General features: G+C 38.4%; 1 protein-coding gene across 3 annotated transcripts; it reads left to right on the forward strand.

Moving 5' to 3' along the window:
• The first annotated feature begins 28,236 nt into the window (after nucleotides 1-28,236).
• On the forward strand, nucleotides 28,237-58,219 carry SLC35B3 (solute carrier family 35 member B3). 3 transcript variants are annotated; one of them, XM_075052448.1, is made up of 10 exons: nucleotides 28,237-28,400; nucleotides 32,979-33,257; nucleotides 34,583-34,704; nucleotides 36,633-36,787; nucleotides 38,329-38,436; nucleotides 43,193-43,290; nucleotides 46,125-46,217; nucleotides 46,619-46,730; nucleotides 51,009-51,078; nucleotides 52,200-58,219. In XM_075052448.1, exons 2-10 carry the CDS (start codon nucleotides 33,057-33,059, stop codon nucleotides 52,348-52,350), a joined length of 1,110 nt encoding a protein of 369 aa, XP_074908549.1. In that variant the 5' UTR covers nucleotides 28,237-28,400; nucleotides 32,979-33,056; the 3' UTR covers nucleotides 52,351-58,219. The 3 variants fall into 3 exon arrangements, with proteins under 3 accessions (XP_074908549.1, XP_074908550.1, XP_074908548.1); XM_075052447.1 differs by lacking the exon at nucleotides 28,237-28,400 and adding an exon at nucleotides 28,418-28,527; XM_075052449.1 differs by lacking the exons at nucleotides 28,237-28,400; nucleotides 46,125-46,217 and adding an exon at nucleotides 28,416-28,527.
• The last annotated feature ends 13,870 nt before the right edge of the window (nucleotides 58,220-72,089 follow it).

The following is a 72,089-nucleotide window of genomic DNA, read 5'->3' on the forward strand; positions in this document are numbered from 1 at the left end:
AAAGTAATTCCCTTGTTGACCCTGACTAACCTTGTAATTTCCAACAATGCTCCAATCCAAACACCTGCTGGTATCTATGGCAGTGCAAGCTCAATAATGACCAATGTAAAAAAAAAAAATAAAAAAGGCCCTACACCAGAATATCTCCTTTCTACATATTCCACCTGAGAACGTAACTACACCACTAACAGTGCCAGTGCTCATTCAAGGGCATATATTATCTTTTTACCACAAGGTAAATACAAAAATAATATATGAATTTGTACCAAGCAGGCAGAAAATACCATGCCGAACTGAAAGACTGACTCCTAGGGCAATCGGTAAAAAAAAAATTAAATTAATAATACAATTTTAGAGTTGAATACATAATTGTCTGCGTTTATATGGTCACAGGCTATTTTGGACCCCATCCAAGGATATAACATCAGCAAAATAAACAATGTAGAAACCAGAGAAGATGCAAGAACTATGGAGGGTCATTTGTGATAAAATACCAAAGAAAGAAACTCATCTTCAGAATCACCACAATATCTTACAACAGTGTTAAAGCTGCTTGAGAGATCGTTCAGAGCACAACTGGTAACAGTTAACCACAGGAACACAATGCACAAGAACACATACATACATCTAGCGAAACAGTGGACAAAGAAACAACAAAGAAACAGCGGAAAACCTGCAATAAAACACTTCTTCGTTAACTCCCATCAAATGAAGGGAAAATGGAAATGACACGACTTCCACAGGACCCAAAGTTTTATTCCGATTCTAAAGCTCTAAGAGATAATGAAGAATTTGGGAATGATGCTAACAGTAAGGTTTTACTATTGAAATGCACACAGAAGCAAGGATAGACATAAAACAGTGTATTTGATGCTTCACATTAGTTTGTTATAAGCAGACTAAGTTCAGCCATTTGCCTAGTTTGAACAACATCTACTTATCTCTGGGCACTATTTCTCCCACATTCATTCCTCGTTTTGAATTGAACCCTGGAGAAATTCCCCTAAATCCAATTTTTTTTGCAATCCCAACTACTGTAATACATTCCTGACAAAAGCCAACATTTAGTTTGGGAGCTGAAACAATGTGCTTTCCAAACTGATACTTTTCTGGGACATTATATTGCCTCTCCTAGGAGACTGGCAGCTGCTCATTCACTGAAAATTCTATCAGCCCTAACTGCTGATAAACAACAAAGAACAATAGAGAGATTTCACTGTGTAGCACACATCACTCAAGCCAAAGAGTTACCTGGTTAATGATGACAAATTGGGGAAGTACATGATAAAATATTCTGTTCTTTTGTGCTTTAGGACTTAAGCTCTGTTAGATTTGGTATGAACTCACAGCACCAAAGTTCTTCATAAAAGCATCCTTTCCCCCTCCCTCAAGGTGGTATGGCCAAATAATTCTGAATTCCTTTAATACCTCATGTTTTTCCTTCACTTGCCTCACTTCATTTATTATTCAGACACTGAATCTACTACCTCTGGTTCATATCCTGCTTTTTTTTGTTCAGGGAAAATCATGGCAAGTAAATCAAAGCTTAGTGTTAAAACAGTAACAAAACCAAGAGTTAAAAGCAAATAGAGCATACCATTTTGGCTCCTCAGCAGCCTGCAGAGAACTTGGAAGCAAGAACATGGATGGAGAAAAGGAAGATTTTGAATAAGGTGCAATCTTGTGTGAACGCAGCAGGAAAACATTAAGTTGCCAGTGAAATAATTCCATAAAAAAATGTAGTAAAAAAGAACAAGTCTTGCTTAGAATGAAGAGCTACATCTACAGTAGTAAATAGGTCATGGCCAAAGTACAGGATCGAGTACTATCCTAGAATCATCTATAATACCTAGCTGCTGCATGTTGTCCACTATGGCATCATGCCATGCCAAATAGCACTCTCCCAAACAACACCCAGACTTGCTCTGAGGGCCAACACAGGACAGGGATTCCTCTCAATACACAGTGTGGATAAGGGCAGCCTGTTCTGGGGGAAGGCAGGCAAGGAAGGGATGAGAATGAGTTTAGCTTTAAGGACACAAACTATTAATTTGCCTTTGTAACTCTGCCTTCTCTGCATTACTTTGCTCAGGCACATTTTACGTGCAACTCAGAAGTATAAAACACTTTTTTTATTGGCCAACACACAAAAAAGACAGCTAGGACAAATGAGCTACTACACTAAGCATTAATATGGTCACTGTCCTTAATAATGTACCTCAATAATGAGTATTTTCCAGCTAGGCAGGCATCAGCCAGATGGGGAAAGGTTAGTCTCTGTTGCTCCTTGGAATGGTTGCTCCTTGATGTTGTCAAGTTCCTATCTGCCAACTCCATTTTTTTCTTTCTGTTTTTCCATGTTGGTGGTTTCCCTCTTGAATCCCTGGCACCTTTTAACTAAATCCAGTTCAGCTATCTTGCTTCTCTCTGCAATTTTACCTTGCCTGCTTTGTGCAGCTCTAGTTTAGGCACTTTCTCACAACTCAATTTTTCTCTAGAGTCTGAGCCAAAGTTACACTGCCTTATCAATGCTGAACCTTGGAGGAAGGTAAACCCTAAGAAGAGGGTTACACTTTCAGGTCAAGAGAATGACCCTTCTTCCAATTTACTGACAAATACAAACATAGCCAATGAGCCCTGAGTACTGTTATTTGAAATATGGGACCACTACACCTTGGTATAGAGTGGAGGCCACAGGCACCATCTCTTACAGCATCATAGAGGGACAAGTCCAAATTAATCTGTATAAGAACAAACTTCCTTGCCTTGAATCTATCCCCTCCAGTCTGTCTACAAAATAAATAAAATAAAATTGGAAAAAAAAAAGTTTCCTACCACAGCAGGATATTGCTACTATCCGAGTATCTTGTTTTCAAAATAAGTTTTCAGGAAAAAATAATTTCATGAAGCAGACTGATCTTAAAAGAGCTGAATTTTCTGACATAAAAGTGTTCAGTTGTAGTTTTTCTCAACCAGTTCTGCCACAAGCACTCACAGGGGTGCTGTGAATGCTAATTTATTAATGTTTATATCAGCAAATTATTTAAAAGATCCTTAGTTACAACTGTTTCTGGATTATTAAAGTACTGCCACTCTCAATAAGAACAGTAGCTTATATGTTGCTATTTTTTTACCTTGGAAAAAAAATTCAGTCAAGAGAAAAAAGAAAAAAAAAAAACCACTCCATTTGGCTTTCCATAACAATTTTGTCCTGGAAGTTCAAGGCAATCAGTGATTTGATAAAAATAAAATCATTTTTCATTGAAAAAGTTATGAAATATTCAGAAACATTAGAAATAAAATATATTTTACAGGTGAAAGTTATGTTACAGGCCAAAATGGGACTTAAATGATACTTAGTTTTATGTTTCACCTGCATTGAATTACAGTGAATTTTAATGTTAGAATGATCTAATGTTAAAAGGTTTTCCTTAAGCACATGCTATTTATACAGCACCAAGATTTTCTTATAATGGCAAGCTTTTCAAAGTACACCTTTTTGGAATAAATCTGTAAATAAAATGCTACTTTACTTTTTGCGTAAGCGTGACTTCAATACTTGTTATATAAAAGAATGACAGAGAAAGTTTTTTACAGAGCACAGAGAATCATTGTTTTGAATACTAAAACAAGCTTCTGTAAATTTCCTTTCTCTTGGATTATTTGCTTACTGAATCTTCACTTCCCCCAACAATGCTCACATTAATAATGCTAACATTACTACATGACATACAATCTTTCCTCACTCACAGAGTCCAGCTGAATAAAGAGGAATTAAGAGAATATTTCTGCCAACTTCAACAATGATAAGCAGTACGTGAAAGTAAGGCATTTACTTGACAAAAATAAAGGCAAGAAAGTAATAGTTAGCAAAAGCAAGTATGGGCAAACTGAACCTCAAATTTCTAAATTTCTAAATGTGTGAGGAACATTATATAAATTACTATCAGGTTGCTTATACCCTTCTGTACCTAGTTTATAGGATTTTCTTGGCACAGGAAAAATAGTCAACCAGACTGCATTAACGTTGATAATGCCATTTCCCCAAATAAACACAGAATTTTATTACCATAACTGAAATAAGAACAACAAATCCAAAAGATAAAATTTCACACTTGAACAACCTGAAATTTTCACATGCTACCCTCAAGCAATATTTCCAATATTTACTTTATTTTTTAAACTAGTAACAGTCAGGTTTTAGCATTGTTTTAGGCAGATCTTATGAGCAGAAGGCTCAAAACTTGAGTCACATGAGTAGAAATTTCTGGGAAAGATAAAAACACGGTATTTAGATCCACCTCCATAACCTAAAAAAGCAGCTTCTCAAGAAAAGACTTTATCAATCAATATTTACTCTGAAATATGTTACTAATAATTCTTTTAAACAGCCATGACATTACTTGTCCCTTATATGCTACATACATCAGTTTCTCATAGTTTTCAAGAAAAAATTAAACCATACCTTCAAAAAAAAAAAAAAAAAACACCCAAAAAACCAAAAACACTGAAACAGACCTATGGATAACATTCAGAGGTTTGCCCCTGACTTTTAAATGACAGAAGTTCACCTTTCTGTCAAGTTCATGGATGTTATAGTTTGGTATAATTCAACTTCTAATTCCTGATGATATCAACGTAAACCTTAACTTGATTCCACTGGTTTAATTTCTTTAGACACACATGTAAATTAAATATTACACATATTATCATGTTGCATTTCAGTTTTGCTTTCTAAACTTAATGTAATACAAAGTATCTTAACTAGTAGCAACCATGGAAAATATAACAAAAAGAAATAACTCAGAGTTGGGTAAGATACAGATGTCAACTACCACACAACCTAGGTTTTTTTCTTTTTCTGAAGGTGGTCTAATGTAACTCTACATAGCACCAACTTATAAGGTTGATCTTGAACAAAGACCAGAAAAAGCGGTTCAGATGCATACACCAAAATTTACGAAAATTAAAAGTGATAAAACTCAGCAAGGTGAAGATCTGTTGAGATACCATCTATAGGCTCATAGATGATTCATTACAATTTGCCCAACTTTAATTCTACACCTTTAGAAGGTGGCTTAATAAAAGCCAACAGCAAATGACAGACTCACCTTAAGTGTCATTCAGTTTTGCGGTCAACCGGCATTCATGCCAGATGCACCATTACATGGAAAGAAGATCCAATGTTTAAGCTCTGACAGTGTTGCATGGTGTTCCCTTAAACACAATACTCTGCAATGACTGATAGACGTATTTCTACAGACAGCTTCTCAGTCAGGCCTGCATTTACAAGGGATGATGCCAAGCACTTTTCTTTTGTATTTCTGAGGGTCTTTATGCTGAGAGGCAACTCTTGACATTTTGGCATATTGATGTGAAGAGCACAGCTATATTTTCCTGCAGTTTTGCATAAGGCATATGGGAACCATAACACACCTGTCACAAGTTGCCAACTGTAATATGTAGCTTGTAAGAGAACATAACCTCTGGGAATATCCAAATGATATTAATATAGTATGGCTAAACAGACAGAGCCCTTAGTCAGGCCTGGCATACAAGGGCACAACTACCATTGACATTGGATGGTGTAACACTTCCTTACACCATAATTGTACATGGTCCCAAATGACTATCAATTCAAAAAAACTTAATGTTTGAGTTAATCACAAGCATAACAGTAAAGAGATATATATATTAAAATATATATACATATATACACACACACACAAACCATTTCTTTCAGGGTTATTATGAAAGCATATGAAGTAGAGTGAAACAGAAATCACCTTTAAGCCATTGAATGGCTTTTTCCTGAATATTTTCACTCAGAACTTATATGCTAGTTCAGTGCCTAAGTGATGGGTTCAATTGCCCACAACAGTTCTTACTACACTGTAATTTCTCTAAAAGTAAATAAAAATAAAAATGTCATATAGAGAGACATATCTGGAAATAGTAAATATTCTGCAAAAAAGTTGGTTAGAAAATGATTCTTCAGCCACAAGTTGAATAATAGACAGCAACTGCTAAAAATACTAGAAGTTATACAAACTTCTGAAGTTATAATGGATAGTTTTTTTAATCCGAGTAGGGATGAAAATGAAAAAAGTTCCACATAAAACCAGAGAAATATTTCCAGAAAAACAACAATCTATGACATTTAAATAGTTGGTCTCCTCCTAGAAATCATCATGAAACAGTAGTATATCAATCAGTACTTCCTCATGTTTTCCCCACAGGTATGTTGTTACACTTGCATTCTTACTTAACTTATGAGCATCTGCAACATAGAGAGCTCAACTAAATTACTTTTCTAACATACCTGATAAAAGAGGCTTAAGTTTCCTTCAGACCATTAGTTTGTTCATAGCAACAGTTTGCCTGCAATGTCCTAATAATGTTGAAAGAACTGACTTTTTAGTCATTCTAATAGCTATGATTCTGACCCAACAGCAAATCAAACACAAAGAGAGGGTAGAAGCATAAGTAACCCCTCATTTACACTAACAACCTCAAAATCACCAAATCTAAAACCTGTATAAATTCCTTGACAATCCAAATAATCAATATGCTTATGGAAGACAATCTGCAGCTGCACGATTCTCACACCTACCCCTGCAACACTCCTGTGTTCTGACTCCTCTCCTTTAGTCAAATCCTAGCACATTTCTAACAGCCAACTTACGTAACTTCTTGCACAGGCAATGTTTTGCTATAGTTTGTTTCCATTCACTTTGTTCATTGTATTGGGTTTGTGCGGCAAGGTTTTGGTAGCGGGTGGTTGCAGAAGTGGCTTCTGTGAGAAGCTGCTGGAAACTTCCCCTATGTCCAACAGAGCCAATACCAGCCAGCTCTAAGATGGACCTGCTGTTGGCCAAGGCCAAGCCCATCAGTGATAGTGGTAGTGCCTCTGTGATAACTTATTTAAGAAGGAAAAAAAGTTGCAGGGCATGCAGAAACAGCAGCCAGAGAGCGGAATGAGAACATGTAAGAGAAACAACCCTGCAGATCCCCAGGTCAGTGCAGAAGGAGGAGGAGGAGGTGCTCCAGGTGCTGGAGCAGAGATTCCCCTGCAGCCCGTGGGGAAGACCATGGTGAGGCAGGCTGTCCTCCTGCAGCCCGGGGAGGACCCCACGCTGGAGCAGGTGGGTGCTCGAAGGAGGCTGTGACCCTGTGGGAAGCCCACGCTGGAGCAGGCTCTTGGTTGGACCTGCAGATCTGTGGAGAGAGGAGCCCGTGGAGCAGGTTTTCTGGCAGGACTTGTGACCTCGTGGGGGACCCACGCTGGAACAGTACATGAAGAACTGCAGCCCGTGGGAAGGACCCATGTTGGAGAAGTTTGAGGAGGAATGTCTCCTGTGGGAGGGACCCCACGCTGGAGCAGGGGAAGAGTGTGATGAGTCCTGCCCCTGAGGAGGATGAAGCAGCAGAAATAACATGTGATGAACTGACCATAAACCCCATTTCCCATCCCATTGTGCCACTGGGGGGGGTAGGTAGAGAATCCAGGAGTGAAGTTGTGCCTGGGAAGAAGGGAAGGGTGGAGGGAAGGTGTTTTGAGATTTGTTTTTATTTCTCATTACCCTGCTCTGGTTGATTGGCAATAAATTAAGTTAATTTTCCCCAAGTTGAGTCTGTTTAGCCTGTGACAGTAATTGATTGAGTGATCTCTCCCTGTCCTTATCTCGACCCACAAGCCCTTTGTTATATTTTCTCTCCCCTGTCCAGCTGGGGACGGCAGGGGGGAAGTGATAGAGTGGCTTTGGTGGGCACCTGGCATCCAGCCAGGGTCAACCCACCACATTCATCATTGGCACTGAAAGAGCAGTCAGGAAGTATGTTTTAATTCCTGTATAAACTTGCGGTAAAAAACAAGTTCATACCCCAAAAAAACTTGCAAACCCCGGTCTCACAATTTAACATAATTACAAATATGTGATATCAGACCTGATCTTGCATTCCAAAAATTGCTTCAATGAACTAAAATTCCCACTATACTAAGTGGAAGCAGCAACATGTCTCTATCATATCCAATCAGTACAGGCAAGTGATACACAACTTAATTTGTGACTGAAGAAGCAGTTACTGAGTGATGCGCATCTTGCAATGCTGCGTGCTGCAATCATTTTTATATCAAACCCATGTAATCACTAGACAGCTCTGGGGAATGCTATTGACTAAAGAAACAACTGATAACGCAATATTCAAAATGAGAGGTCTCACTAGATAACCTAGGATCATGCTGGCATTTTTGTTATCACTAGAATCTCTGTCACTGAAATCCCTGTTCCTGAGAACAGTGATCTAATAATTTAAAAAAAAAAAAAAGCATGGTATATTTATAACATTACACAATTGTGGGTTAACAGCCAGATTGTAGAATCATAGAATCATTTAGGTTGGAAAAGACCTTCAAGATCATCAAGTCCAACCGTCATCCATGCCCACTAAACCATGTCCCGAAGTGCCTTGTCCACGTGCTTTTTGAATACCTCCAGGGGTGGTGATTCAACCACTTCCCTGGGCAGCCTGTTCCAATGCCTGACAACCCTCTCAGTAAAGAAATTTTTCCTAATGTCCAATCTAAACCTCCCTTGCCACAACTTGAGGCCATTTCCTCTCATCCTATCACCAGCCACCTGACAGAGGAGACCAGCACCCACCTCACTACAACCTCCTTTCAGGTAGTTGTAGAGAGCGATAAGGTTTCCCCTTGGCCTCCTTTTCTCCAGGCTAAACAACCCCAGCTCCCTCAGTCACTCCTCATAAGACTTGTTCTCTAGACCCTTCACCAGTCTCGTTGCTTTTGTTTGGACACGCTCCAGCACTTCAACGTCTGTATTGTAGTGAGGGGCCCAAAACTGAACACAGGACTCAAGGTGCAGCCTCACCAGTGCCCAGTACAGGGGAACAACCACCTCCCTGCTCCTGCTGGCCACACTATTTCTGACACAGGCCAGGATGCCGTTGGCCTTCTTGGCCACCTGGGCACACTGCTGGCTCATATTCAGCCGGCTGTCGACCAGCACCCCCAGGTCTTTTTCTGCTGGGCAGCTTTCCAGCCACTCTTCCCCAAGACTGTAGCAGTGCATGGGGTTGCTGTGACCCAAGTGCAGGACCTGGCCCTTAGCCTCGTTGAACCTCATACAATTGGCCTCAGCCCATCGATCCATCCTGTCCAGATCCCTCTGTAGAGCCTTCCTACCCTCCAGCAGATCAACCCTCCCTCCCAAGTTGGTGTCATCCTCAAACTTGCTGAGGGTGCACTTGATCCCCTCATCCAGATCATTAATAAAGATATTAAACAGAACTGGCCCCAATACTGAGCCCTGGGGAACACCACTGGTGACCTGCCGCCAACTGGATTTAACCCCATTCACCACAACCCTCTGGGCTCGTCCATCCAGCCAGTTTTTTACCCAGCGAAGAGTACACTTGTCTAAGCCATGAGCCACCAGCTTCTCGAGGAGTATGCCATGAGAGACAGCGTCAAAAGCCTTACTGAAGTCCAGGTAGACAACATCCACAGCCTTCCCCTCATCCACTAGGTGGGTCACCTGGTCACAGAAGGAGATCAGGTTGGTCAAGCAGGACCTGCCTTTCATGAACCCATGCTGACTGGGCCTGATCCCCTGGTTGTCCTGCACTTGCCACACAAGCGCATTCAAGATGAACCATTCCATAATCTCCCCTGGTAATCATGCTACAAAGCAGCTTAATTCTGTGATCGTCCTACAATAGTTGACTTCAGATGACTCAAAACAATGTGGCATAAAAAAATAATCATATTAAGTAGTTTATATTTTCAACCCTGTGTTTGATCTTAAGATACTTAATGTCATGAATTATGGAACAGAATATGCATTCCTGAAAACTGACATCTAATTCACAATAGGTGAAATTCATTAAAGAAAAAAAGTGCAACCAACAGGTTTAGAATTCCTTAGGATATTGTGCTATAGACAGAAATATAGAAAAGAATGGCACTAGTTTTGTTTAGTTTTAAAAGGTTGGCTTTCTGTAGGTTTTGAGTCTTTTTCAATTTCTGTACAAAGAAAACTAACAGAAAATTCATCATCCCCTCCTCTTTTTTTTTTTTTTGATGATGATCTATGGTACTGCCTAGATGATTATACTTCACCATCTGGTTAACCTTATCAGCAAGACACTAGAAAACAAATCCTGTGCAGTACAATTTTATCTATACTTCAGTTATTCTGATCACAAGCAGTTACCCAAAACTATGAAAAATTGTTATGAAGACTTGAAAAGTGCTGCATAAACCACTTGTGACTGAATTCAACTAAGGGCTCCTGCACTTTTCAAGGAAAAAAATTATCCCCCAAAACTACAGTCATTGTCATGGTTTTCATGAGTGAGAATATGCTACATTAGATACTAGACAGGTAGATAATACTGGTTGGTACCTAGGTATTGGGAGAGCAGAGCTCAGAGCACCCAGAAGCAGGTTAAAGTTTTTCATAAGCAAAGAAACCCAAATATTCCAGTCTTGGTAACTTATTTGGGATCTAGGAAAAATAAGCGGCAATGAAATTTTGCATTTGAATCTTCAAGGCAAAATAGACATGTTTATCCTACAGAACAACAGCTACATTGAAAGACTCAAAGTGTTGTTATCCATATACATATGAGAGAGAAAAACCTTGTATTTACAGCATAAGAAATAAGCAACACTATCTCATACACACTACATGACAGAGTCATGCTGATAATCATAAGTAAACTCTTAATAAGAAACCTACTTTATTAGAGGGAGGTATTTCTGTGTAAATTCTATGAAAATGGATCCTTCTCAGTTTTTGAGACTCTGAAGTCTCCTAAACAGGCCACTGAGACTTTAAAACAAATTTAGTCCATGCTAGAAAGTGAAGTGCAAGTCATCAGCCATACTGACTGGTTCTTCTAATTCCTTAGGGAAAAAGATTTGCCAGAACAGATTTTTTTTTCTTGTAGGCATTCTCAAAGAAAGGACAATGATCTGTTTTTCCTGGAAATCCTCTTATCTAATTACTGTTCCGTTGTCTGCAAAGGCAGAAGCCTTTATGAAGTATGGGCAAAAATTCTAATTGGAGTTAGTAAAAGAATACATCTCCAAGAGTGATCCAAAAAACTTGCTCAGCTTTTCTCTTGCATCTTTCTCTGGCAGAAATACCACAGTCTTACTGTCTATTATAAGGCTGCTTCTAGCTCTTATCATCAGAAAGAAATTAAGAAAATGAGAAGAGAAAGCATAAAGAGGTAAATTGTGACTACCTCACAAGGCTCATTTAATATTCAGCAGATAATATTCCAAGTAGATTGTCCGTCCTTAACTTTTTGATGCAGTTTTTAAAAACAGAATTAAAACTGATCACAGCTTTAGTCCTATTTAGTCCCATGTACCATACAAGGTCATAAACTAAGAGATTTGCTCTGTAAATGAATGCAAACTGTTCTACTTGTACATGACTTTTCAATAGTTACGCAGAGCTGCTTTGGATTTCTGCCGTGGCATTTATCCACCACCAAAGTGATAAACAAGACAAATCAGTAAACCACAAGGAGGTAGGGAGAAATTACCACAGGAAGGCAGCATAGAGTCAACAAAAATTGCCTTATACTCCATGCCAGACCCTAGTACAGAGCATGGTTAGGTGTGTGGAAACCTTGGATCCCAGCGCGATAGAAAATACATGGTATACCGCATCCCACTGGCTAAAGGAAGGCTGCTATGAATTATAGCAGTCCCCAGAAATTCTCCGGTTTATGCCATAAACTGTTGTAATCCCTCTCTTGACAGAGCCTTTGGTATTTCACCTCTCAGGAGAGTTGCATCAAATAATCTGCCTCACTGGGTCATGTACATTACAGGAATACACATCTTTTACAGCAGGAGTTCAATATAGCGGGCAGCCCACACTGTTATTTTTGGAAAGAACAAAGTCAGTATCTTCTGATAAACACTTCACTTGAAAATAATTGAAACATTTTGTTTACAAAACAAAACAGTCAAATCCCATGTTGTTACCTAAATGAGAGGGCAATAACACAACATAGGCTTACCCTTAATATACAGATTTGAGAGAACACCAATAACCCTGTTACAGTTTATACTTCACCAATCTCAGAAATGACCTTAGAGGACCACCACATCCTGCTAACACTGAACTTGGTGTTCTGCATTCCAAAGGAATTCCATCACTCTAAACCACCATTACAATCTCTCTCTTCCTCATACCTACAGAACGCCAAGAGCTTTGAAATGCATTACTATGCAAATATCTTGGGTGCCTTTACTACACATTTATATTGCAGAGTAATCAATAAATTATTATTTCAATATTTATTGGAATCTCAGAATAAGAAAGAAGACAGATTACACAAATCCATCTTAGTTGATTAATGGGTACTCCAGCAAAAGGCATACACTGATGGAGTGGGTCAGTATGCAGACTATATTACTGAATATTTCAGCTCGGTTGTAAATATAGTATCTGTTTCTCTTAGGGACTGTCACACTGAGTGCAGTATAAAAGGCAATAAATTTCAACAGATTAATTAACTCTTTGGTTACTGGGGCTGTGTGTCACCTATCCTGGCACCTAATAAAAAATCCTTTAATGCCAAGACATAAAGAAGGGCCTCTTTGGAAATGAGTTATTAACAGCATTTCGTGAATAGATGGAGAAATTGTAGCCCAGCCATTTAAGTGTCATAAAGTGCAGCAAAGGCTGCTGGAGGCCTCTGAGGGACGCCAGGCAATACCATAACAATCAAATCTGAGATGGAAGAGGGATTGAGCTGTCCACTCAGAATTTTTATATTGTCAAAGAGCAGCGAGGAAATAATGTGATCAAGAAGTGAATTAACCTTGTGTGTGAAAGAAAGGGGATGATCTGATGGAAAAGGCAGTAAAGTAAAAATCACTCTATAATGCCTACATTGCAGCCTGGTCATGAGGGGCCCCTAATGTCTGCAGGCTGTCAGGGAACAGATCCAGCCTTCTAAGTACCATAAACCCATTACCTGCATTAGTCTGTAATTGGAATACATTTATTCATACTTTTTAAGTTCTTAGGGTCCTGGTGCTGGCTAACTACACAGCATTAATTTCTATAAATGTTCTCTCTTTCCATCCTTGTGATAGAACATGGACAGTCTTCTGGGGCAATTAATACTCAAAAAGGGATGGAAGACTTATATACCATGTTACATTTATACATATGTCTGTATCACACCATACTGTTTAATCTGGTTTCCTTGGTGTCAATTCCCTATGAAGCTATGCTGACATTTCTAGTAAATAACAAGCTGCAGAAATTTGCACTGTTGGAATTGACACAACCATATGGGAGGACTATACCAAGGAGGAAATAATCCATATCAAGTCTAACAAGGTTGCTTCGACCTAAATGTCTTTAGTTAACATGCTAGTCAAGCAAGAGGCAGTGAAAGTCATACAGTATACTTCTGTCACATAGGAGTATGCAATTTCTTTTTTTTTTTCCCCCTCCTTACACAAGACAAAAAATTTCCTTGGACCACTCTTTATGGAAGTGATGGGTACAGCCTAGGAGCAGATGATGTCTACTGGGCACAGGCTTCTTACGTATACATCACTCACAATCAGATGTGACACCATTGAGGCCTAGTATAAAAAAATCATACATGGACACACACACATAAAGTGACCCACAAAGACACAGTGTATTGAGTTTGCATGGCAAGGTTTGGGTACCGGGGAGCTACAGGGGTGGCTTCTGTGAGAAGCTGCTGGAAGCTTCCCCTATGTCTGACAGAGTCAATTCTAGCCGGCTCCAAGATGGACCCGCTGCTGGCCAAGGCTGAGACCATCAGTGATGGTGGTAGTGTCTCCGGGAAAATGTATTTAAGAGGAAAAAGTTGCTGTGCCAGCGCAATGGCAGCCGAAGAACAGAGGAGTGAGAATATGTGAGAGAAACAACCCTGCAGGTCAGTGCAGAAGGAGGGGGAGGAGGTGCTCCAGGCGCTGGAGTAGAGATTCCCCTGCAGCCCATGGGGAAGATCATGGTGAGGCAGGCTGTCCCCCTGCAGCCCAGGGAGGTTAACGGTGGTTTTATTTCTCATTATCCTACTCTGATTTGATTGGTAATAAATTAAACTAATTTCCCCAAGTTGAGTCTGTTTTGCCTGTGACTGTAATTGGTGAGTGATCTCTCCCTGCCTTTACTTTGACCCACGAGCCTTTCGTTATATTTTCTCTCCTCTGTCCAGCTGAGGAGGGGAAGTGATAGAACGCCTTTGGTGCGCACCTGGCATCCAGCCAGGGTCAACCCACTGCACGCAGATAAATTACATACAGAGTGAGCTCACACTTCATGTTTTGTATGTTTAAAAGTATTTTCTATTATTAAGGCTGCCTTCCTCAAAAATTTGTTCACTATTACCTCAAAGCAGAACATACAACAGTGCAATGAGAGCTGAAGACCATCTAAGCAATTGGTTGCAGCATCATTAAATGAACTGACCACAAACAAAGCATCCTTTAAAGAAGGCCTAACAAATCCTAATCCTGACTGTTAGAAATAACTAGAATTACAAAACCTGTGTGCAGGTTTAACAAAGATTTTAAAGTGTACTATGGCTGGCCAAGAATTCTTACTTTAGTGAGGAAAATTTAGTTATCATTCATTCCAGCATACTTTAGTCCATCTAGCAATCAAAATCAGGTTGAGAAATGCAAGCATGCAAGGTCTCCTTGCTGCTGCCAACAGAATTTGCCAAGAAGAGTATGTTTCCTAGCCAGCCGTTGCCCTGAGAGGAATGGCACAGGACTTCTGGTATAAGTCATCTCTCTTAATAGTCATGTTCAGCCACCATCCTGCGGATACCACTTGCTCTTGGCTTACAAATCTCCCCAGTCCAGCCCCTAGCACTTCCGACTCTCAGAATCTGAACACAGTTTTAGTTTAACCGAGAAGCTTTATTAAGAGCTACTGTTGTATCTAATTTTCAGAGGGCTTAGAGTAGGTACTATTGCAGCTCTCACAGTCCAGCCTTTCCTTTAACAAACTGACACTAAGAAAAAAAATTGCAACTGACATTTCTGTAAATACCACTTCTTAGATAAGCTTTTGTGAAACAGTGTGTTTATATTTATGCAGAGGATTTACTAACAGTAGAAATGCATATAAAATTAAACAATTAATTTCATAAACAGAATTTACTAGTCATAGTGAACGTATTCTCTTCCTCAAATTCTACTCAGCACAATAGCAGGAGTTGAACGAGTTGGAAAGCTTTGGACATGCTTATATAACAAAGAGATTACATTATGAATATAACCATTGAGTTACCCTTCTCTGCTCCTTCAAGATTGTCCACACTCTTTTATATGTTCATGACAAACATACAGCAAAATACCTTGTGTCTTTCAGTATTATATCCACTTTTAGTTACCACCAGAAAATATACAAAAGCTGCCTCTAGGAGCTTCTCTCCAGGGCATGGAAAAATGCATCCCTAATCTTTCTGTCCCTTTTGTTCAACCAGCCAAATATCCAAAGCACCCAAGTGAACAAGCAATACTGGAGAATACTTTCAAAGCTGAAATTAGGTTAGTCACTTCCCGACTCTGAAAAACAACAAATAATGTATCCAAATCTATTACCCAAGAAAACATGGAATCAAACTGTGCAGCACTGAGCAGATTTAAAAAGCACTTTCACAAAAAAAAAAAAAAAAAAAAAAAGTATTTGCAACAAAACAGCTGAATGAAAAAGTCTTTCTCCAGGTCTGCAGAGCAGCAGTGAGTGCCAAGCATGGCTCTAGTACAGCAAAATTAAATCTAGCAGAAGTCTAGGCACAGACTGCCAAGCATTGTGTGCAGCAAGGATACAGAAACCATTCGTCCTGCTCCCAGACTTCCAGTTCAGTATCAGGCAAAAACACCTCATCATTTTTAGTAACCTCACGCTGATAATTCAATTGCTTGAAATGAAAAATAGTTTTGCCAAAGAATATTAAATTCAGGCAATATTTGCTGAGCCTAATGGCATTTGAGCACACAGCCACAAAAAGAGCAAGACCAAAGATCAATTTTTCAGACTCTCTTTCGGTTTGGTGGGAAACAGACACTTTACTCCTCAACAAACATTACAAAAATTGACACCTATGTGAAAAGCTTGTTTAGTAGTTCAGTTGCGTTTTTGTTCCTTAAAACTTATGACTTAATCCACAGGCTACATCTTACATTTATAAAACTGGTCCTTCAATCCACAAACTACTAGGAGGAAAATTTACTTAACCCGGAGTACTGTTCATGTTCACATTCATGATCAGAGAAGCCTTCCTAAACCTGATTAACTCCTGAGTTTCATCCAGCTAAAATGAGGTTGGATGAAACTTTTTCCATGACTATCCTACAAGCCTAAAGATTTCTAAAAAAATTTTCACAGAACAGAAACATACATATATGAGCAAATAAAAAAGTGACAAATGCACTGAGGCAGCAAAATTTTGAGAACAAAGACAAATCTGCCTGTCAAAAGAAAAAAAAAAAAAAGAATCAGATTGCAAAACAAAGTCAAACTCTCTTCAAAGCTGAAGCATTCTGGGACAATGATCACTGGGCTATGAAAAGAATTAATGAGCTCTAACAGTACAAGTACTACTGCCCACTGTGTTATAAATGCTTCACTCCTTCAGTTTTCTCACCTATAAACAGGAGCTAGAATAAAAACAGCATGATGTTGAAAGACTACCTGTGAGAGCTTAGGTCATCTTCAGAAATTATCAAACACTGTACTAGTTCAAAGTATTACAGATAAATGGCTGGACTAAAAGACCACATTTCTATGCAGATGACTTTTCAGGAAACAAGCAAACAGAACAGTTTTCATTCTTTTGTAATGGAAAATGTTATAAATGGATGGTGTAAGCCATGAAACATCACTGTTCATTGCTTAACGTCATGTTCTACCACCACACTCAATCATTTTAAACTGAACTCCTACTCAGTTCAGTTTTGTAGTCATGGAATTTAAACATCCACATGGACATTCCAGCATGTAAAACACTGAACATCAAGAGACCAAAGAATCCCAGGGAAAATTACACAAAGGAACTTTGTTTCAATCTCAAAAAAAAAAAAAAAAAAAAAAAAAAAAATCCATTGGTTCTGGAAGAATCACTGAAATATGTCCAGATACCTCAGCCGAAAGCAATAATTCTGGTTAGTGAGCCCTGGAACAATTGTGCTGGTAAGTGAACAATCAAAGAGTTCCTAATAGGGAGGTTCAAAACTAGAAGAGTTCTAGTAGCTACTTCCCATAATGAATGGCCTTTAAGATAGCTGAAGCATAGTATCTTACAAGCAAAGGACTATGAAATGAATATTTTCATACAGCCAGGTGCTATTCTAATACAACTGTAGTATACCATGTTTTCAGAATGGTCGATTGCTATTAATGCTCATGCAAACAAACAGAATAATACTAACCATGCTTACCAGTCAAGGTATTTGCCACAGCCAATACCATAAGAAGAACAGTTATTCATTTTAGTAAACCTATAAAACTTATTTTTCCCCTTGATTTCTTTTTCTCTCCTGCAGTAAATATGAAAAAAAATAATTGATTAATCTTCAAAATTAAATGCATTGGGTACACAGGAACTAAAGGCCACTAGTTTCTATCTAAACAAAAATTGTTCGACACTACCTTTAATCCTTTACAGTGAACCCTGTCGGTTCTTGCTCATGGAAGGATTTTCTGCCACCAGCTTTTGTGCCCCAAGTAATTTTCATCTTTCTCACACACCATTAATAATGCTACTGCTTCGGGTATCACTAAACAATATAATTAATGGAGCCCAACTACACTGTAACCTAGCCATGTTGCAATGTGATTTGGGTCTATAAAGAACATGCTGAAGGCCTTGGCAGAATTGGCCAGATTACCCCAAATAATAATGTTGTGTAGTTTCAGGAAAAAAAAAAAAAACAAAACCACAAAACAAAACCAAAAAAACCCCAAACAACCAACAAAACAAAACCAAAAAAAAACCAAAAACCAAAAAAAACCTTCAAAAACACAAAAATACACCACCTTCAACATAACCAAGCAATTGGAATACAACTGTAATAAACTGAGAATAATGAGCATGTTATAATGCTACTTAACTTATTTGAAAATATCAGTTTAAAGTGCTTAGCAAAGGAAAAAAGCTTGCAAGATGGACCATGGGGAAAAAAAAAAAAAAGACTTTAGATTATTGGCCTAAGTTCAGCAGCAGAGTTAGCAATTTATGGACTTGATTATACCTTCAAAATGAACAATAACCCAGTAACTACTGCAGTAGAAAGGTACTAAATTTTTATGATATGGGGTAATCAGGTTGGCTACCAAAGACATAGTAGACATGCTGCAAAGAAGAAACAATTCACATTAAAATGGCCAAGTAAAAAATTCCCTTCTTGAAAAGGATATTTTTCTTTATATGATGTCTTTAGCAGACTGTAGGCTGTTTCTTTAAATGAATGCATATGACACGCTTAATTTTCAGGCACACTTGGTTACAGAAACAAGCACTGCACTGTACATCATGTTTAGAAATAAATAGAGCTGTCATACCTGGATTCATATTGACATTTACATCAGACTCTTAATCTGTATAGATTTGACATATAGGAAAAAGTCATTCACCTCACGTATAAATGATGCTTACATATTCATAATCAAAATGTTCTTGGTTGTTTACTCAGTAAAGCAAAACTAGTTTCTTTATACATCTCTACTATGGCAGTAAATAGTCTGACATTTCAGCATATTTGGAGACAGTATGCTATTTTATTGCAATTACTATTTCCAGAAAAAAATTAAGGGGCAAAAACTGTGATTTTTCAAAAAAAATAACGTATTCATTTCTGTAGAAGGTTGAAAAGAATGGTATGCTTTGCTTCATGGTGTAATGGGTACTCACAGACTGTGGAATTAGCAATTTCATGCAAAATCAGTAAACTTTTCCCTTCTATTTAGTGCATGAGTTGTTAATAAAAATGAAATAAAAAAATGAAGTACCTATGACGACTCAATAAGCACTCAAAGGAATGTAATGCTTTTTTAATTACTTAATGCCTACAGGAGTAACTCAGTTGCTATAAAAATGATGCAAATGAAATTATAAAACAGAACATTCAGAATTTAATATAAATAATATCCAAATGTTTTTATGACTCTACTATGTTTTTTCCAATTTCTTGCTATCTTCTAGAACTTAAAGGAGTTTTTATACTGTTCTCTCCTGAACGTTTATGTATTAAATTGAGCCCAAAGTTGGGCACCATCCCTGGGTAGTTGGATGTTGGATGCATCCATAGGGATTTCTAATGAAGGCAATGAAGTTGCATATGACATGAGACAATTTTTAAGACATTGAAGATAACTTTCTAGATATCAATTTATCTTTGTCAGCTGCATTAATTATGCCACAAAATATTTTTCTGTTCAAGCATTTTAGATAGACACTGGATACATTGCATCTTACCCTACTTCAAAAAGCCAATACACAATGCTTTGGAAGGAGATAAGAAAGTTTACCAATATACTTAATTCTAGTAAAAAAGAAATCAACATAAGACCAATAATGCTGATAAAGCTCAACCTTCAAAGAGACAACTGTGCTCTTTGCCTGCGGTCACACATACAAATTTTACCCTTCCAGTTATTTACCAAAATGTGTGGAAAGGTTGATTTCTGTTTGGCTGGTTTTTAAAATCTCATATTCACAAGCTAAGAGCTGTAATGTTTGTCAGCACGCTGAAGGATCTAACCATGCTTCTTAACTGGGTATCTCTTGAAGCAATAAAATTCCCATCGTAATCCACAGCTCAGGGGCTCAGATATGTGTGAGTCAAGGCCAGGTTTTAAGCAGCACACTGTGTAATGTTTATTCAGGTTTACTAAGATGTGAAATACTATGTAGGCTAAAGCCACACAGGAAAGGAAAAGGGAAAACACAAACTAAAGTGAAACTGCTGAAATAGTAATAACAACTCAAGAGCCCAAGTGAAAGATACCAACACGACATGGTAAAAAAGCCTAACAAAAAAACCTGAAGAGTCAGAAGAGAAACTTGACAAACTAAGGATCATCCTGTTTCGAGGAACAATGGAGATCAACACTTCCATACCTTCGAGAAAGCTCATCAGATGTCCGCATTGAAAGTGGTGAGATATTAATGCATCACCTCATGGCATGTTAGCCTGAGCTATCCACCACACGTGTTAGCAGTTCATAATTGCTGTATACTGGAGAGTTATGTATGATATGCTTGCACTCACAATAGAAGATGCCCAAATAAAAAGTGACCCCACAGAAGGTACATCATACCAAATGGACTGTACATCATATGAATTAGTATTTATTTCTATTTCTCCCTAAGTTATTCCACATTGTAAACTCCCCTGGTCGAAGAGGTTTATCTACTGTAAATTTATACAAACTTCAGCACAACTCAAGCCCTGTCTTGAAGAATCTAGAGGCTATAGTAGTAATAATAAAGAAGATTCAAGCATAATTAGGATACTTTCTTACTAATGGGAAAAAGAAGATACTTCTTATGCAGATGTGCACAATTTAAAAAAAATGTTGCTACAAAAGGACAATACTATGGAAATAAAATGCTTACAGGTCTTTTCTGACACATGTTCTTCATACACTGGAATATCTACACAATAAACATTTTGTACTTCTATTGATGCTACAATTAAGCTTGCAAAATGGGGGTTGTCTAGTGGGGGTGGTGATGGTTGGTTTTTTAAAAATCAAAACCTGTCTCTCCATTCACAACTTTCTTAAGGTAGCAATTTCCAATAGCATTGCTGATTATTTATTCCAACGCACAGGGTTTCACCTAGTCAGAAAACACAGGCAGCTGTTTGCTATTAGATGGGAAAGAGATGGTTCTTCAGGACTCTATAGTAGTCAGTAGCTGCACAATGATTACGTGCATGTCTGAAAGCATGCAGTACCCTGTATCACCAGGAGTATCGCCAACTAGCTTGACCAGACCATTAGCACAGGAGATCAGAGGTCCTGTTCACTGTAGTGGAAAGTGGACCATGCCAGTAAACGTGCACTGACAATATAACACTGAAAAGCATCAACTAACTCTACTTGCTCTCTGTACATCATAGTAACACTGAAATCACACAGACAAAACCAAAAGCTGATACAGCATTTGGGAGACTAAGTACAACTTTCTTGAGGGAAATAATGATACCTTTCTCAGGGCAGCAGTGGAGGGGTAAGTACAAAGACAAGTGTCTGCTCTGCAGTTGCCCCTACTCCGCTTCTGTACAGCTCCAAAACTTGAACAATTCATATTTCTAAAGGTGGTTTAGTTGTTTTCATTGTCTTCATGTCATTTTAGTATAAAAGAGCAGGTAAGATCTAGAATACTAGGGTCTCAGTGTAAGACAAATACTTAGAAGCAAAGCAATGCTTTTGCAGGCCCAGCACCACTGGTGCAGGCATCTGGACATTACACAATAATCATCAGCCTACACAAGTTTTTCGTATGGCCTGTTAACATATGGCAAACGACAGGAAGATTGTATAGAAGGAAGGATGTGCTCAACATATCACTCTCACCTCCTCAGTTCCACACTGCAGGAAACCAGAGATGAGACATCTCCTGTAACAGAAAACAGTACTGATGACACCAAATGCTACAAACTAAATCAGCATGTAACTTTATAGCAAAGAAGATGCCAGAGGGTGAAACTGGCAGTTATAGAAGTCTCTGGCTTTGACAGCTTTGATCACCTGCCTGTTGCAGAAATTGAATTACATTTCTCAGGGACAGGACCAGACGAAGCTGAACCTCGCACTTGTCAGTTCAAAAGAGACTTCATCCAATGACAAGTACGGAATATCTTTGACTATGAGTCTCTGGCTACTCTAGTATATTCTCTGTAGTCTCCAAAATATATTTTCATACATGGAAGACGTAACTTTATGTTGACTTGGGGCAGGGAGAAATGGCCTCAATCATAAACATTTTCAGTGGATGCTCTTTGCTGTAGTGTGCCATATGGATCCATTCTCAGACAAATGCAGGGTAGAGATTATGATAGCTTAAAAGAACTTTTCATAAAAACAGTTTGGCACATGGATGACAAGTTCTCAACCCTTGTAAAACGCAAGGAAGAGTTAACACAAGAGGGAGACCTGCATTCCCTTCTAACCTCAGCCACTGAAGTCCATGTAAAACTGGATATATCATTGTGTCTTGTAGCATACCAGTTCTGATGCCCATAAAGCAGTAACAAAACCACTTCACAGGAGTGCTGTTTTATCAATTCATGTTTGAAAGATACTCATAAGACACTATAAAATATCATAAAAACACCCATGAGTACAAAACAAGTGATGTGAGAATTCATTTCAAAGCTTTCCCATGCGTAACATGTTAGTTTCTTCAGATTACATTATGTTATGGAGTTTTTCACAATCTTTCTTGCCTTCAGAAAATTTGAGAATACATATAAAATCCATTATTTATTGTACCAGGTCTTTAGTAATAAATACAGTATATTGCTTTTAACTGCAATTGTGGCTAATTCCCAGCTGACTTTATTTTTCTAGCACATCAGCAAAGTATACAGAGTTCTTTGACTCAATTTATTAACTAATATTATTAACTAATTCAGCAGAAGAAACCACTGAAGTGTGAAAATTACTTCAACCTTCTTTTAAGGGGAATTAAGATGTAATGATGAATGAACTTCAGAAACTCAGGAATTTTTATTCAAATTTATTTCAGCACAACATAAAATATTTTGATGCTTATCTAAAAGTATCATTATCCATCCAAGCCTGTCCAAACCTATTCTCTCCCTAAAGCCACCAACCAGAAGCATAAAATAAGACGTTGTACTCCCCTTTCCTTCTTCTGAGACATATCAATCCTTCCTTTCCAGTACCCACTTGACACAAAAAAAACCCTGTTTTGTCTTCCAAGAAAATGCCTTGCTTGTCAAACACCTACCTTCCAAGTTCATGTCCCTCAAAATACTACATAATGTCTCCACTTACCCATTCCATGACCTTTACGGTACTCTTCAGTTCTGGATATATCCAAGTTGAGAATCCATTAAAGATTCCTGCAGCAGCTCCTTAACTGAACATTACAGAGGCCATGAACTTAAATGGCTTCAAAGCAAGATAGACAAAGAGATGGAGGAGATGTCTACTAGTGACCATTAAACGATCTAGACACAACCTTCACACGTGTTACTAGCACAAGCCAGGGGCCTGTGCTAGGAGGAAGATTGCCTAATGTATCCTCAGCTCCCTAGACTCCATCAGAGAGAACAGACCTTTGATCTGACCCAATATTTGTTCTTAGGTTAGCTCTCAAGCCCAGATATCCCTCGATGTTTCATCAAAGCACACACCGCATATCTCCAAGACGTATAAAAAGCCACATGCTTACTCATCAAACCTCCTAAACCTTACATTTCAAGAAAGAACATCCACGACATCTTCACTCCTCAGAAGCAGGGCCCAAATTCAAACTTTGCACAGCCATGACACACCCTATTATTCACAGTCTAGAAGGCCCTAAACTATTACAAAAATCATGCGATAGGACAGTGAGAAATTTTTATATAGAAAACATTCTATCAATCAACCTGCCTCACTAGTACTTACTCCGCCATTGTCTCCAGTGTAACAAAAGACCTGCAGGCACAAGTGAGACAGCTTTTACTCACGTGCTCTGGAGTGTCATCAGTGTAACGCTGTCAATTTCAGGTCATACGCCTGTTCAGAACTGCTCATGAATAAAAAGAATTTATTCTAAAGAAGGCCGCTTGTGACCTAAACTGACTGGTAAAGTTACTTTAACCCCCCTCAGATCACAAAGTACAAAATAACCTGAATACATCCTGGCTCAAGCACAATTTTTCTGATTATCAACCAGTTATGACTGCAAAATTCCCTACAATGTTATTCCAAACAAGTGGTAGAATATACATCTGCACACCCACTCTCTCTGAAAAAATTACTTACTGTTTGCATTTCCAAGTACTAGCATGCATATGCACCAGTGACAAGACAGAAATAATGAAGTTGTATCTAGACAGTTATCAACACTTGATAGATTATCTGCCTGGTCATATGTTCCATGTTTTAAGTGCAATTTAAAAATTTAAAAATCAGTATTACAGTACTTTGTAATGTCAGAGGCAGAACCTTAATTTAACTTTATAATTCTAGATACAATAGCTTTTCCTTGAATATGAAGTGATGTATCACGCATTTCAAACTGGGTATTCCATAATCATAGAGCTTTTTGTTACTGTTAAAACTGCAATTTAGTTTCTGAGGCAGTAAAACAGAGTAATACAAGGAATACATTAGAAGAGGTTTTAAAAATTAGGCTAAGAAAAATCACTGCAGCTGGAATTTAAGTACAGAAAATTATAGGAAAGGATTCAGAAAACATTTATTAGAGAAGCCTAAATAACATATATGTTTTAAGGTAAAATACATGCTTTTTTAAATTGCATTGATAACATGGTACTTAACTAGCCATCCCTAGTCTGGATGGGCACTTATTCCTAATTTTAAAAATATTCCTAGCAAAAAGCCAATCAATTCTTTCTTCTACATGTGCCTTATTTATTTTGTTCTCATTCCACAGCATCTCAGAGTAACAGCAATAAAAACCTGTACAAAGCTGGCAGGAAAATCTTACTGTGAAACATGTGGTATTAAATTACCAGTAACATCTTTATATTTGTCAACAGGAGAAGAGAACTGTTGCTCTTCCTCCCTCTTCCCCATGCTACAGAGGTAAAGAGCCTCTCTTCTTTCTGCCAATCAAGTTTCTAGGTTCACCTAACTCCCACAAATTCAGCAACGACAAGCCAAAATGCACTTTCATCTAAGCAAATTACTTACCTTTGCATAATAATACTTAGTTGTCTTGAATGCAAACCCTAAAGCACAATTCATAGAAAACTAGGAGGCTTTGCATGTAATTCCACACCATTTTTGGTAAAGACAATAAACCAGTAAATTACATTGGGTTTAGCTGTATCAAGACTTACAAACTGCATCCTCATTTGCATATATCATGTTTTAGTCAACACAGCAGATTCCAAAATTATTTATACAAAGCTAAAAACCACACAGCTCTGAGAGGTGGGTTCAAGCTTTTGAAAGTGGTATTAATTTGCCTTCCATGCTGAAATATAACAAAAAGCCCTCATTGTTTTGCTTCATTAACTTCATTTTATTTATCAGCCGGGTGAAAACGTGGATACTTGTGTCACTAATGGTATACCTATGTACCTGTTTCATGGGGAAACATACCTGTATTGGGTAATTTTTGCACACATATGAAATATTTTTTACTCCTTTAAATTTTTAATAGGAACACATGCTATGCCACAAAGATATTACTGTCCATAATCCACTACCAAAAAGCAAGATGTGCACCTGCTAAAAATATTCCAGATTTGTGTTCCCTTCCACAAACAAGAAATGCATAACACCTTTGTTCTCGTTAATTACCAACCTACTATATAGGGTACAGGTGTACCATTTTACAGCTGAAAAATTAGAAATGCTCATATTCAAAGAGCTGGGAAACAATCTAGGCTAGACAACAAAGACAACAAAACCTAGTATGAAGCTAGCATTTCTAATTTAGATTGTAGCAAACAAAAGTTCTTGTCAATAAAACTACAGTCAACAGCACTATTGTGTATCTTCACTCACATATTCCATAAGACAGACATAGAATTAAGCTTGTGCACAGAGTAAGCTTCCCTATTGGTACCTTGAGTTGGTCAAGAAGAAGTACAGACAGGCAGCGTGAGAAGTTTGATATCTTTAACAGTTCCACTGCCTCTGCTTGTGATGTACAATATCTATTTCCTGGATAAACAGAGAAGTTAAGTCCCCAGAGTCTGAATCCAGTACCTTTCATAAGCCCTAACTTCATTTTTAAAAACGATAAAAGAAAATGTAATTTGCTTTCCAGCTTTACCAGTAATCCATACGTGTTCATATTGCAGACTGCAAAAACATCTGTGAGATCAATAATAAGCATCCTACTCGTCGTTCATTTTTCTCCTTTATTTAAAGAGAACATTCCCCAGCATACACTCTGCTTTACACTTTCTCCAGTTTAAATGATGGAATATGGATAAAAGAAATAGAAAAATGCATTGCAAATGGAAAAATGCATGTTCTTTACCAATAGGCAGGAGACCTGCCAAGACTTGACCTTCCAAGTCAAGCAGTCTAATTTCTATATTTCTGAATAAATAAAAGTTACAATAAGACAGCAACAAGACTGCAAAGTCTCAGATATTAGGGAATATCAGAATCACATTTGCCAGCATGTCTCTCCTCAACGCTCTGCCTAGTGAAAAGCCCCACGCCCCCAGGTTCCTCATTCCAGTTACAGGTTACTTAGTCGATCCCATTTAGTGGTACATTTTGATTTTTCCTTCTATCTGCCTGTTTCCACTGAGTCGTTCAGGCACACTTGACTCCAAATCTTGCCTCCTATGTATTTTAACTTGCCTTCAAATGTCTCAAACATTGTGGACAACTAATCAGTCCACTTATATCTGTAATAGTAAAGATCATTAGAGATGACATATCTAGAGAATTTACCTATAGGAAACAAGAAAATCCCAGCTGACCACGTGCAAGCTTGAATTTATTTAGTCAAGTTATTGGGATAGTTACTTCTATCATGGAGACAGCAAAAAGCACCATCCCTACTGTTGCAGAAAAGCACAATTGTTTGCTAAATGTGAAATCCCTTGACCCAGATAGAGGAAATCCAAACCAAGGAGCACTGGAACCTCTCAAGATGGCTTCAGTATTTTCCTCAACAGTCACTAATCCCTTTTTCAAAAACAGCTATGTTGCTGAAAGGTTGGGGGGGAGAGTGTCAATTTTTATTTTTTTTTTTAAGTCATCATCAAGCACACACTTTCTTTTTGGTGTTTGTCACTTAATAAATTTCCTTAAAAATATGGTTTTAAACGCTGGTGCCCTTGTTACTACAATCATAATATACACTGATTTACTACAGTAGCACTAGAAAAGGTAGAAGAAAAAACTGCAACCATAAGAGTTCAAATTTCCCAAACACTACAGGACAATAGCTATGTATGTATGCATACTGTTAAATACTTCCACACACTGTTACTAGAAACACAGCATTTCCATTTTATAGCCTGATATGATTAACAACTAGACTGTATTTTCAAGCTACATCTAATCCATGTATTTTCCCCAAAATGCCTTCAGCTACATTTCTTGTAGAGTTTTTTACTTGATTCTTTTGGCTGTTATGCTCTCTACGCATTTTGCCATTATTGCTCTCATTTACCTTTTCACTTGTCATTATTAAACACTTTTATTATTTTCTTCCTGCAGTCTCAGGTGGAATGATCACAAGGCAGGCTCCCTGTAGAGTAAAATGCGTTTTTGCGATTTTTACGAAGGCAGCAGCTTCACGTGGGTGAGTCGCTGCTCCCACCGGAATAGCGGCGCACGAGCCAAACCTCGGAACCAAACTCCCGGCCAAAAGATTCCAAACTATTTCGGTTTCACCGTGCTGCGAAACACAGTCGCGTTCCTCCCGGGGCTTATTCCAGAGCGTTCAGGCTCTCCCGCTGGCTGCGGACCTGAAGCAGCGCCTTGCCCGCACCGCGCCTCAGCGGCCCCTGCGCCTGACAGGACACACCCGCACACCTGCCCGCGAGCCGCCGGGGCGGCCGTTGGCCCCGCCCCGCTCGCGCCCTCACTGAGGCGCCCCCTCCCGCCAAACGGCCGCTACCACCCCCACACTCCCCCAGGGGGAAGCAGGCAGGCGAGGAACCCCTCAGCGGCGCACACCTAAGCCGGGGGAGGGAGGGGGGGAACGACGACCCCGGCTCCTGCCGCCCGGGACAGCTTCCCCACACCGGGAGACGAGCGCTCCGGTTGTGTTCCGGCGGGGCGGAGCGGAGTTATCCCCTGCACCCCACCCGCCTCGGCGGCCTCAGCTGGGAGCGGGCAGCCCCGCCCCACCCCGGTGGGCGGTTCCTAAAAAAGAGGCCCCGCCCCTAGCGGGGGTGAGGCGGGAGCCGGAGGGTGTCGTTGCCCGTTTCAGGTCGAGTAGCGGAACGCCGAGCTGGGCGGCGCTTTCTCGATGCGCTCGATGCTCGCGCCGACCCCTGGCATCCCCGCCGCCACTTCCGGCGGTGAGCGAGGCTGGCGGGAGCGAGTGAGGGGAGCGGGACGGGCGCAGCGGCGGCGGCGGCGGGCGGAGGAGGACGACGGTGGTCGGCCGCTGCCGCCGTGCCCCTCCTCCCCCGCGCCTCCTCCTCCCCCGCCACACAGGTACGGGGCGGGGCCGGTCTGCTCTTCGCCCCCCCCCCCCCCCGCACCGGGGACGAGCGGGAGGAGGCGGGGTCGCTTCCTGGGGAGCGCCGCCCGGCACCGGGGGGGGGCGGCCATGGGCGCGACGGTGAGGAGCGCGGGGGGCCGGGGGAGGCCGGTTTTGGGTGGCCCGAGGAGGCGCTGGGCCTGGCGGGCCCCGAAGCAGCGACGCGTTCCCTTCCCCGGTGGGAGCGGCGAGCGAACGGCGGCCTGTCTTGGCTCGACCAGCCTCTGTCCCGGCCCTGCCCGGGGCAGCCGGCGGGTGCTCGGGTAAAGCCACGTCCGTCCGGGCCTCGGGGCGTGGCGTGGGCCGGCCCCCGGCTGCTCGGCTGGCGGAGGGCTGGGCGCGGGCCAGCGAGCAGGAAGGAAGCTGCGGGGATCGTGCGGGTCCCTGTCCCCCTTCCCTCCTTTGCCTGCGGGGCTGGAGGGGTCAGGATGAGGTACCACCAAGCGAAGGATCTGCTCGGGCTGCCGACAGGCGTACGTTTGCTTCCCGGTAGCCTGGAGGGTGCCTGTTAGGGTACCAGCTGCCGTCCTGCCACCGAGCGTTGGTGGAATTGGCTCCGAAGGAAATGGGTCTTGGCCGGGGCCAGCGGGGAATTTGCCTTGCGTGGCTCATGCGAGCGATTTTTCCGAGAGTGCCGAGATGCTAGTTTCTGCCATACTGATGTTTTTAAAGGATGTTCTTCAGGCTTTGGGGGAAAAAAAAAAAAGCATCAGCGCCTTCATAATGTTTTTTTTCCATGCTTGGTGTACAAGTCGTTAACTTTCTGGAGGCCAAACAAACGCTGTGTTTCTAGTTACTTGTTCATTTGCTTTTTTCATGTAATACTCACTGTATTCTACTTGTGTGCTAGGTTAAAGTCTCGCTCTGCATGGGACTTTTTTTCAAAGGGGCAGGAACAAAAAGTCTTTGATCTAAAGAATGTGTTTACATTTTTTACAGAGGGGGGAAAAAAAGGAGGGGAATATGCTACTTTATACACATCAGGACAGCTCTTAAGCCACTTGACTCTTCATAAAACAGATTCTTGCTCGCATGTTTGTTCAAAAAGTGAACCAGTTGCTTGAAGGGATTTTGTGTGAGCAGGATGAATAGCATTTTTGATACTTAGAAAATAACAGTTTGAGAAGTCACAGTGGACTTCAGAAGAGTTCTGTCACTGTTGGTAATGAAATTACTTGGTGGAGAGTGTTTCAAATGGATACATACATTTACAGTTTCTTCAGTTGTTAAATAATGTTCCTTGAAATGTTTCTTGAAAGTGGTAATTTTTTCGTTTCTTTTAGAACATAATAGGGAAAAACCAATTACTATGCATCATCCTCTTATGGATGGCCTTGGGCATGACTAGAGCTATCAGTGTTGTTTCTTACTATTTTAGTGGTAGACTCAGTAATTTGCAAGAAATTAAATGGACAGATTGTAAAAACTGATGGTGTTCCTGAGGAAATATTTTGAATATAAATAGTTGAAAATCAGAAAAATTGTGTTAATTGTGGTGTGGGTTAACACCATTAGGCAGCTGAACATTACACAGCTGCTTGCCCACTTTCCCCCCCACCCCCAGAGGGATGGGGGAAGAGGACAGGAAGAGTAAAAGCAAGAAAACTTATGGGTTGAGATAAAAATTGTTTAAGAAGTGGAGGAAAAGTGGAGAAAGAGAGACAGAAAACAAAACAGGTGACATAAAGGCAATCACTCCTCCCACAGGTAGAAGGCAGCCCAGCCGGTTCCTGAGCAAAAGATGGCTAACCTCCCTAAACCCCCTCCTCTCGCTTTTTATTGCTGAGCATGATGCTTTGTAGCATGGAATATCTCTGGTTATTTCAGGTCATCTGTCTGGTTGTGACCCCTCCCACCCTCTTGCACAAACCCCAGTCTATTCACTGCAGGGGGCAGAGGGAGAAACAGAAAACGGCATGATGCTGTGCAAGCTCTGCTCAGCAATAGCTGAAATATTAGTGTGTTATCAGCATTGTTTTGGTCACAATCTAAAACGCAGCACCGTGCAGGCTGCTATGAAGAAAATAAACTCCATCCCAGCCAGACCCGATACGTAAATACACTTGTTATTGTTTCTTCTTCCCTCTACTTCTTCTGATCATAACACAGGTATTACACAAATAATACCTAAATTAGTGGCCAGAGTGGAAAATGTAGGTACAAAACTGCATTATACAATTCACTCCATTTTGGACTCTTGAAGCACACATGACTGTACATGGCTGTGTCTTCTGCTGGGCATACATCATTCTTTGTCTTTCAGCTTAGGTGAAAAATGAGGCTCCCATTACTTCTGCATCTCTTCTTCCTCCTAAGAAAGTGTGACATTAACAAATGCTGTGTGCCTATTAAGAGGAAGTGTACACTGGACAGGAAAGAGCTGAACAGGCCGCAATGAAAATACAAGTTCAGCTAAGAAGTCAGCAATGGATAGATTGATTTCTAAATACGTTCTTTCCTTCATGGTGATTTGCTCCTTGGGCTTGAACTTGGAAGTCTTAACTTTGCATGCAGTTCTTCTGGGAAGAGTAGCAATTAATATCCTGGTTTAGTGACCAAGTAAGGATCACTGAGTGTCTTCTGCAGGAACCTTTATTCTGCTTTCCATAGTGGTGGAACACTAAACACAGGACTAAAGGGGACTGCTCAGTCATCATACCCAATCTTAACAGCGCTGCATAACTGCTTTCATAAACTTCATGTTAAACAGAGTTCAGTTGTTCCTTCTTTCATTTTGAGGCTGCTCTAGAATACAGATAGTCTGGGGATGAAAAGGTAGTTTCTAGTAAAGTTTGTTCATGATCACTTCATGCCCATTTGCTCTTACTCTACTGTCCTTAAAATTAGAATGATTCTTCTTCCTTAGTGGTAACCCCTGTGATACTTTTATTGAAAGCAAGTCTATTTTCTTTTCATCAGGGTTTTGATAGGCTAGACAAGTTATGCTTTCATCTTATTTTGGTTCATAAGATGGGCATTCTGTTCCTCCAGCCTGATAAGCTTTTTTTTTGCAGTTGTTCTTGAATCTGTCTTTGAGGGTTATCAGAACTCTGTATGATATTGTACATTAAGGCTCACTAGTGCCTCATTGCATGACATTGGTACTTTTCTGTTTTTACTGAAAAGAGTGTACTTAAACTTTTTCCATTCTTTTTTTTATGGCTACCTCATTTTGGGATTAGCTAACAATCCACAAGGGTAAGCTTTCTACCTCTCACTTTTGGTTTTCAACTGAAGAGCTCTGAATTTAAACACAAATAATGATTATAGTCCTTAAACTCCTGTTACAGTCCCCGAGGTATTCTTTCAGAACTTTAATAGCAGTCTTGTTCCAACTTGATAGTAGGTTGTATCAAAAAAGGTAACATAACCACATTGCAAGTTTTATACTAATCCTTCATTTTTCAGCTAAACGTATAATTTCTTATATTGCATAATAAATTACCATTGTCCATGAAGATTACATTTACTACATTATTGCATGATCTAGCTTTTTTATAATAGCACATTTTCCATTTAAAAACAGGGAAAAGCATTTTTTATACATGTATGATGAGAAGAAATATTTTTGACCTGCAGAAAACAAACTGAGTAGTTGAGACAAACAGAATTTAATTACTGACTGCTCACTGAACTAGGTACTGACCTACACTTAGAAATCTTGGGACAGCTGACTGACCAGTGTGTTTCATCTTGAGGCTGAAAAGAAAAAAAAAAAAAGCCTCAAACATCATACTCTCTGTTGAGCTGGAGAAAAGAATTATCTGCTGCTTAATCTACTAAGCTGATAAAGTCCTTCTCCAGGCTTCAGTTATCCATTTTTTTTTTTCCATTACATGTGGAAATGGCTGCATGTAGTTAATATTAAAAAGATTGCCATACCACAGACCTCATCAGATAACCAATCTAATTTCTGAGACTGGCTTCTTTAATCTTGTTTCCATCTTCATGTCCTTTTCCTCAGAAGTGTTTGAGAAATAGTGAGTAAATGTGAGAATGAGGAGATAACTTCTTCCAGTTCAACACTTCTGACCAATCATAGGCTCAAACATGTAGTTTTTAGTAAGACTTCCCATCTAGTGGACAAGTCTTGTATATTTCACTGTGAAATGAAGTAAAATAGACAGAACCACAGTGCTTCAGTACCAGTTCTTTCATTGTGATTTGATCATGGGGATCACTTGTCTCCCAAGCAGTCAGTCCTGTAAGTACTGACATAAAAGGGCTAGTTTGAGCCATTATGAAACTGAAGCTGGTTTTCTACTGCTGATGTTTTGGGGTTTGTTTGTTTGTTTTGTAGAGTGTAGGAATACCACTTCCCACATGGAGCAAAATTGCTTTCATAAAGTTTTGGCCTCTGATATTAACTGATGTTAACTTTGGACATCAGAAAAGATAAATAAAATTTGTGAGTTAAAAATAATCCAACAAAACTTAAAACTTTATATTTTCCATATCAATGTCACATTTGTTTACTGTTATTGTTGGAATGCTGTATGTTATGTCTTATCTGACTTCAGCATTTCTTTCAGCTTTCAGACAGAGGACACACAGAAAGAGAAGAGCAGAAAGAAGATAACAATAGCACCGAATGCAACAAACTAGGAATCATGGATCTGAAATTTACTTCATCAAGAAAATACATTTCCATCAGTGTACCTTCCAAATCTCAAACTATGTCTCCTCATATCAAATCAGTAGATGATGTTGTAGTTCTTGGCATGAATCTCAGCAGATTTAACAAACCTACTCAATTTTTCATCTGTGTTTCTGGAGTTTTTATGTTTTATCTGATCTATGGATATTTACAGGTAAACATTATGAACTTGTCTTGGGCCAATTCTTCCTACCCCTTTTCTTTTTCAATAGCATAATAATATTGTATGTATTTAATATGTATAGGCATTTAAAATAGAAACTGATTGCAAAGTCAAGCTTTCAGAATTGAAGAGCAGTAAGTAATTGTATAGTGTAAGATTCCATTATAGTTCATGTGCCTACAAGGTTTGGTTCAGTTAGACTTTCATAACTTGATCTTTTACTTCTATGTGCAAGATATACCTTTCAATATTGTTTTGAATGTGTATTTTTTAAATGTGATTTCATAGTCTTCTGAAAACAAACAAATTGTAGAACCATACAGACTGACATGTAAGTCTTCACTGGTGTTGAAACCTTTAGGATCTCCTTGAGTTCTGTGAGTGCCATACAGTAATAGTAGCCTATTGTTCTTTCTGCTGTCCCTTCAGGACAGAGCTGAAACATGTGCTATGGTTGGTTGTTAAGCAGAAGCATAATGTTTATGCCGTTTTAGTTAAACATTTCTCTTCCTGCTAACCTTTCCTCTTTTAGCTTGAGCAGCTACATTTCTGTTCCTTTTTTAAATTTTTTTTTAGGTTCAATGAGTCTTCTCAATAAAGCAGTGATTTAAAAAGTTAATCATTAAAAATCACTGTTTCCAATGTAATTTTCAAAAACAGCTGAGAAGTTTGTTAAAGTTACTTCCAAAGAGTTATTGGTAATTGAAAGCAGAATCTCAAAGGAAAATATTAGGTAGCCTTTTGTTTCTATAACTGACACATCTACATAATTCTATATACAATGCATGTATTTTTCCATAACAAATTGCTCTGGTTTTGGATGTTCTACAGCCTGCAAATTTATAAAATCACAAATGGTGTTTAATGTAGGCACTCAAAATATTAGATGCCCATTCCTGAGAGATGAAAATTAGCCGTAAATATGTCTGTTAGAGAAAGTTTGCATTTAATTTATTGTGAGCTATTTATACATTCTGCATAAAAACGGTCTACTGAAGTAAATGAACTGAAAAGCAGTCAGGAAACCATCTGTAATTTGAGATAAATATTAATGCATCAAGTATATTTCCTTGATGAATCTATCCATTAATTTCAGTGGATTTACACTAGCAATAAATTTTCTCATTGCATTTTAGAGAACCTAAATTGTCTTCTTCAATACTTTGCAAGTTGTGTATGGCAGGTAAATTTTAGTTAATAACCAGCAGCTGCAAAGGCTGGATTGGGATGTACACGAAGAAAAAAATCTGTTGATTTTGTTTTGAGTTAATATTTTGGTGTACGTATGTGACCTTGGTGGGTTTTTGTTTTTATAGGAATTGATATTTTCAGTGGAAGGTTTTAAACCTTTTGGTTGGTACCTCACTTTAGTGCAGTTTGGATTTTATTCCATTTTTGGACTAATAGAATTGCAGTTGATTCAGGACAAAAGGAGAAGGTATGTGTTTTTCCAAGCATTTTACCCACTGTCCATAAAACTAGAAGCATTTGATATTTCTGGTAAATTTAACTTCTGTTGTTTGAATGTGAATACTGTGAGGCATGGTAGTAGTTACATAGTTAAAATAATGTGAATTTATTGCACAATATTAGAAAATGTTTTATAAGCACCTGCTTAGATTTCAGACCTGTAAGTAGTCTTGTTGACTCTACTGTCACTCTGTCGCACTTACAGAGCATATTCTTTCCATAAGGTAGCTGATACAGACTGACTCATCTATGTGTTACTTGGGATTATCGTGTCTAGAACAGGGTCAACTGCACTTCACAGCACTTGAAACCATCTGTCACTGAATACCTTTTCCTCTCAAATCTTGGCACCTCCTCAGCAAGAGGTTCCTCTAACATGCTATGCATCAAGGAGAGTGTCAGAGGTCTGCTCTCTGTTGCCATGTGGCTGTGTAGGTTTGCTTCAAAGGATGTGCTTGGGTTTTGCATTTTTCATTTAAGATAGCACTCATAACACCCTGCCATAAAATTATTCTGTTTTCACTGCAGTTGACCAAGGAGATTGTTGCTGTCTTGAATCCTGTGGATAATGGGATAGTTTGATCTGACTCAGTGTGGCCATTCTATGGCCTCCTGTTTATTGAGGCCCTCTGGAAGCTTGGATAGAGGCTGTCATGGTGTACATGAATCTTAAAATTGCTTTGAAGCATTATGTCTTAGTTGACCATAACTAGTTTTCCTTACGTGTAGTCAACCTTGGCTGATTTTGCATATACTGATTTTAGGTGATAGAATTCTTTTTTAGCCAAATAACGTAACTTTGATAAATCATTCTTTTTATTGTGAGCACTGACAGCTTATATTTCAAGTTATCTAACATTTTGAGATGCATCAGATAATATTGCGTAGTACCTTTTGGGTGTTCTGTAACTAGTATTTAGGTTTTGATTACCAAATATTTGCTAATGCTTACAGAGCATGACCCTGTAAGTAAGTTATGTTGGAAATGTAGATCTTAAATATATTTTATGTTTTATTTTCTATAACCTAAGCATCTTCTTGTAGACAAAAAAAAAATAAATCTATTTCCTGATTTCTGTGCAGAAATCTGTTTCTTAAATTTTAAATTTTTTTTGCATGCCTCAGAGTATGCTTACATCACATAATGAGTTACACATAAGACAGTTACAGCAAGATATCTCCTTATGTTGCTTAATGTGGCTCTGACTATGCGTAAAAAATAGCTGAACATATGCACAACAATAATTGTAAAAATATCACTTCAGAAAGTCAGCACAGCGATTGCTAAAAATTACTGTTGGGTCATCTGTTGTCAGGTGATAATTTCATGAAAATGCAAACAATACATCTGAAAATGTTCAACAAGCCCCTCCATTCATGATATCTGAATCACTTCTCTCTTAGTTCTGCTGAGTTTTATAAAACAATGGTTTGGGTTTTTTTTCAACTTCCTTCATTCCAAAATATGTAAATGTTCATGTGAAAACTTCACCAAAAAAATGGACACAGTGACCATGACAGGTCTAAGATTCAGGATATCTTGGTATACTATTCTTTTGTGTTTCCTTTGACAAATAACCTGAAGCCTTTGTCTTGATTCTTCTGTAAATAATATACCTTCTTAGAAGGAGGTTAAAGAATTACTGCTTGAATACTTCATGAGCCATGAAGTCTTTATTGTCTTGTATTTGAATACTGTTTATTAGCAGTAATTGAAAGAAATGAAATTTGAAATCAGTCATTTATGTGAGCTTTTAAATTTCTATTACGGAATGAAATTCAGTGAGAAAGATGGTCAAGTTGTATTACAAACATACTCCTTTATCTAAATTTTCCAAGCTAAATCTCCTCTAGATGAGTCTGTAATACCAAGATGCGTATGTTTATATTTTATAGAATTCCTGGCAAAACCTACATGATAATAGCGTTTTTAACAGTGGGAACTATGGGTTTGTCAAATACCTCTTTAGGATATCTGAATTACCCTACTCAAGTCATCTTCAAGTGCTGTAAGCTGATTCCAGTTATGATAGGCGGGGTTTTTGTACAAGGTAAGTGTTAGTCTTGCTATTAGATAATTTTTTTTGTTGTTTCATTGGGAGGCAGTTGTGTATGGAATCCTGTACTTTGTTAAATTCCGCTGAGGCTCTTGGATGGACAGGGACAGGTAGCTTTTTTCTTACAGGAGAAGGAATGGGAATTTCTGAAGCATCTTCTCAGAAAATGTACAAATACAATTAGATGAACAGAAAATGTGGGGAAAAAAGGAAGTTGTACGTGTCACTTGCAAATCTTCATTTCTGTGCATGCTTTCTTAATTTTTAAGTAATATAACTTTTTTTCCTAAACCAAATCAGTTCATAAATGAAACCTTTTCAATACTGAAATGGAAAACTTGAAATGGAAAAAAAAAAAATCCAGCCATGATTCCCAAAGAAATCCCTACTCTTCTTGCTTGAAAAGCTTGATTCCTAAATTCCTAATTAAAATTCCTAAATTTTGAATAAATGTTTAATCAGATATACACCTGACTCTACATATCTTTGACTAGCCCTAAAGTCGTAGTTCATATTCCAAGAACATAAAAAGGGGTCTGGAGAACAACAGATAAAGACTATAGTTAAGTGAAGAAACATACTTCAGTATTTCTGGATTTAGAAGACTTAAGTATATTATAGAAGTTCAATACACAAGGATTCATTAAGTCATTAAAGCTCTGCATGGGCAAGTGTTATGGAACAGAATCTAAAATGCTATATTTCTGGTTTTATAGTTAATTCTGCCCTTCTAGTTGCAATAGAAAGCTGAACTTTCAGAGGAGGTTACAAGTTTACATATGTCCATGCACGCACAGTACTTACCTTTTATTAGTAGTTATTTTGTATCATTTTAATGCAGAGAGACTGGTATTCCTTTAAAGCTTTGTGAAACTTTATATTGTGTTGTAGTAGTATTGTATTCTCAGAAGCTGTGATTTATTTTTATTTTTAAAAATTCAGTCAAAATTTTCAATTCAAAAAAGTTCCCTTGGAAGTTTATATTGAAAGTACAGCTTCTGGGAAAGCAGTATGTTATTTCAAACAAGATATACTAACTCCTGCCTCTTCATTTCCCTACTCTCTTCATTTTTCTACCCCCCTCCACATCCCGTCTCTCCCAAACTAAAAGACAATGTAGGGTTCCAAAAGTACGCAAATAAACTGTTAGTGTTTGGAAATGATTTCTCTCTAATCAATAAAGGCAGCCAAAATGTCTTGCATGAGGGAAAAATCTTAAGAAAACATCTAGGCCGTCCTGAAGTTGCTGAGATGGTGTTTTGTCAGGGAGGATGTGCTTTATGTCATTAGGAGTAAAATGAAAACTGACCACAAGAATTAGATATTATCTGTTAAGATCTTCTTCCATGTTAGTAACTGCTGTTGTAGAAGAAATTAATTCCCGTCATGAAAGGCCAGAGCATCGAGTCTTCTGCTTAAGTAAAAGAATGACATTGGAACAGTTTTTCCTTTGCCTTCTAATCTGCTAAACAGGATAAATGTTAAATTCTGAGTGTGTTAACAGTCCATTCATGTCGTTTCTATTGCTTTTGTAGGAAAACGTTATAATATTGCAGATGTGTCTGCTGCCCTATGTATGAGTCTTGGATTAATATGGTTTACTTTAGCTGACAGCACAGTTGCACCAAACTTCAACTTGACAGGTAAAGATAAATTACATGTTAGAGTTTAACAAAATGCTTGGTTTTTTCCTACAATAAGTGTTCAGTAGAAATTCTGAGAGTTCTTGGTGGAGTGCCTTCAGGTATCGTACAGAAAATGCAGGTTTCATTGTAGCTTTGCACTAGTAGAACTATATCTGTGGCAGAAGAGGCCTTTATTCTGTTAGTTTTCAGGTTCTTAAATTTTCTGGAAATTCCACCCTTTAGGTTGAAATGTCTCATGCTTGTTCTCAAGAAATACTTAACTTCCCAGGAGATATGTTAAAATAAATGTGATAAAATTCAGTGTGACGATTTTAAAACTTCAAAAGTTTAGTTGTCTTTTCTAAAAGATCTTATGTCTTTTTCCATTTCAGAACCATTTACTTTATATTAATTCACGGTCTCACTCAGATTTGCTGTAATTCTTAGTTGGAGTGCCCACATTCCATTCTAACTTTTCTGTACTGTGTAAAATCAGAATCAAAGAAAAGATTTTAACCTGCTTGGGTTTAAAAACTTCATTGAATTTCTTTCTCAAATGGCAAGGGAGAATTGGTTATTCATAAAATCCATGCTATTTACTTGGCCAGTGTTTGGATTAATACCGAACCTTGAAAAGCTTTTGAATATTCAACTTTTAGTGTATTCTTCTTTTGAAATTCTGAGATTAGTTACAACAACTGTTATGACAGACATTCAGTGTGAAACCTTTATTTCTTAATAGTGAAGGCACTGATTTAAAAGTTTTGTTCTTAAAAGTAATGATAAATTCTCGGATTTACGGAAAAGACTTTTTGTCCTCACAAAGTATTATTTCATCTAGTGTTAGTAATGATCAATTTGTGATGTCTAAACTGTATATATCTTTTGTTTTGCTCATAAATTAATTCTCATGCCTTTTAATGTAATTTTAGTGCTATTGGCAGTGGAAGAAATCAGAAAAATGTGAATTATGTAAACTGCTGTGCATTTAATGTGTTTGTGTGGTATCACTGGGTGGCTACATGAAAAAAAAAACATTTTGAGTACAGTATGATGTTGGTAAGCATGTAATGATATTCTAGTGTTTCTGATGTATAGATTATGTTAACCATTACAGCTATTTTTGACTACAGCCTCTAAGTGCATTCACATGTTAATATATTCCTTTTGTAAAATTTGAATGGTTTTAAATATGTGCTATGACTTAATTCTGAAAAGACTGGGAAAGTTAATTCTTCAACTGTATGGGATAAGCTAAAGTGCAGCAAATGTAGTGAAGTCCTGACGCCCTCAAAGATCTGCAAAACACAAGATAAAAAAAATTTAAATGTCTTCAGAGAATAAACAGGGTTGTGTTTCATTATTAATTTATTTTTAACACTTTAAGTCTGTATATATTGAAGCTTCAAGCACTACCATTTGGAGGAAGTTAGTTCTGTGAAAACAGAATATAGAACTAGAATTCAAAAGTCTGGATCTCTCCTTAGGAAGGTGATTCAAAATTCTCCTGCTCACCTTCTGAGAAGGTTCTTTCTGTTTTTCTCTGTTCCCTCTTGCCTGTTTTGTTTCATTCCCATGTCACTTAATTTAACCAGAAGAAATTTTTCATGTGGGAAAGGTGGAGTTTTTCCATTTCTTGGATGAGCTAGGAGATAGATGGTCCCTTCCTTCAAGAAATGTACTGATTTTTGGTATTGCAGAAATACACAGCTGCCAAAATGTAAAACCAGTGATAAGAATTATTAAAAACTTTGCTTACTTTGCAAAATGGTATATTCTTTTGAATAATTACACTTTTCTTGATGTAAATCACAGAATAAGAACTGAAAGCAGAGAGGCAGAATTTAATTTTCTATGTTCATAGAGGATCTTCAAAGAAATAATGAAGTATTTAAGGATATTAAAACTTTCAAAACCATAAGCAGCAAACTAAATGTTAAACTTCAGAATTACCATTTTCTAAAGTTGCAGTGTTATGTTACTGCTTATGTACTGCCCCATAAATTCCTGAGTTCGTTCCAGTGATTTATGCACATTTAGGTAGAACTGTTTCCATGCAAACTAGTATAAGTCTAGCATGATTTCACAGAACTTCTGCTAACTTGATAAGAAGAAAGCCATTTACGTTTCACAGTTCTAAGAGAGCAAAACTATGCTGTGAGGTTAAACAAAACACATAATCTTTGTTTTCTGATGCAAATGCAAATACTAAAAGTGGAGCATGAAAAGATGTAAAAGACTATCTGGATGAACGATTTTGCAAGTCTGTTTTGGGGTTTGGTTTTTTTTTCTCCTTTTTTCCTGCTATTGAAATCTAATCTCAGTATTGCTTGACCAAAATAGGAATCTACACAGATTTTGTTTACACATGAAAGAGGTCAGCCAAGAAAACAGAAACTATCTCCTGCAAGAACAGGTACATCTTTGTAGCTAAGGAAGAGATATACTTTTCAAGATGGGAGTTGGTGCCAAGAGCTCAAAGCATCTGCTAGCATTATCAAATTGGAGAGGTAGTGGTAGATATCCTAAACCACTGTGAATAATAGATACAGGACTTCCAAAAGAGAAACCAGAAGAAAGAGAAGCGTGTGCAGGAGGAGACAGTCATGAAACATTGGTGCTATGGGTACTTCTGCTGTTCTGGCATTACGGGTGCAAGTGGAAATTAACTATTTTCAGTGAAGACAGTAAAAATATCAATTGCATGCAAATTCTTCCACCCTAGACTGTTTGTACCAGTGCAGTTTAGTCTTTTGCAGACTGAGGTGTTTTGTCCTTAGCTTCACTGTTGTTAAGATATTACTTGGTTAGCTACCTCTGCTGTGCCTTCTAATCTTATGTATGGCAGGCTTCTAAAATGTGGAGTATTAAAGAGGTCTTGTTTGGAGTTTACCTGACCATTAACTCACTAGTCTAACATAACACATTTTTGTGGTGGGGATTGCAAGTGTGAGAATGGATATTTACGTATCCTCAACAATATAATAGCTTATAAATGTATAAGCAGTGTTAATATTTTAATGACTTCAAGCATCACATTAATAGTGTAAAATACAAAGTAATGTAGTGTTTCAGTCAAGTCTGTTGATGCAAGACCTCCAGGTTTAATTTCTTTTGGAACTAATTTAGGACCAGTACTTCAAATTATTTTTACTCATGCTTTACATACTACATAATGTTACTGGTCTCATTCATGGTTTTGCTGCTGCTACTTGGCAGGTGCAGCACTATCACAATGAGTGGAACAATTCTCTTCCTAATCCAAACTGTGTATGTACATACTATTAACACTTGTCCCTACATTTCTCCTTTCCTTGTGCACTTGCACTTCAGATTCCAGGTAACCTTTTCATTCCAGTCCAGTGTTGAACCCATGCATTTGTCCAGTGATGTGTCTGGGCCATTAAGCACTGCTGCAAAAAGCATGATAAGGAACACGGATGGAGACCTACTCAGTCAACTTTACAGAAGTGATCTGTAGCAAGGCTATTGCTGAGCTAGAGGTGTTGTTATACCTTTGGACCAGAGCTGAAGCCATGTAGTTAATATAGATATACTGTGGTCTTTAGCATAACTAATATTATTCAGGTTATCATGTCATTTCCATTGACTTGTACCTTTTCCAATGCCTGATAACTTAGAATAATGAAGAGTCTTTTTCTGTTGCTTCAGTTGCATAAGTCTAGCCTGGGAAAGGAAATGGTTCCTAAACTAAAAATGCTGGTTTGGAAGCTCACATATATCCAGAAGTTTGCCAAGGAGGTGCCACCTTAAACTTTATTGGTCTTAAAACAGTTAAATCTTTCAATTCTGAAAATCCTAGGAGCTGGGATTTTTTTTTCCCCTGAGTCAGGAGCTTATACTCCATTTGGTCCATCAGAATGCCTTTTTTGAGACCTCTAATTATTACATAAGAACATAATATTAAGAAAACATAACACTGCTTGTTTCTAGTCTTCCATTCCTCGTTCTTCCCTGACATGATATTTTAAGGAACCGAGACTAGAGCAGACAGTAAACATGATTTTGATGACTAATACCTTCTGTAATGTGTACTTAGAAAAAGTGGTATTTCAACCTGTGTGCATCATTAAATACAACAGTTGCTACACTTGCAAAAGAATTGAAGTTTGGAGGTTGGGAAATGAACTGTGAGTGGCATGGATAAGGAGTTATTAATTTTTGTTATTGGAAAGCTGATTACATTATTGACTGTGTAGTGACTTTGTTGTGAACAAATATGGTAACCTAAAACCACGGGTTTTGTACCTGAACAGTAGATTTTTTAAAACTAGTATTTCGGTAATGAAAGATTTCCACTGTGAATCTTCTTGCATTTGTTTTACCATTACATCTAACATTTCTATTTGCCTTTGTCAGGAAAAAATAATCCAGGATTAACTACTCGAAAGAGTACATTCTTTGGTTATTTATCTTCGTTAAAAATACCTAAATAAATGCAATTGACATTCTTTCACTCTTGTTACTATGAAAACCACAGCTGGCTTCTTTATAGCAATGTCCAGATGTTCCTATCAAGCTTAGAGACACACAGTGCTCAGGGGTTAACTGGTGGAGGGAGTGGGGGTGGACACTGCTTTATAATGGTATAATGAAATAGTTTTGCTGACATTTAGAATATGGGGGGGGGGTATTATTTTTCTACTCCTGAGATTTTTTTTTTTTTCCCCAGGATAAGTACAGAGTGGGTTTTTTGTCACTACTCTGCTGATAAATATTCTGAATAGGTTTTTGTTTGTTTTTCTTATATTAGGTGTGGTCCTAATATCCCTTGCCCTCTGCGCAGATGCAGTTATAGGAAATGTACAGGAAAAAGCTATGAAGTTGCACAATGGTTCTAATTCAGAAATGGTAAATACCAGATTTGCAATTTTAAAAGAACATGTTCTATCACAGACAAGGCATACAATGACAAAACATGATACTTAATCAGCTTTTCTTTTTCATATGTAAAGAGCTCTTGGTGTGCTGTTCCTGGGGCTTTCTGTTTGTTTGTTTGGGGCCTTTTGCTGTTTTTTTGGTTTTTAGCCTTTCAAGGGTGCTGCTTTCTGTGTGCAATTTCAAATGTATATTGCAGCTACAGAAACACTCATTTCTAGTAACAATATCTTTGTCTACCCTGCAGGCCTGAAATCAACAGGGTGTTTTCTGTATGATCATGCACTTAAACCCTGAAAAATACATACTGTTCTTGTGGTATAGATGAACATGTGTTTACATGGAACACATTGCTTTTCTTACTTGCTAGACTTCTAATTCTAGAGTGTGCTAGCATTTGAGAGGCAGCCTTTTTTGAAGCTTTTGAAATCTGTAAAACTCTGACTTTCAGAATGGGTGAATATGTGTGCTCCTGATTCAGTGAAATACAAAATTTTGCAAAGGTCTTGCCTGGTATTTTTTATATACGTATATGGAACACAGATTATCTGTTCATATGGTCTGACTTTTTTTTCTTTATAGACAAAACTTATGTTTGAATTTGGCATCTTTTTCTCTAAAGTCAAGTAAATACAAGAAAATCTTTTCTTATAACAAACATTATTTGAATATGCCATAAGTAAAAAAATTGAAATTTAATTTGCATATTTGACATTTAACTAGAAAATTTAGTTTCTTATTTATGAGAATTGCTTCATAAATGGAGAATAAATTAGTTAGAAGGAAGCTTCCTTTAAGGCTGAAAGTGATTTAGGTTGGCTCAAGAGTTTGAGCTGCAAGTTTCTAGAACGTGGAAGAATATACCTGAACACTGTCGCTGTATTCTTGTTTTTATTTTTGTACTTTTTCTTGATGTTCAGTGTTGACTGCTGCTGGAGGCAGAGATTTTGGCTACATGGACCTCACCTGTACCCAATGCAGCCTTCTGTAGCTGTAATCTCTGAAATCCAAAACAAAGTATAATCTGTAACTCTTGCCCACTTTGCATCTTGCCAACAGTCATCTGACAGTTAACTGCCTTACTTATGAAGCTCCTGTTATCTCTAGAACTTTGCTTTTTATTCTGCGTTAGTCTAACAAATGTTGGTCTTCGTATTGTATACTCGTACTACTTGTAGAGAATCACTGTAGTGAATAAGGATATAGAGGTTTTGTTTGAGACCTAGAGTTTACACTTCAGGATTTTGTTCAGAGAATTCAGTGCAGAAATACAAGCAGAATTTCAGAAATCATTTTTCTAGGCTTGGGACTGTGGGTAAAAATTTAAGACATCTTCTGAATCAGAGATCATGTTTAATGGACAGTGATCTGGAAATAAAATTCAATAATAAAAGAACCTGTCATCTGCAGGATCTCTGTTTTGTTGCCAAATTTGGAACTTGCCCTGGATTAAGCAATTATGAAAAAAGAAAAAGATGTCTTGCGGCTGAAATAGTAAACACTGCTCTTGAAGGTTATACCTGATTTTGCTTTGTGTGTGATTCTAAGAAAGTGACTTAGATCATACTGCCTAACAAGGAACTAGCAATGTGGCGCTCATTCCTGGTTGTGAAAAGTGAGGTCTTTGGGTAGTTTGGGAGAAAAGTTGGATGCAGAGGCAAATGAAGAACTAGAGATGAGCTTTTGTGTATATAAACACTAAAATAAGAGCTCTGAAGATCAGGTGGTGGTTTTTTAAGAATTTGAAAGCAGTTCTGCTCTTGAAATATATATTCATTGTCCTTTATTGTAGAGCAGTGATGTGTTCTGTTGTCTCACTGTATTGTTATCAACTGTTAATAATTTTGCAAATAATTGGGATAGTATAACAGGAAGACAATTCATGAAACCTGTGTCAAAAGAAGTAGGCCTGTAATTGACACTGAGTTTTTAAAGTGTAGGAGATCAGAGTGTTCTAGCTAGTAATGTGTAGAATAGTTCTGCTCACTGTCTCCCTTTTTCACAAGAAAAGGCCACTAAATGTTGGCCAAACAGCTGAATGCATCCCACTGCATGGGAGGATGGATGGATGGGCAGTTCCAGCTTCTATTGTTGCCTCTACATGGGAAATAATAGGATGAAGATTTGTTCGTTGCTGGTTGAAGATTCTTTTGTTGCTGTATGAAGCTATGAATTAAATAAGAGTACAGGCAAAATTAAGAGCTTACCTGTTTGCTTGAGTATAGTCTGTTCTGAGTACTTAACTTAGGCCAGAGCTGGTCATATTTGAAAATCTTGTATTCTACAACAGTAATGCAGGTGCGCCATGTACATGAACTGAAGTGACACAGATGAAACTTATGTGACACTTTTGGCAGCTCGTGATGATTACATGCTACCCTTTGCACATTTAATGTAATATGGATCTTTACTGTGCAGGATAAGTAGCAGAAAACAAAATACATTTAACATATTATTCAAACTATTAAATTACATAGTTGTGTGAAGTTTTAATTAGGCTGCGAAATCCTGAATTTAAAGGATTTGCCACAGTCAATATTGACCTTGGGATATTATTAACTGACTAGCTTACAAAACTACTTTTATGTAGTTGTGGGTAGGAAGAATGTCTCTAACACTTACTTTTCACTGTACATCAGCTATTATAGAAATCCTAGTAAAAATATCTTCAAACACTGCAAATTCAAATGCTGCAAATTCAACTCTGAGAAGTTGAACATATTAATAGGGCCAAGCATTTGAAAGCATTTAATTTTGTCCTCTTGTAAAGTATCATCTGGTAATTATTTTCTCTTAAACTATTCTAGGTTTTGTATTCCTATTCAATAGGTTTCGTGTATATTTTATTTGGATTAACATGCACTAGTGGATTAAGCCCTGCAGTAACATTTTGCTCAAAGGTAGGTGTAAAGATTGCCTTTTTTCTATGAAGAACCTCATTGGAAAACATTGCTCTGTATGCTTTAAAAAAATCTCACCACTTCTCTAAAGTTGTATTTTTGTCACATAAACCATTTAACTTGTATAATTCATATATTAAGCACGTTGCTACAGTCTTTGATGTATAAGATAGGGTAACATTTTAAAAACTAAAATAAAATCACAGGACCAGGCTTATAATTTCATTATTATTTTTCCATTATTTAACTAAAATTAAATGAGGATCTTTGCATGAATGCATTGTTGAACAGCTTATTATTGCTCAAGCAGTTGATTAAAGTATGTAGTTTTATGTCATATTGCAATACCTCAGGGTTTGTTTTACATTTTCCTAACAGGCTTTTTTTTGTTGTTGTTGCAGCATCCACTTCAGACTTACGGTTATGCATTCCTTTTCTCCCTGACTGGGTATTTTGGCATATCCTTTGTTCTAGCTTTGATTAAAATCTTTGGTGCCCTTCTGGCTGTTACAGGTATGAACAAATGATATCTTTACTGCTTTTGGTATAAAAACATAAAGTAGTCCTATCCTATTATATGCTATTATATTTGTTTCTGTTCTTTGTGCTGACTGATTGTGGCTTGTGTAGCATGGATCTTCACCAGTAGTGTGTGTCTGAGATCTTCCTGGTTCTTTCTGTGCCACAGTTTCAACCCTGAAAAGCCTGTTAAGTCATCTTGTGCGTATAGCCTGTGCTGTGTTTTAATGCAGAAACAATGCTGTTCTAAACAGAGGAATTGCAATGGAAATGTATAGCAAGGTGTAAGGAAAAGACAGGTATTATCTGAAATATGGAAGGAAAAGTAAGGATGTTCCAGTAAGGCATAGTAGGCAGTGTCATAGTCTCTAAGTGCAGAATTTCTGGAGATTTCCAACAAATGGTATTGGTAGAAAAAGAATGAAGAACTCCCCCCGAAGCTTCTGAATATCCATACACTCTCAGTGGAATGCTGCTATAGCAATGTTAAATATGCGCTTCAATCTCAGTTCAGAAAGAACTTAAGTGGAACAAATGCTGACTTTTGTGATGGTCTTCTCAGGTCTTTTTATTAAACTGAAGGGAATAAAGGACGTGTATTAGTTTTGGAAGCCAGGATTTGAACTAAATAAACTTCTGGTGGGCTGTGTAACAGCTGCTGTATTATCTTTAAATTGCAACCCATATATTCACGGGACAGTTACAAGCCTGTTGTTAATGACAGAAGCAGACTGTCTAGTCTTTCAGATCTTCTAGACTTCCCATATAATTGTCCCACAAAAAACTGGAAGCAGTCATGTTTTCTGTTAAATGTTTAGTACAGCTTATGACTGTATCAACCATGTCAGAAGAAACAAATGTAAAGAACTCTGAGTAATATGTTGAGAAGATTTGGGCCACTCACTGGTGTATCTGCCAGCCACACGTGAATGTGGAACAACATAAGTCCCTAAAGTATGTCAAAAGTTACAGGAATCCATTCCAGGTGAAGAAAGTCACCAAATACCATCTTGTCTGTTCCTGTGATAGTACACGCACAAATAAAAAGTTGCTGTCACATGGTGTTTTCACCTAATAATATAATAATTTCCTAGCAATAAATGCAAGTCAGACCTATCTGTGCTGACATGCTCCAGGTATATGTCCAGGTGGATGAGGAAAAGGAGGACACGAAGCAAGAGGCAGTCACAACCATTATGGATTTTCAACCTTTAGAGATATTCAGACTTGACTGTTATCCCCTATGCAACTGGACATATTCTTCGTGTTGAGTAATCAGTCATCTGGAAAAATCATATGGAAAGACTGAAATCCTACTAGCTGAGATTGGCTCTCTGTGAATAAGGGAGTCACTGAGTACAATGAGTCTCAGCACTGTACTGGGAAGTAATGTCATCTGGTTATGCTTGGTCTTCAGTAATGCATTGGCTGATGTGTGCCTTAGAAACAATGGAAAGTATTAAAACTAAACAAATTCTGTGTGGAAGGACAACTGTATGGCTTCAGGGAAGGAAGTGTGTTCAGAGCCTATTGATACTTTGCCTGAGATCCTTAATGGAAGAAGCAGTATAGAATCTGATTAAATCAAAGGAATCACTAGTAGGACGGATGCGACAGAAATTGTGGTTCAAAAATTATTTGTACTAGTTCATTGTGGCTTGCATCTGTATTTGTGAGGCTGTGGCATATTTTAGTACATGGCATTACATACGTGAGGCAAAGCTAGCTACAGCCAAATGACATAACTGTATTACAAGTGAATGCTTTTAACCTGTATTATGAGTTTGTAAAAGTCAAGTGACTGAAGTGTTTACATATCAGAATATTCTCAACTGTTGGAATAAGGGGAAATGACTGCTGTTCATTTTAACAGCAGCTAATTGTAATGTTAACATTTTTTATGTATCTAACAACACTAAAGGAAAAGTCTGACACTTGATATTTTTCATCATTTTCCTGTACACCTGTTTTCAGGCTGCCCCTAAAATTATTACTCTTTACTATATGCAACTGCTATAGAATGTAAAATTGTCTATAGAAAATAGTTGCTTCCGAACTTAAAATGTAACTTGAGTGTATTTTTCAAAAATCAACCATTGCCTATTCTATCATTTCTATAGTAGTTATAGTAGTCTATCAAGAACAGTTACACCAGGCTCGTTCCTTCTTAGGTTACCTTTTCTTAAACTGCAAACATGAGTCACGAGGGCCTTGGGGGGAAGTGTAGCAAGATGCCATGGAGCTACCTTCCTCTGTTCCCTCTACCCCTAAAAGCTGCTTTCCATCAGGTGATGCTCTATTTCATTCACAGTAGTGGAGAAGAAAATATAGACAATTGTCTTCTGACCTGAGAATTGCATACTCTGCTTTCCTGTTAATTATTTCTCTGCAGCACTTCTGTTTCATGGGGTTTTTTAACAAAGTTCAGTACGTTTCCTGACTGGAAATTGGCCCAGATGAGTGCCTTGGTTCATGTATTAAAATAGCTTTTAAAAAAAAAAAAAAGTCTTACTGTGCTGAAAAATGTTTTAAAATGCTGTGGAATAGCAAACCCTTCCCAGGTTTTCTTATGCCTGACCTTGACAATCCTAACACTTGAGCCCTTTCTGTCTTGCCTGTAGCAATGTGAAAATGTTTATTGTGCCTTGGAAGAATACCGCATTCATTACTGTCCCTCCCACCCCCCCATCCACCCTCCCCCTTCTTGGAGGGGAGTGGGGTGAAAGAGTTTAATGAAAATTGTATTTCTATTAGCAGAATGAGAAATTATCAGACTTAATTGGGAAAAAGAAGAAAAGGCACTTAATTTAGAAGGAAATGGTTACATAAATATTTTAATTAATAACTGATTTGAAAGAACAGAAATAATCGTAATTAGAAAAACTGAAGTAATTTAACCATTTTTTAAATTATTCATCTGTAAACTGTTTTCTAATTAAAACTCAATTTTCTTTTTCATTCCCCTTTAATTTTTCATGTAATAGAAAATAATTTCATTTGATGCTCATAGATTTCTTAAAATGTAAGGAAAATTGTTACTAAAAAGTTGAGATAGGAGCAGATGAAGCAATGGTGAAGGCTGTTTCCTCCACTACAAAACATGCTTTTAAGTAAATATTTGTTTGCGGGGGAGGGTTGGAGAGAATGAAGCTTGCTTTACTAGCCATAAACAGCGTGAAAGTACATCAGAAGTCATTGGTCGCTTTTGTCAGTGTGTTACAGTAAGACTAATGTGGATGTAGTTATACAAGTAAGGCTTTCCAGTATGGTGTAGTAAAAAGTACTTCATGGTAAGCAAAATATTTTCTGTTAATAAAAAACATAGTTTTCTTTAGGTGCAGACAATTATACTAAGGTCTTTCTTAAGTGAGAAGCCTGCACTGTCATACCAAATATCACCTTCTCAGGCCCTTAACCTCCATAGCTAAACTTGTGTGCCTGGCTGCATTGTTACTTTTTTCTTTTTAAACATTTTCTGTAACTTTTACTCACTTACTGATTTTGTTTCAGTGATAAACTATGCAAGTTTCCCAGTACACAATTTGCTAGCAACATTGTATTCTTGTTCATAGCAGATAGGATTGAAATTGTTCAAATAATTGTTGGCACTATAGTTCATTTGAGAGTAACCCAAACAGATAGTTTACTTCCATTTTGGTAACAGGATTGTGTTCTCAACTCTTCTTACTACCTTGATTCTTTCTAGTGATAAGATCACATGTAGAAGGTCTCTTAATGGTTTTGATGAAAACTTCCTAATGCAGTCGTTGAAGTCGGACATCCTTGGTTTCTCTGCACTGTTAGGTAACAAGATGATTATCCCATTCCACTTAAAAATAAAGCCCAAAACACCATTGAACTGTAATAACAAGAGGTGGAAATGGCAAGCTATTTGGTATACCCAAACAATGATACCACTTTTTTCTGCTTTAACAGATTAGTTTATACCATCAGTTACTTGCAAGGATTGTTTGTTGCTCTAAGATATTGTGAATTTATTAAATAGCAAGTCTTGTTCTGGAAGTTTCTCTGCTGCAGATACTATGGCTGGAGCTGATACTACCGACACGGTGTACTTGTTCAAACAGCGTATGGTTCTAGTGCTATTTTGCACTGGACTGCTGCTTTTGCAGTCTGTGTTTGCACCAAGGATGATCATCATTTTAGCCAGATACCTAATTATGTAATGAGGTTATCTACTAATATTGAAGCCTATATTATGTTCTTTTGCTGTAACTGAATTCTTAAGTAAATATTTGTTTTCCTCTGCAGTAACAACAGGAAGAAAAGCAATGACCATTGTGCTTTCTTTTTTGTTTTTTGCAAAGCCATTCACATTACAGTAAGTATTTATAGTTTTAAATGAGTTTTTATATATTTTATAAAAAATCATGTTCTTGATCATGGAAATATAACAACAGTAATTAATCATATTCAGGCTTTAATGCTTTTCATTTCGTATCTTCTACAAATGTTGGCAATCTGCTGTAAATATTGACTGGCTGCTTGATGCTAATCATGCTAGAGAAAATAGTTTCCATTTTTCTAAAGGTCTGGAAGACAAGCTATTCCATGTGTTGGCATTTTTTTTGTTGTTTTTTTTAAGAAAATTCTTGCCTAATATCTAGTGCTTATGATATTTAATAATTTGATTGGGTACTTTCTCTGTGGAGGAAGATTTGGCTAAAGGAAGGTACTTTCTCCATTACAGTATTGTTTCCCCTTTTATGAGCAGGTTTGAGTTCTTAGCTAGCCCATTTAAATAAGTACAAGCTTCTATTATCTTGATGTATTAAATTGCAAGATTTTTTGAGCTTGGGTTTCTTCCCTTTTTTTTTTTCTTTTTTTTTTTTTTATTTCAAGTAAGAGCTTACATTGAAAAATGCAGCTAGGTTGCTATATTGATACTAATTGCTTCTGGTTTGAAACAAAATAGTATTCAATTTTATTGCTGTGTATAAATTTATTTGAGATCTAAGAACAAAGCTTACAGCCAAATGCCCAAATGGAATTTACTCTTGATGCTTAAAATAATGGAGAGCTGAAACAAAAATGTGCTTACACTGGGAAGTATGGATATAAGACACTGAGTGAGAACACATTTTGGACCAGTAATAGAGTTTAGTGCTCATAACTGTAGGAAGCAAAAACATACTAAAACACCTCAGGACTACTTTATTCATGTGAGAAAGAACAGCTACTGTTTAGTTATTATTTAACTATAAATGCACCTTAATAAGCTCTCTAGCCAGGATGGGAAAAGGAAGGCTGGAAGTATAGTAACAATAAAGATTCAAGCAAATTCTTTCTCAGAGTACACTAATTTGTGGGGGTGTTTTTCCTTAAACTATTCTCTCCTTGATGTAGGGGCTTTATTTAATCCACAAATACTGGTATGTAATCACTACAGATAAAGTGCTAATGGTAACTTTTTTTTTCCTCCTCCTCTCCCTTCCTTTATAGGTACGTGTGGTCAGGCTTACTGGTTGTCCTTGGTATATTTCTTAATGTTTACAGTAAGAATATGGATAAAATCAAATTGCCTTCACTGCATGGTCTTTGGAAAAAAAGTGTGGAAGAAAGGAAAACAAGGACGTTGTCACAAACTGTATAGACAGTGGTTTATGCCTTGTCTACACTATGACTTATTATTTTATTGGAACAGTCTTCAACTGATTCACTTTCCAAAGGGAACATTATTAAAACCAAAGGAGCTGAAGGCATATTGTCTGCTTGCAGATTGCTATAAATGCACATTTTTGTGAGCCCTTTCTTCAGAGCACTTGAATTCATCATAAAAGGTGTTGTAGGCCATTGTCCGATGGCATTTTCAGGCAATGAAGGACAGCAGCTCCTGGCAAACTGCTGAGAAGCTGCACTCCAAGTGGGGCACAGTAGAAGACCAGTTTGGGCATTTTAATAATATTGGCCATGTGGCTGATCTGAGATGAGTTGTTCTTTGTTAATTGTCTAGGTGGGGTAATTTAAATGTAATACTGTATTAATGTTTAATGGCACCTAATCAGCAACTGGTTGACCAAATTGCAGTTTTAAAGGTGGAAGGTTTAGAATATGGTATGTTGTCACTCTCTTTCATTTTAAATAAAAATGGTGGGGTTTTTTAAGTTATTGATTAAATCATCACAGAACTTGGTATTTATTGTAATAATTGAAATTTCTATGAAAATTTTACAGTGTTACTCTTTTTGATTATTGCTCGCAAGTAACAAAAATGAGATTGAGTTTGTGCAGTCAACACCCATGCATTTACAAGGGGCAAATGTGCTTTTAGGCCTGAACAGGTTGAGAACACAGAATGAAAAAGTAATGATTGAAACAATGATGTAAGAAGCTGTTATTTGCTTATTCTGTTGTGAAATACAAAACTTTTAGTGGCCTGTGGCCCTCCATATCATTGTGGTGTAAAGAGACATGGAAGTCCTCTAAATTAGTGTCATCAAATCGAAACTCTTCATTTCAATATTGGAGTAAAGAATAACAGCATCTGCTAATGTATTTGGAATATGTATTGTGTCAGCCTGTGTGTGGTCCTGCGATGAACTTAAGAGGATTAGGGTACAGATTACAATTTTCTTTCTTTAATGACAGGAGAAGACAATGTACTTACTACCAGTCTGTCTTTTCATTGTGAATTTAGGAAGGCTAAGTCCATTTATCTCTCCATATGTTCATATTCAACTCACTTTTGAATCGCTTGCATCTCTTTCATTTTATATATTTAACAATAGCACTTTAAAAATACTAATCACCTTACAGTTCATTGTTCTCATGTGGTCATGATTTTTTTGTTGTTGTTGTGTCCCTTAGATGCATCTTGGTATGTGTCCTTTCAACTTAGACAAAAGTAAATTGGGTAATAGAATTGTATGGTCAGGAATAATATACAAAGAATTGAAATATCTCAAAGGATTGCCTTCTGCCAAAAATACTAGTCTATGAAAGTGTTCAAAATGTGCAAAAAATTTTTCAGACATTTAGGAAGAATTGCTGTTCCAAGGAGCTTGTAATCAAAGCACAGACACAAAATGTGCCTTAAACTTTGCTTATTGAGTTGGTAGCTAGCATGTGCCATATTACGTATGTTATTAAATAGAACACAGAATAACATAGCCATCTTAGCACAACAGGACAAATAAGTGGAGTGGAGAGCTGCGCTAATGTAACTGCACTGTTTCCAGCAGTCAAGCTATTCTGGTGTGTCAGCAAAGCCTTTCAACCCATATATACCCAGTGTTGCCAAGTTAGGAGAATTTATTGCGTGTGACAATTTTATTTTTTAAATTCCCAGCTGCTGCATGATTGATTGTGTCCTGGATAAGGTAGAGAGGTGTGAATTTGACGAACATGTACACCTTGAAAGAGAAGGATGGCCTGCCATGGCTCTCCATTTTCATGTTGCAGCCAAAGTTTTATGGTAAGATATGAAAAAGGGTTACAGTTTCAAATTTGATGCAAGAGTGCATTTGACCAAGTCAAGGGGATTGATACACATTTCTTTCCCTATAATATTTATCAACTCTTACATTTCCTTGCATTCTTTTCACTAAATGAAGTTTCTCTTCCAGTGAGGTTAACTTACCTGTCAAGCTTAAAATAGGGATAGTTTTTGAACCATTGAAAAGCAAGTAGTTATGGAACACTTACTGCTCAGTTCACTAGCTTGGTGGAACTTGGTAATTAGCATTTGAGCATCGTTTTGACAATTTTTCAGTCTCAGTTTTGCCATCTGTAAACTGTCTGTTGCTAAACTTTATTGAACTTCTGGAAACTGAATTATGTGAAAGCTACCATAGATGCAGAAAGTCATAGTAAATATAATTTGTTTGGCATCTGTTTTATACAAATAGATGAGAAGTCACTCCCAAAGTTTCTGACTAGAATTCAAATGTAGTATGTAGGTTGCCAAACTCTATATAATCCATTTTGTCTCTATTTTCTCTCTCTGGAGAGTGTAGTGCTCACAGTTTACCATTTAATTTATTCTCTATTGTATACAAGACTGAGTTAATGGAGCACACGTTAGGGGAAGTTTTGATTTATTTTTTTATGAATTTTCTTTTTCTTAACTATAGAAATGTATGTTTTGTTTTACAGGTGTACTTTAAAAAATTATTTTTATACACAAATGAATATTGTAGGTTTAGTGTTAATAGCATAAATTTAAAAGTCAGATTTTTATTTTCATAGATGTGAGTTTAGTACTTGCTAATCAACACTATGTAAGTGTGTTAAAGAAAATGCACACACAAGTGAGAGTACTTCATAATTTGCCACCTGTCATGGTCTGCACAGTTTCCTGCTTTCATTGAGACATTAAGAAAACCTTTGTTTCAGTGAATTGCTATTTGTGGGGGGGTTTTTTTAGTTTTTTTTTAATAGCTTTATAGTGCATGCAAGTAAGAGAACCTTAAAAACCTCCAAGTGTTCTTACTACAAAATTTTGTTTTAGCATCTTCTGTACTGTATATGTATGTTGGGTTTGTGTTGTCTATGAAATATGAATAAGGGCTTGGCCACAAAGTAACTGTAAATTCTTCATTTTTCATGTAAGAGCACTTACATTGATTGGGGTGTTGGTTAACCCTTCCCAAAGTTGCTATGTAGGCTGATCATAATAACTTTTGCATTTTATACTCGTTGGCTCCTGGATTCTTTACGGTAGGCGTTATGAAACTACAGAAAAAAACATTCATTCTGTTACTATAAAATACGTTATCTAAATATGATGTGAATTAGTTGCTTCTTATGCTACACAACTTTCTCCTCTCTACAGAAAAACTGTGGTGTAAGAATTAGTTATAATGGGATTGAAGTTCACACTAAAATGAAGGCTGCCCAAGGTCTCCATTGGTGTCAACAGTCTACCTCTGTGACCCCCTCTGCCTCCTGTGGAGGACTGAGGGAGCTCTGCTTTCCTAAATTAGTATGCGTTTACAGTTGCTTTCACATTACATTTTTGCATTTATTTGCCGAAGTAATTGACTGTGCAGTGGATTTCTTCAGTATTTCAGTACGTCAGTATCATCAAACTGCTAATTATTCAGATACCTATATGTGAATACAAGTGTGGAAGAACTAATGCTCTGAACCCACCCTGAAACCTACAGTGTTTCCTGGTACTGCATTAAAGTTTTTCTTAATAGTGTTTTACCACTCATGTGCTTTGAACTTACCAAACATTTTAAGCTAAAACTTAGGCACATGTCATTCCTACTTGTCTGCCTGACTTCCTTACTTGTCTTTCTTACTTTTGGATGCTAACTCCCTTTTTAAGATGCTCTGTTGATACACTATGGATTGCTTCAGGTTTCTATTCCTGCATTTAAGGGCCCACATCATACTCTTACAAATTGGTCACATTCCATATTTTCTGCTTCATATCAGTTATGACTGTCTGGATAATTTTTAAATCCTTTTTTTTCTCCATGAAAAAATCTTTCCTTTTATACTTTCCATTATATTTTTTGAAAGGTCTTGATGAGTACATGTATGAGTTAACTCCTTGACCTCATTCCATCTTTCAGGAAAACCTCTCTTCTCGCTTGCTTGCCTTTGAGAACCAAAGGAAGAGGAAATAAATTACTGCAAGTGCTCTTTTTTCTTTAATAAGTGCCTTCCTTACTAACCTGGTTTGTCTTAATTGTTTTTTTTATTTCTGCCTCCCATGCTCCCAGGCACAAACAAGCCCTTCTCTCATGTTTGACCACTGCTTGTTCAGTCATGAAAACTTTTTGAATTCTTTACTGTTCTGAAGAGGTATAGAATTGCATGTATACTCTGGAGGGCAGGAAATAATAAGTAAACTTCACAAGTTAGGAAAGTAATTAAATGGATTCATACTCTTTTTCTGGAGGGATTTTATATATAGTTTAGGTAATAGCTCAGAATTTGTTAGTGGAAGGGTGGTTTTTTTTTCTTTTACATTTTACCTGTTTAAAAATCTTTATATTAATTTTAATATTTAATATAAAACTCCTGACTATTCAGGCAGTTTATAGAGATTAATTTTAGTCTTGCCTATGAGGCAGAAAAATCCTATCTCCATTTCACTGATGAAACAGAGATGGTAACTTGCCCAAAGTTGCCTTAAGTCTGTGATGAGCAAGGAATAGATGTTAATACCCTCAGTTATTCTATGCCTCAAGTCCGATAGAGCCCTTCTGTACCTGAAATGAAACAGTACCAATGTAAGCTCAGTTGTCTTTTACCCCGTTATTAGAGATTTTAAACTGTTTCTGTTCTGTATTCTATGATAGTATAATTTAAAGCAAAATTAAGACAGCCATAAAATAGGCTTCCTGCATTTTGTTTGAAGCTTCTTTGCATTGTGTACATTATCTTGTTGATTTGTTCTGTTTTCTGTGAACACTGCGATGGAAACAAGGCGGAGAGAGTAGCAGTCATAGAGAAGCATAATATCCTTCACTTTCAGGTGACTGGTCCGAATTTAGTTCACCTTGCTACTGGTCAAAAGCTGCTGCTATTGGAAAACTGTGAGGAATTGTCATAATGTGAGGAATTGAGAAAAATGATGTCATGCTGGATCTGTATCTTTTTGCCATTCACTTGTAGAGAAGCAAAGACAGTAACACAATAAAGAACATGCTTGGACAAATACTCAGCTTAGAACATAATGCTGACTTAATGCTTCTTTTCTATTCCTCGATCAGTTTCTGCTGTTTTGCTGTTTTTTCTTGAGGTGTGATAGTAATGTAATACTTTTCTACACTTTTGGATATTTAATTTTTTTTCTTTATTCAATTTCTCAGTTTTATGCTTCCTCTTCTTAGGTTTTCTATTTCAAGTGTAAAGTTTTACCTTGTAATTTACATTACACCTGTAGTACTGTGTCCAGTTCTGTACTCCCCAGGACAAGAGAGATACGGGGCTACAGCAGAGAGCGAGCTGGGACTGTTCAGCCTAGAGAAGAGAAGGCTCAGGGGGATCACATAAATGTGTACAAAATACCTGATGAAGGGAGGGCGCAAAGAGGATGGAGCCAGGGCCTTTTCAGTGGTGCCCAGTGACTGGACCAGAGGCAGTGGGCACAAACTGACACCCAGGAGGTTCCCTCTGAACATCAGGAAACACTTTCTTAGAGGGTGACCGAGCCCTGGCACAGGTTGCCCAGGGAGGTTGTGGAGTCTCCATCCTTGGAGATACCCAAAAGCCATCTGGATACAGTCCTGGGCAACCAGCCCTAGCTGGCCCTGCTTGGGGGGGGAGGTTGGACCAGGGGACCTGCAGTGGCCCCTTCCAACCTCAATCATTCTGTGGTCATAAATCTTACGAGCTTTGTCTGTCTAGATTCTAATACTTCCACTTTTTCCAAAGTGTTAATAAACTTACTTAAAACAAGTATCTCTGGGTTGGCTACAGTAACTCTGCTGAAGCTGAGTGTGATGCTAGCTGAACAGTGAGTAGCTTCAGAGCACACTCCCCTTGAGAGAGAGAGAGAGAGAGACCTTCATTTGGTAACTGTTGCTCAATGCACAATGAGAGTATCTGAATCTCTTAGAGCAAATACAAGGAACTGGTAGATTAAATTGATGCTGTCAACGCAGAACTATTTGAATGTATTAATGAAGGAGTTCAAAGTTGCTTTTGTTTTCCTGCATTTAGCTCTTGCAGTGCTATTGGGTTTTTTAGCACAGCATCTGATCTGCAGGCAGCTGCTAGAAGTGTTACTACACCACTTGCTGCCTGTTATTTGTCAGTGTTTTGCATGAACATGAACAGCTGTGGTAGATGCCTTCATACTTGTTCAAAACCCAGGTATAAATTCCACTTAAATACAGGTCTGTAGTATCAGGCATTTACTCAAGCGTATATATGCAAAAATCTCTATCATATAGCAGTTCTAGTTCCATATAAAACTGAAGCAAAATTGCTATGTGAGGTTGAACACTTGAACCCCAACAGCACTGGAACATGTGCACACACAATAAATGCTGCTGTTAACCATTACACAATAAATGCTGCTGTTTACCGTTGTACAATCTGTCACATGGTAATCTGCTGTTTGCCTGTAACTGCAGCAGTAAAGGGAAAATTGATTGAATAAATAACCCCTGGGCTCCTGTTAGTATGGTACATCTGAATACAGAGTGTTGTAAGTTTGGCTTCCGCTGCAAACTGTCTCGTGGAATAGACGTGGTGACAACATGTTCCGGGTGAAATACCCAGTCAGACAGGGGAGGGGGCTGCAAGACAGCAGGCTTTGGAGATGTGTGAAGTCTGGTTGATTCTATGCTGCCAGCGTGCCTGCTTTGCTCGCTTGTTAAGACAGCAAGTCTATCTGTGCCCAGCTTACTGAATTTTCTAGGTAGCACTGGCATTCAACTGCATTTACCAAGGCAAGTCTTACACGTGGTTTAAGAAGAGTGTTTGTGTTTAGTGCCTGTGAAGTGTACATCTTGAGGAAATGCAGACATCCCAGAAGTCTCTAGCATTCATAAGAAAGTGGAAGGTGGTTTTTAGATTGAGGTGAAGTAAGGGGCTCTCCCTGTTCTCCCTAGGAATGACAAACAGTGCTGTTATATGAGAAAGGTTATAGCTTCAGTTACAGCCTGTGAAGCAACTGGTGAGTTGTTCAGTAGGCCTATAAAATCATCTTTGGGAATTCAGACGCATTTATAGGATCCATTTACTGGTACCATTTGCAGAAGAATGAACCTTTCTTGACAGGCTACTGTTCCTATTTTTTCACTTTTGCCTCATTCTAGGTTCCTGAACTCCTTTATGTTTCCACAGCACTACAGTAACTCGGCACTCAGTGCTAACATAAATATGGATATAATCAAACCTCTGAAGACAAGTCTTTTTCACACTATTGTCCACGACTGTGGAAAAGGAATGACGCAGCAGTGGCATCTCGGTAATGAAGCACTGTGAAAGCTCCGCAGCCCAGTCTCGTGGATAAGGTGATGTTGTTGGCTGCATACTACAGATGTCCTTCCTCGTTGCATGCTTCTCTTCAAAAACTGCAAGCTCTCGTGGTAGTTCCATTACATAAGAACTATCGCCATGTTTGCAGGACAACACATTATAGGTAGAGAGCCCTCAATGCAAAAAATTAAGAGCAGTACAGGCTATGCTTAGGAAGCAGGTTATGTTACAGGCTGTCTGTAGAATGTGGAGGCACTGGTCTAGTGGAAGGTGTCCCTGCTTGTTGCAGGGGCATTGGGCTAGGTGGCCTTTAAAGGTCCCTTCCAACCCAAACTATTCTATGATTTTGTGATTCAATGTTCACAAAGAGGATCTGAGACCCCTGAAAGACTTTGATGCACAAAGCAGAGTTCATACCGGCTTCAGGCAGTGACTAAGCAGAATTTAAGCTCTTCAGGCTTTAACATGCCTTTAATCTTTTGTTGCTCTAGCCTAAAGTTAGGATTATTTATTTTGTGTACCATCCAAATTTTGGTAGTGGAAAATCATTTTAGTAAGAAATATGCTAAAAATTGCCCTTAATAAGCAGTTCAAGTTAACAGCTGGTAGTATTCTATCCCTGGTTTACACCACCCTGTGCAGTCCAGCTAAAAGTAAAATCTGAATGTGAGTGCTTGGCTTCTTCAAATGAAGACTGTATTCTTGCTGTTAGGTAATATCACCATCCTTGAATTTAACAAAAGAAAACAAATTCTACATAACTACATAGGTAAGAACTGATTTAAAAGTAGCTAATCCTTACTATGTATCATACCTGATTTCCCTGGACTTCTTATCCTTAATAAATGGCTCATGCCTGGGTGTACAAGCTTGGTTTGCAAACTCCATCTTTCCTGGTATTAAAGCAGCCTGAGATTAAGCAATCTTGCTTGCATGCTTGCCAGGGATGAGACCAGTTATTGCCTAAAGCTTTTGGATCCCCAGGCACATAAGTAAGAGTTTGTGTCCACAAATCTCTGTGACATGAGACTCAGAAAACTGCCACACAGTAAATCCAGTAGAAACTGTCCGTGTACACACACTTCTCACTGAAGAAAAATAAATTATCTCATATGTATTGAGCACATAGATTGGAGTACCTGACAGTATGAGATCACATTCTTCTCTATCTTGCAGTAACTTTCGCGTGACTGTGATCTGAACTCCATTACATTTTTCAAGAAGCTGGAATGAATCTGGGACTGAGCAGAGAGGTGTAGCTGTACTTCCTTGAATACATGTGTAGCCTCATAACCTCAGAACTCTTTACAAGAAAAGGTGGAGAAAAATCATAGCAAAGTCCCATTGCTTGTAGAGTCTATTAAAGTCCAACTATCAAAACGCCAGTACCAGTAGCCTGTGAGTTGCACACTGCTATAGGGGCGAACATACCCTCTCTCTGCTAAACCAGTTAATGTTCAGCATGAATTTATACTTGTTATATTACTCTGCTGATAAATAAAAGCAACACATTTTTCTAACAGGTGTAATTTCATCTCAGTTAATCTGTAAGCTACATCCTGACTCTCTCAACTCTTCATGAATGTGTGTAGTCAATTGATGATTTGTTTTGACTGTGTGGAATAACTGACACTTATGACTGTAACTTAATTTAGTCTCTTTGCCTCTGGAATGCTGCTATCCAAAAGCAAGCAAAGTGATTTACTTGGATTTGTTACTCAGAAGTCTGTGGCTGACACTACTGCAGATTATTTTTTAAACAATGGATTAATAAAGTTCTGTTCAGTTACGACGCCCAGTTTCTCCACAGTTGTCTATAAAAATCTATATTGTTAGTTTGCAAGAAGTGCAATAACTACAAATTCATACAAACTCTATTGAACGTAGTGCATTGCACTATGTGCCATAAAACCTGTTGACACATATGACCAGCATGGACTGCAGATCTATTGTTATTTCACTGCAAGAAGACTGTAACTGCTACTTACATTTCAGAGGAGAACAGAAGCCTCAGAATAGCAGAATCTCACATGTTTAGGATTTCTTGTTGAAACAGAGGAGCTAGTGCTTCTGTTCTGCCAAAAAAGAACATCTTTCCTGAAGAAAAAGCAAGTACTTGAGACCTTTCCTTGTAAATGAAGGACAGGGTACTACTATGAGCTCATATGTTTAATATGCATGAAATTAGGGTTTTATGCAGAATAACTAACAATAATTAATCATTTTTAAAGAAACTGTGAATACAAATAGAGATTTGTAGAAATTCTTGGAAAGCAAAAATGTACAGATTACTACAAAAGAAGATCAACCAGCTCCTCCCTGGGGCTGAGTTTCAGCAATTTAAATTCATTCAAACTCAACAGCCAAGCTGAAGCAATTGCGTGTATAGTATTTGGCTTGGGCTGAGGGCAGATTTAATCCTTAGGGAAAGTGTAGGGAACATTTTGGTGGTAGGAGAGGCAGAGGTTTCTCCAGGAAAACAAAACCCAAGGAAGAACAGTTTGCTCTTAATGGAAAATACTGTTTGATCTAAAATGGGGTGTTACCTTTTTAGTTAATGGCGTCATTAAAAAGCCAAAAGAAACAAAGAGCTAAAACAAAGAGCTAGACTGACAGAAATGCTGGAACAGGAGACTTCTATCCAGTGGTCTAGTTACCAGACCACTTGTCTTGGCTGCTTTTCTTGAGAAGGCTGTAATGGTGCCAGAGATGATACTAATTTATAGAGTAGGTTCACATATGAGGGTGCAAAAATGGAAGAACACTATCCCACCACATTGCACAACATAATCTACTTGAGCTAGTAGCGAAGTGAAATAAATAATAGAATTAGGTCTCATACAGGTTTTCTGTAAAAGGTGCATTGTATCTTACCAGTTTTACAGGATGAAATTGAATTAGCACATTCACAAATTATTCTGTTCAATTTTATTCTTTATATTTCTCTAGCATTGTAGCTGGAGCATCAATACCTGAGAATCTGTTCCTTACACTTCTGTGTGTCCTCCAAAGTAAGGCTGAGATGGCAATTTAGCAGGACGTCAAGAGTGCATACTTGATGTGGAGAAATATTGGGTCCTGTTTAACCCATCCTTTAGAGATCTGGCCACTCTGAAAGTCCTCTAAAACAGCAAGTAAAGGGGGAAAAAAAATTGTCACAATACTAACTTGTTTTCTTTGCTCTCGCTCTAGACTTTTTTTGGAGTAAGGGACTGCATGAGTGTCGGGTTTTTTATTTTTTAATGGTGTCTTCATTAGGAGTATTGAGTGCTAGTACTTTATTTGAGTTTCTTAATTGGCATTCATGTAACAGATTTTTAATAGTTTATCCTAAGGAAAGTCTTGAGCTAAATTAAAATTAAGTTCAGAACATAAATTTTATGAGGAACTTGTAACTATCCCCAGCGAGAACAGTACGGTTTGCCACTTTACCCTCCCCCCGCTCTCCCCCCGATCCCCCACACCTTTTCTCTGCCTTGCATCCAGGCACGCAGAGGATAAAACACTGGAGGAAAATGTACAGCATTGTTTTAAAAGTGCTTAATCTGAGCAGCTCAATTTGACCTCTCTGTCATTGAATAGTTGTAGCTTTGTGTCTCTACAGGGCTGAAGTGAGGCTGAGAGCTTTAGTTACGTTCTCTACTTTGTTGTCTTGTAAGTGTAACCGTAATTGGATTTTCTGCATTTACAGTAGTTGGTTTAGAGAAAGTATTTGAACCGCCTAGCTACTGCTGTTTGTGTTGGGGTGACACATACCCAGCTCTGCCGCGCTGGTTCCAAACAAACAGCCCTGCAGTAGGAAGTTGTCCTCGTCGTGGGAAGCACACAGGAGCAACGGGCCGTCAGCTGCATGTGAAAAATGACAAAACACGTCTCCCCATTTCACAGAAAAAGAAGAGGGGGTGGCTGACACAGGAATGCCGTGCAGGGTGGTCTGCTGGATCCCAGCCTGGTGCCTTTATACCGTAACTGCCGTACTTCTCTTCCATAGTTTTATAGGTTGCACTTGTGGTCGGTGGCTTTATGCTGCTCTTTTAGGAAACGGTATTGCATGGCTTTATTCCCATCAGCTGACAGAGATGTAAGAATTTCATTAGCTTGATAACTGCTCTCATTCTGGCTGATATAACGTGAAAAATGTAGTTTGAAAATACCTTCCAGGGCTGCTGTGGTGGCCCAGTTAGGGCTGTGTCAGAGACCTCAATTCATTTCATAGCCTTTCAGTCCTCTGGATGCCACGCTCACTAAGTGGACTCCCATAGGTTTCTCCACAGCAGGCAGAAGGGCAGCCGAGCAAAGAGCTTAGTCAGTACTTCAGCAAATGTTTGGATACTTGCTGGAGATTCTTCAGGAAATGCTTCTGCTGCAGTAACTTCCTAAGGCCGCCTTAATTAGCACGCAGGCTTGCAGCTTTCTCTATGCCAGGATGCTCTCTCCCAGCAGCAAGATGGAAGTACGGCCCTTTCCCACCTCGATACCAAGGGAGATGTGAGTCTCTCGGGCAACGTGACCCCACAGCAGAGAACTCTCATCCTCATCTGTGAGTTATGGATTAAAATGTTCACGTGCTCAATTTCATTGAGGGGAAATAATGTTCACGTCCAGAAAGCCTGAGTGTTCACAAAGTAAAATTGATCTGTACATCCCACTTTCCAGACAGAGAACGCAATTACGCCATGTGACTTCTGCATGCACTCAAAATGCCTTGACTAGCTACCGCCGAGCACCCAGCTCCTCCTGGATAAACAAGAGGCTACAAATTCATCACAAAAATTGGCAAATAATGTTGAATTATAAATATATTTGAGAAAATTGTACTGCATTGACTGACAATTCATTAAAAAAGAGGAGTTGAAATTGATCAAATGAATTGTTTGTTACTAATTATTTGCCTAGTGCTAGCTGTGATGTGAGACCTTGAGGGGGGGAATAAATTATCTTAATGAGGGATTAGGTTAAGGCATGTTATAAATTCTCATTTCAAGAGCTAACCCCACCATTAATATATTTGCCTATAACTGTGAATCTTCTTTAATAGCTGCCTGTCTTCTTTGCACTGCATAAAATGTTCCTCCTTTTTAGGTCTGTGTTCTGAAAAGGAAGTATGTGGCCTCCCAGATTTTATCTTCTTTAGAAACGCCAAAGAAATACCTACGAGGAAATAGCAGTAATGTAGACTGTAAGTTATGTTTCAGTGTGGAGAAAGAAGTGTTCAAATCCCAAGGACGGATGAAGTACCAGATACCTTTTACTGTGAGCTGAACACATCCCTGCTTTTGAAAACCTCATTTGTATAGTGCATGTGGCCTTAGAGGTGCAGTTTTCCAAGTGAAATGAGGGTGGAGAAATGGGGATAAGCTGCCTTATACAACTTGGAAGGGAAAAAAGGAACAAGGACACATATGTTGTTTTGCTTGTAGTAGAGTCAAGAGTTGCCTTTTATGATCTGAACACTGTACAAGCTCATGGTGGTAACGTTTGTCTCAGACTATCCAAGTAACAAGGATTTTAAATCTGATCTTCCTTCATTAAGTTTCCGTAGCCACATTATTATCATACTTAATTATTATAACTGCTATTAATAATTCATAGAAAAATCTGAGACAGGTAAATCATAGGCCGATTGAGACAGGGACCATTTCTCTTTCTGTATATGTGCAATGTCGCGTAACTCTAGACACTACTGCAATATAACGACCATGTAATAATAAAACATTATGTTTTTCTCTCCCTGTCTCTTTCCCGTTTTCATTAGTTGTCCTCAAAAGTGCTTTTAAAAGAAAGGGCTTATTATTGTCTATATATCTACAGGCAGGTCAGCACCCACGGCCACTCAGCGGGCCAACGTGGCAATCAGCGCGCAGACACGCGACTGCCCGTGCCGTTCCTCCCGTGCATCAGTCCTACGCGTGCTCTTTCCCTTAGGCATTGCTTCCTCCAAAGATCAGCAACGCTGGCTGTTTTGTAAGTCGAGGGTGGAGAAGTAGGAGGCTGTATTAGGTGGCCTTGCCTTTCAGTGAACTCGTTTTGATTCAGAATTTATTTGATTGAATTTCCTATGTATTTTTAAGGCGTGATACAATGCCTCAATTTGCCAAGAGCTTTAGAGCACTTTTTAAAATGATACTTTACTTGCTGTCTTTTTGATTTGTCAGATATCCACTGCTGTTTTTTACTAGTTACCTGCCTCCTCCTTTCTGCAGCACTTGCTGTACAATTGGTTAAGCCCTGGGAGCACACAGGAGATGATACCCTGTCCACGCAAATTGTCAGAGCTCTTCGGAGATGCTGTTCACCTCACTGGAAACAGAGTTGGGCCCTCTCTGCTTCCAGAGAGACTTGTTTCCAAGCACTATCAAGCCCCTTGCTATTGAAATTCAGAACAGTTACAAACTTCCCAGCATTCATTATCCTCTTCGGTATCAATTCAGAGGCAGCACTTGTGTGTGTGTGTGTTTGTGCAGGAAAGATTCATCACATTTTTGGGTCAGCTACCTTGTCAGCTCCACAAACACACACACGCGCACACACAGAGGGAAGAAAAAATGAGCTTCGTATGCTTCATTCATGTCAGAACTCAACAACTTTAAGAGCGCAAATATTCTGCAGTCACTCATGAAAAGAAATTTTTAATAATAAATATCTAACAATTAATGGGCTGGTAGCTGCAGTTGTCTTCAGGGCATAATATCTAATTTCCTTGCAATGTTTCATATCCTTACTTTTCACGCTGCAACAGTCTATCATTAAAACCGAATGCAGGTTTCTATCACTTTTATTTATTTTTCAAATCAACTTATAAATCAGTGCCAGGCCTTGTTACAGATGAGTTCCAATAAATTATCGGCTGTGGACAAATTCTGAATGTTAAACATTCTCTGTTTCTCCCCCTTTTTTTTTCCCACTTACTGTGCTCCTGTGTCGCCCTCCATGCCTGGAGCACACTGCAGGCAGGGGGTTTTGGGGGGTTTTCCCCCTTTTAAACAAGATGAGAACGTGGCTACTTAATTATGTGCTATTTAAATAATGTTAAAATGTGTTTGTTTTTCAGGAAAAAAACAATACCTAGGGAAACAGCTTCACGCAACCTGCAACAAAATTTACATCTCTGGACTTCAGTAAGATAGACATCAGCTCTTTTACTTCTAGCTGACAGGTAATTCCCAGAGCGACTTGTAACCCTAATCTAACTTATATTAATTCTTTTACTAAAATGCTCTGTCGTTGCCCTTTGGAAGCAGGTCATAAGTGCTTTTGTGAGCTACTGCTAACTTTTCCTTAGCTGATCTGTCACTTCTCAATTGGGTTATTGAAATTAGCAGTGTATTGCTGATTTTGATATGACTCTATCAGTTAAGTAAATTTTATTTCTAGTTTTACCACTAGGCTGAGATACACCAAACGGCCTAAAGTGCCATAGCCTTGCTGGAAACTCTGACTGTTGTAATTAGTAGAATGACCTCTAAAAATATTCTGGGTTGCAATTGTCTACAGCTGGGGTGAAACAGTAAGTGAATTAGCTGTGGTCCTTAGCCTGGATGAACTGTATATCACATGAACATATAAGGAGGTAAAGATGCCCCAAAAAACACTCATCTATACAAAGCCCTCTACAAAATGTTTTGTTCTCTCCCAGTTTTCCTTTTTTGGGTCTCCTCCATTCTGCTTTTTATTTTTTAACTTTTATGCCTCTTTTCTCTTTCACATCTCTTGGGCTTTTGACACTTTCCCTCTATTGCTAGACACCATGGTTTCCAATCCACACAAAGTCTGATTTGGTTAATTTTACCTCCTTGAATTCAAGTAAACTCCAAGCCATTCCTTGAACCATAAAGGGAAGCAAGTGGAAATTGCCCGGTGTTCCTTCTATCCTTCTCCTTTTTTATTTTTTTTAGCATAAACCCCCCTGCTACTAGACTCACTGATAATTTATCAACTGATATTTCTGGGCATTGTCTGACATTTACCTTGCTGGATAAATTATGTCATTCGTTATACTGTTGAGTGGCAGACAACATTAATCCTTAGCATAAAATAGGAAATCCTTGAAGAAAAACAGGAAGAATTTCTACACAGCATGGCTGAACCATGGCTTGGATGAGAACTAGAAGTGCAGAGTATGCAGCAGTTTTAGACGCACATTTTCTTTCCATAGGAGTTTAAAAAAACCCACCTTGTAACTATATAGTGCCAACTTCTGGCTTCATCTGAATGCAGTGAGAAAATCCTTGGTGTGTGTTCGAGGTCTCTTCTGCTTCCTGCCTAATGAATAATTTTTAGTCTTTTTATGCATCTCTTCCCAGGTACCTGCCATTATTTCAGTAAAGCAATTACTTTTTTCCCCTAAATTCTTCATTTAAATATGTGTCCTTGTAATTGGCCAGATGAAACTGTTTTATTTCTATGGCAAAGTAATTATATATATGATTTGTTGTTTCTCCTTGCCCCCCAGATTAAATGCTCTTCAGAGCAAAGATACTGTTGGTTTCGTGGTCTGCTCTACATCCACTGTGAGCACAACAGCAAATGCACAAATAAACACAGGTACAGAGTTGAGCCACATACTCTCCCTCTGATTAAAGATGTATATACTTTATATACATTTTCTACTATACACATGCGCCTACTTTGCTCTATCTACCACTTCACATGAATGACTGACAAGGGGAATTAAAGATACCTTGATCTGCAAAACCTGGAAATCTGCGGACAGAGCAAAACTACAAGTTGAACTTTGCTGTCCTGCCCTGCCCTACTAAACGTTATTCAGCCCATTTACGCTGTTTGTGTGACACAAAAAGCTGCCTAGAACAAGTACTGAGCTGGGAATGTGCAAGTCACAGCTTTCCTGGGGAGGCATATTTTAAATCTGGACCCAGTGAGAAAAATCAATTGATTTTTGCATCCTTCCCCTAATTCTACCTAGATGATAAGGAAATCAGGGTAAAAGGCAGACACAACCTTTTCCATTCTCTCCAGTGAGCCTTTTGAATTTATTTCAAAAGTATTTAATAGAGCTGATAGGAGTGCACTTACAGATCCATTTAAATCCTGTAGCGGCTAAGCTAGATGGGAGAGATGTTCCTACCACCCACTGCAAGGACGAGCCTGTGCTTACAGAAGGATTTGCGTTCCTGGGTCCGTGCAAGGAAAACTTCCCAGCACTTCCACAAACCTTTGTCACTCCTGTGTTCAGGTGATGCCTCTCAAGCTGCATGGGATTAGGAGCTCCTCTCATCAGTCTGTCTCTCTGTCAGCAGTCTATCTTTGCAAAGTAACATGGTCCCGTGAGATGATTCTATGATTCTAACATAGATATGTTACACCTTAACCATAACACAAACATCTCACAAACAGATCAACTGTACGCCAAGTAACAGCCAGGTACACGGTTTCTGTTACTTGTGATGCTGAACTCCCAACAGTTTGGAACGCAGGTGCTTTCAGCCATATATCTAAATTCATACTGAGATGCCTAGATTAAAGCTGAGATTTAGCTGTGTATGCTCAGTGTCACTGAAAAGCAGGGCACTTTTATTTCTGTGTTTATACAGAGGGTGATTTCAGGAACCCAGACTGAAAAATAATAACTGATACTGATACTTTATTGCTGAGTAATTTCTTTCTTGTTCTTCTAAACCCACTGTGCTTCTTTGCACCGTATAGAGCAATGTTGCTTTATAGTCAGGCTGCAGGGGAGTACGAATCAGGATGCCAGCTTCTATCCACACTCTCCCATTGACTTCAGATGAAGTCTGGGGCAAATCTCGCTCTTTCCCTATCTACACCCTCTCAGTTCCTACGACAGATCGGTAGGGGATACTACTTCCCAGAATTGCTGTGAGGCCTAATTAATTTGCAGGGTGCTTGGAGTTGTTTGAATGAAAGGCGCTATAGAAGTGGAAAGGTATTATTATTATCATTATCATCATCATCATCATCATCATTAGTATTGTTATTTCACAGGAGCCCTTTGCATTGTTCTCAGGAGCAGCCTGTGCCTGGTGGAAGACTCCCTTCCAATCTTTCTAGACACGAGCTCTATTAACATACAAACGAACAGGTCACACTATTCTTGGAGCAGAACTCTTTAGCATGTTAATGACAAATTCACACTAGTGGCCCCTGAGTGCTCTGGAGAAATACAGGTTTTGCTTAGCGCTTAATAAAAAAAGGCCATCATAAAATATGTCACTTGGGGCCGATTAATACTGTCGCAAGAGATAAAATGGAAGAGGAAAATAACATAAATTTATCTTTTCATGGGTGCCAAGTGTGGCTTCCACGTGTACTGCAATCTCACTATTAACATAGCATTCTTTCTCAGCTACTTGGCAGAGGCATCTGTGGGGCCAAATTGTGAAGCAAAGGCTCACAAAAAGGGCTCAGCTTCTGCTTCTGGGCACCTGAAATGACCGCCTTTTGCTATGGCTTAGAAAAGAGCCCAAAGTCAGTATGGTCTAATGTGGCGATGGCCGCTGGAAGCCTCGGGACGGACCCACAGCTGCCATAGCCTGCCCTGCTGCCACCAGAGGATGGCGGCAACTGATGTCCTCTGAGGACTCATCTCATGGCTCCGGCTACTTCGTTTGGTCCTTCCATGCAAGATGAGCATTTCTGAAAATCTGGCCATGCATATAAACGGATGAGCTTGTTTTGCACTTACGCGACATGCAGTATTTCACAGCTTTGAGTATATTTTAGATGTGAAAAGGCATAGGAGAAACTCATGCTCCTTATTTCTTACAAAGCACAGTTTGAGGGATGTTTTTTTAATCAGAGATTCTACAGGCCACTTACCTGAGTTATGGTTGAGAGAAGAAAATTTTGCTCAAAGGACTTTATCCATAGCCCAAAGAAGTCAGCAGAAACCATTCTCCTTGATTCTCTTGAGCCTTGGACCAAGCCCTCAGTTAGGGAATGACATTTTATTCTTGAAGAACATTGTTTGGTGGCAGGATTTGTATGCATGCCTTTAAAAACAGTCATCTTTTTATACATACTTCATTAATTTTCCTCTGTCATTTTTAGTTTAGAAGCCAACAGCTGCAACAGGGCACAGGAGTGCACAGTGGCATTACCCATATGCGGTGCTGGGTGCTTGTTGCATTGTCCGTAATAGTAAAGGTGAGTTGTTCCATAAGGAGAAAACACTTTAGGGCTTACAGCAGCCAAGCGCAGCGATCAAGCAGAGCTCTGCACCAGCCAGAGGCCGTCCACCTGCTGCTCCAGCCAGAAATGCTCTGTACACACTCTGAAAATCGTGGCAGGGATTTGAAGATGGCATGCTGACACTGATGGTGCCATTTTTAAATGCAATCAATTAATGTTATGAAGAGGCAAAACCATTACTATAGTAGATATACTGCTGTTGCCCTCATGGAGCTGAACATCATACCAAGTGCTAGTACTAAGTGGTTTTCTGAGTCCTATAAAGGTTAGATTGTATCTTTGAGGATTTCATGCATTTCTTTTTTTTTTCTGATTAGTTCTTTTTTTTTCTGTTTAGTTCTTTTTTAATTAGGTATAGTGAGGGACTCTATAGAGGAGTGAATGACAAAATGAAACTGAAAAGCAGTATCATTGGTATTTTAATGGCACAGATACCAACTTCAAAATTCCAGTTGCAAACCAAAGTTACAATATTTACAAGGAAAGGAGCAACAGAGATATTTCTTCACAGGCTTTTAATTGGAATCCTAATGAAATCACCTTGTGAAGGTGTGGGATGCCTGAAGCATGCACATGATGGCAAAGAAGGTGACTTTGTGCATTAGCATTCAGAAAGTACAGCCTGTGGCATAGTTTAGGCAGCGTCCACTCAAAGCTTCCCAGCTGCAGGGAAAGCAAATTTTGCCACTCCAAGAGTGGGAAGCTGAGCTTTCCAATATATCTTTCCAAACTCCAGCTGCAGTCGATGGGGAGAGAGGGATTCCGCCAAGGGGCAGCAGCAGCTACATGTAAGGACCTCTGTGAGATGTGATAGGATTCTTTGGCCTTCATTTACGTGTTTCCCCCATAGGAAAACCAGAGCACCAAGAAGAGGTGCACAGCTGATTTTCACCCAAAATGAAGGTAAGACCTGGCATGGAGCATGGCCTGTACCCAGCTCATGATGCAGGGGAGCTTTCTTGGGCTCCGCAGCAAAGACCTAGACCCAGATCAAGCTTCTCCTCCAAACCACCTTCCTGTCACTCTCCATCAATCAAAGAGGAAGAAGGATCTAAACAGATAACATTTAATCAGTGTGGCTTGGGTACTCCTGAAAGTGTATTAGAAGGATAGTAGCCACCATGTTACGTTTCCTAAGGATAGACAAGTTTAGGGTATGTTCATATTCTTAGTCCACTCTAACTTTGGAAATGGCAGAAAAAAGATAGACTTATTTTTTTTCTCACTTTCACTGGTTTTGTGCAGGAGGAACTACATTGACTCCTATGAAAT

The sequence above is a fragment of the Buteo buteo genome, chromosome 20 (assembly GCF_964188355.1).
Source record: "Buteo buteo chromosome 20, bButBut1.hap1.1, whole genome shotgun sequence".
Lineage (NCBI taxonomy): Eukaryota > Metazoa > Chordata > Aves > Accipitriformes > Accipitridae > Buteo > Buteo buteo.

Bases quoted from the DNA above. Each gene is read 5' to 3' on its own strand.
- SLC35B3 (XM_075052447.1), top strand. The intron at 46,731-51,008 runs GTATGAACAAAT...TTTCCTCTGCAG, and splicing joins TGCCCTTCTGGCTGTTACAG to TAACAACAGGAAGAAAAGCA. The intron at 51,079-52,199 runs GTAAGTATTTAT...CTTCCTTTATAG, and splicing joins GCAAAGCCATTCACATTACA to GTACGTGTGGTCAGGCTTAC.